The sequence below is a fragment of the Phascolarctos cinereus genome, unplaced genomic scaffold (assembly GCF_003287225.1).
Source record: "Phascolarctos cinereus isolate Bilbo 61053 unplaced genomic scaffold, phaCin_HiC Scaffold_4;HRSCAF=312, whole genome shotgun sequence".
Lineage (NCBI taxonomy): Eukaryota > Metazoa > Chordata > Mammalia > Diprotodontia > Phascolarctidae > Phascolarctos > Phascolarctos cinereus.
The window spans coordinates 492,402,819-492,474,907 of NW_027555847.1; the positions used below are offsets into that span (position 1 = coordinate 492,402,819).

Sequence of the window (72,089 nt, forward strand, 5' to 3'; positions counted from 1 at the left end):
CATATGGCCCTGGGGAATTTTTCTTATGAAGTTCATTAATGGCTTGCTCAATTTCTTTTTCTATGATGGAGTTATTTAGGCACTCTAGTTCCTGATCTCGGTAATTTATGTGTTTGTAATATTCATCAATTTCACTCAGATTGTCAGAATTATTGACATACAATTGGGCAAAATATTTCCTAATGATTGCTTAATTTCTTCTTTATTGGTGGTGATTTCACCCTTTTTATTTTTATGCCATTCTTAGTATTTTTAAGGAAGGAATAAGCATGACATCTTGTTTATTCTGTGTGTTAGGAAAAAAAGCTAAGTGAAGAATTTTATTTACAAGTCTAGTGCAAATAACTTTTAAAAAATTTAGCACACTCAGTTTTATTTTACTGGGAACAATACCAAGACATATGAACATTTTAAGAAAAACATCTTTTTTTTCTGTCATTCAGGAGTATGATGCATTTCTCAAAATTATATTTCTCAATGCACAGAATATTATTTTGATTTTTTTATTAGACTTCAGAAATTTAGACTATATAACAAAGTATGTAGCAACCATACATAAACAATCCAACAAAAACAAGACATTGCTGACCTTTGCTTTGTATCTGGATAAAACTAGCATATGTCAACATTTGGAAAATAACTAAAAAAATGGAGTGTGTAAGATATGCCAGGAGGTGACTGAAAGTCAAACCAGCAATATCTGAATAATGAGATTGCGAATAAAATATTCCACATTGGGGATTAGGGAAATGGATCTGGATTTGTTCAGTGCTATTATGTTTTTGCTAACACAAAAAGGACAACAGTTTAAGTTCCTAGTCAAACCCTTCAAAAAGGCATAGAGCAGAAGGCAGAGAGAGACCTGAAGCTCAGTTAAAGCCACCAACATTATAAGCAAATGCTGTACAGAAAAGTTCTTTTCTAATTGTTCCCCATTTAATATTTTCCGTGTATCAAACTAGGTCCCCTTGGGTATTCCCACAGTACTTCCCTACTCCCACCCCCAAATATGTGTTTGTGAGCATTCTGTTTTTCTCAGCCCTGTTAACTATATTGTGGCAATATGTTTATATGAAACATGCATAAATGGCTGGATATGCATTAATAATGCTTGCTGAAAATGATAGTCAAGAGATAATGTCCTGCCAAGTCAATGATTACAGAGGTGATTTAGCTTTGAGTGGCAATAGCAAACACGACTTCTTTCAGTCTGCAAGTGCAGTACTCCTGGCAGATTTGTTTGTTTGTTTATTGTTTCTATCATAATCACAAACAGTGGTGGACAGGAGAAGGAATTAAATAAAGATGTACATGTGGAGTCTTGTGGCTCTGTTACTCTGTAACATGAACAGCCTTCACTACTACTATAGTTAGACCCTACAGAGGAAATTATACTCATTCTCACTGTTCATCACTAGCCAGGAAATGTAAGGCTCTCTTTTTGTTCATAGAACTCTGGTGGCTCTGGGGACCTTGGAGGAAATTATACCAAGTCCCAGTGTCCCTTGTGGACTCCTCTTTGTCCTATATTCCAGCAACATGGGCAGGTTGGCCCTGAAATATCCTCTTCCTATTTTTACTTTCTTAATCAGTTATTCCTTTCCGGGGCCTATTTTCTAATTACAGTTCTTATTACCGTTGAGATGGAGAGATTTAGGGAATCCTTAAAATAAATATCCAATAAAATCCAAAAGAATCTTACAGTGGTTAACTTTTGCTCAAGTATGCGGTATATTTTTCCATATATATATATATATATATATATATATTACCTATGAAAGCAAAATGGTACTTTGTACACAATTCAAATTCTTCCCAAATGCATGAGCATGGTACACATTCCGTTTTACCAGAGCAACATGGCAGGCAATTCAATCCAGAGCAAGCTAACCAGTGAAAACCGCAAGCACAAAGAAGATGATGTCCTATGACTATGGGCCTAGTTTACTCCCAACTTGAAACATCCCCCAAGCCACACATAGATAAATGCAACATCTACCTCATGTCTTTATTCCACTTTCAGCTTTTCATTAGCACTAATAGAAGAAATGACTGAATTGTACCTGAGAGAGGTTTTCCTGATAACGGTGTCACAGAATCTTTCTCTCATATTGGGATACTATAGGGTCACCCCATTATACTTTACTATAATTTTAGAGTCTAGATGTGCATCATAAATAACCCTGATATGCTATTTTGGTGTGGGGTAAAATAGCTAAATTTTGCTCACAACTGCCACTGAAGAAGGTTCAGATACATTCACTGCTTAGAATATTGTATGGTACTGTATTTTGTGATCCGGCTTCGAGTTGTACTAGGGGAGGCTGATCCAATAGTCTGGTTAAAATGATCAGAATTCCTCACATGGCCAAGTGTAGAACTGCCACTCAGGCCACTGCTGTTCAGACCTATGCTACTCAAGCCACCTCCCCCACTTCCCAGGCTGCTCATTTCAATGCCACCCCCACTTATGCCAGACCCACTCAAGCCTATTCCACCTCCACTCATGCTAACACCTCCCCCACTCATGGTAATAGCACCTCTGCTCACATTGCTGCCAACCACACTACTAACACCACCACCACTGATTCCAGTTACCCCAGCACCAGAAACAACTCTCTCTGTAACAACTACATTATGGGCACTGGATAAATCAGGATGAATACTTAGATTGCCCATCAGGCCAGAAGTTGGTCTAATGACTCTTTCAGTTACTACCACATTTGATGTATCTCTGGGGTCAGGGATACTCAATGAGGTAGGTAGTCTTGAATTTGGTGCAATTACCCTCTCTGTCACTACAACATTGGACCCTTCTCTGAAATCAGTTAGATCTAACATGCCCTGGAGATCTGAGCCAGAGATGGGTCCTACCACCCTCTCTGTCACCACAACATTTGAGCCATGCCGAGGATCATGAATATGTACCGGGGGCTGCAGGGACCCAGTGGTGGTATATGACTCAGTCACTGTAACATTTCCATAGCCCAGAGGATCAGGTATAGGCATAGGATGCTGAACGACAGGCCCAGAGGGATAGGTACTCTCAGAAACAACTGTAGTGGTACCAAAATGTGGAGACATTGGTGGGTGTCCAAAAGAAACATCATTTCCTTGGGGAGGACAACTGGGTTCGGTGTTCTCTGGTGGCCAAGTGTGATCAACATCTGGATAGGAATCAATCTCTTTTCCCAGGCTAATATCTGCCAATTTCTTAAACTTTGGCCCCAAAGTGTCTAAAAAGCTGTCATCCTCGTCTTCTCCGATGAAACTACAACAGCCAACAGAGCCAGCAGAAGAGCCGACCCCTTCAATATCATAGATGAGTAAACAATCATTTGATGGTCTATTTTCATCTTCATCAGCATAGGCAAATGCTTTCTAAATTTGTAAAAAAAAATTATAAAGTTATACATACATTTTAACACGTTAAAAATTTCTTTTTTGTCTTTATTAATTGCTTAATGAAAGAAATTATGAATAAGAATATTTTAAAAAATCTATCAGATCTAATTTTTGAGATGTCTTTTTTCTGTTCCTCCTTATGGGCCTTTTTCCTTTACCTCCCCCTTCTCACTATTTCAAAAGCATTTGTTACACGCAAAGCCCTGTACTCAGGTCGATTCAAAGGTAAAATTGGACCTAACCTCTGTCCTTAAAGAGTATGCAGTCTAGCAGCAGAGTCTTGGCATCTATACAAATAATCAAAATCCAAAATAGAACACAATAACTATATGAGAGGTATAGTTCTATAAGAGTTCTGGGGATCATAACACATGTCTGATGAGGGGATATCATAGGATCATAGATTCAGAACTTAGAATGTTAGAGGTTATTTAGTCTAACCCTTTTATTTTATAGAGGAGGAAACTGAGGCCTGAAGGTTTAAGTGACTGGTCCAGGCTCACAAAGGTAGAGAGAGACAGGGGATAAAACCCTTGACTTCAAATCCTATGTCCATTCTATTGCACCAAACATTGAAAAAGTGACATACATGAGGAAGTTACTCCCAACAAGTTGGTTGGTAATCATTTGTAATCACTAATTTGCTGACACCTAGTGTTGATGGAGTACTCGCCACAGTCTGTGAGAAATTAGTGACTTAACCTCATGGACCCATTGGTCAATTTCCATATAGCTCAATTTAGATAGAAGGCACTATGAGAATACAGATTGCATAGCTGGTCTTCACATATGTGCTTGCATCAGTTCTCTGAAAATTTGGAAGAAGGTACTTAAAGCTGATGTTGTTCTTTGTGCATCTCCCTGTATGTGATGCCTCTCATCACACTAATAACTTTGAAAGAGGAGAATGGAGCTCATCTTGGTTCATCTGTGTATAGCTTTCAGGTGAAATTGTGTCAAGAGGCCAAGAAGATTGATCCAAAATATTGGACCCAAAAAGATGGGAAGAATTTGACTCTGGTTGATACCATTCTTCATATGAAGAATTAGGAGACCCATCGACCCTCTGCTAAGTGAAAGAGCCTAGAGGCAAAACACGTGCTCTCTCTTATCTGTGTTCGTAATGTTGTACTATATATTTCTAGGATGAGGAACTAAATCTACATACTTTGTACAGCAGCTAGCCAAATACCATTTTTAGCAGCTAACAATAACAATGATGATGGTGAAAACAACAATGACAACAGCAACATATTTCAATACAGGTGGTGGTAAAGTGGGTAGAATGCTGAACCTGGAGTCAGGAAGATCTGAGTTCAAATCTGGCCTCAGAAACTTGCTAGCTTTGTGACCCTGGGTAAGTCACCTAACCAAGTCTTATACATCCTTAAAAAAAAATCTTTCCCAAACCCTGCCATTATTTCAAACTATCATCTTATGTCTCTTTTCTTTTTCTCAGCCATACTCCTGCAAAAATCTGCCTATAGATGTTACCTCTGTTTCTTTGTTACTCACTTCTTCCTTTGAAGTCTCACATTTGACCTCCTGACTGAACCAAAGCTATCTACCCTACCCCAATTACAAATCATCTCCTCATTTTAGTCTAATGGATTTTTCTCTAGTCTTCATCATTTCTGACTTCTCCATGGAATTTAACACTGTTGATCCCTTTCTCTTTTTAAGTATTCTAGCTATTCCCTGGGTTATTATGACATTGTTCTCTCCTGGTTTTCCTACTCCTCCTCAGTCTTCTTTGCTAGCTCGTCATTCACATCATGGTACTTAACTCTAGGTGTACTCCAGACTCTGCTCTGGCCCTTCTTCTCTCTTTCTGTCTATACTCTCTTACTTGATGGCTTCATTAGCTCCCATGACTTGAATCTCTATGCAGGTGACTCCAAGATCTAGATATCCAGTCCAAGTTTCTCTCCAGCTCCATTTTGTATATCACCAACTGCTGTACATTTAAAAGTTCTGCTCTCATAGACATTTCAAATTCAACATATCTAAACCAGAAACTTATCTTTTCTCTCACAGCTATCCTTTTACAAACTTCATCCCACCTATTCAATCAGCAGCTGAATCTTGTCATTTCTACCTTCACAGAATTTTGCATCTATACTCTTCTCACTATTCAAAGAGCCAACACCTCAGGTCAGGCCTATATCACCTTTCACCTGAAATATTGTAATGGCCTCCTAATTTATCTCTCTGCTTCAAGTCTATCTTCATCCCATGGCCTCTTCCAGCTGCCAAAGTGCAGTTCTGATTATATTGCTACTCTACTCACTAAACTGCAGTGACTCCCAATGGCCCCTACAACCAATATAAACTCCTCTGTTTGTTGTTTAAAGCCCTTCATAACCTGGATCCAACCTATTTTTAACAGCCCTATTACATAACTCCCCTTCCTACATTCTACATCCCTGATAAGGTGGCCTTCACTTTGTCCTTCATCCATGGCAGTCCATCTTTCACCTCCATGCCTTTTAACTAGCTGTCCTCCTTGCCTATAATACACTCCCTCCTCACCTCTGCCTCATAGAATTCCTCACTTTCTTCAAGACAGTTTAGGTATCATTTTCTTCATGAAGTCTTTCCTCATCCACCTAATTCTGATGTCCCCTCTCCATAACTACCTAGAATTTAAATTGCCTTATATTTGTTTATTCTGTAAATACTTATGAATGCACATGTGTATTTTCTGATGGATTCAAGCCTCTTAAAAGCACGGACTGTTTTGGTTTTTTGCCTTTGTCTCTCCAGAGCTTAGCACGGTGCCTGGCATAATTGGTGCTTAGCAAATGTTTGTTGATTGATTAATTGATTGATACATTTCCAAAAGGCATCAAAATTTGATGTTGTGAAATCATTGCTACCTAAATATACTTCTGTTTGGAGATGGCCAAGCCAAATAACATCACTCTAGACTTTGGCATTCCTCTATGGTTTCCCCCTGGGTAGCTGAGTGTACTCTGGAGGGTTTGAGAATACCCTCTAGGGAGCCTGGTTGTCCTAATGCCACCCTCCTACCACACTCATGATATTTACTTCTCCATTTAATAAAGCAGTATAGTAATATCAGAGCTGAATGGAATAGGAGATCATATATTGTTGAAATATTATTTATATGCTTAGGCTGATAGAGTCATAAATAATGCAGAAGTTGCTGTTATATTTATTACCTGGCAGAAGTAGCTTTCCATGAAGTTCATATTCAGGCCTCCTTCTCTACATTCTCTCATGGAATTCCTTCTTAATGTCCCAGAGTATCCTGTACATACTTCAGGTACTGCAGATGTTTTCACTCCATTTGATAATTCAAATCTTGATGTTCCAATTCCTCCTTCTCCTAGGTCTCTCATCTCTCTTTCTCCATATTCATTTGTATAAACTCCTAAAAAGATCATTAATTTAAATGTTTAGGACTCCAAAGAAGCTTACTGAAATATTTTGTTTATCTAGATAGGCACAACACATTCATGAGTATTTAAAAACATAACATACACACTCAGTTGGGTATAGAAATCTTTCTTACCCTACAAAAAAGTAGGAGGGGAAGGGGTTAAGAGAAGGGTGGGGAGGGGGCTGATAGAAAGGAGGGAGGATTGGGAGAGGCAGTGGTCAGAAGCAAAACACTTCTAAGGAAGGACAGGGTGAAAGGAGAGAGAGGGAGAAGGATAAACAGGGGAAATAGGATGGAGGGAAATACACAGTAATCTTACTTGTAGAGAAATTTTACAGCAAGTTTTTCTGATAAAGGCTTCATTTCTCAAATATATAGAGAACTAAGCCAAATTTATAAGAATACAAATAATTTCCCAATTGATAAATGGTCAAAGGATATGAACAGGTAGTTTTCAGCTGAAGAAATCAAAGCTATCTATAGTCATATGAAAAAAATGCTTCAAATCACTATTGATCAGAGAAATAAAAATTAAAACAACTCTGAGCTACCACCTCAAACCTATCAGACTGGCTAACATGGCAGAAAGGGAAAATGACAAATTTTGGAGGGGATGTGGGAAAACTGTGACACTAAAACATTATTGGTGTTGTGAACTGATCCAACCATTCTAGAGACACATTTGGACTATGCCCAAAGGACTATAAAACTGTACATACCCTTTGACACAACAATATCACTACTAGGTCTGCTTCCCAAAGAGATAAAAAAGGAAAAAGAACCTATATGCACAAAAATATTTATAGCAGTTCTTTTTGGGGTAGAAGAGAAATGGAATTTTAGGGGATGCCTATCACTTGGGGAATGGCTGAACATGCTGTGGTATATGATTGGGATAGAATACTGTTGTGCTAAAAGAAATGATGAGCAGAATGCTTTCAGAAAAAGCTGAAAAGATGTGTACGTGTAAGCATAACAAGGAGAAGAGTGCACACAGTTATAGCAATATTATAAGATCATCAGTTGTGAATGACTTAGCAATTCTCAGCAATACAATGATCCAAGACAATTCTGAAGGGTTTATGATGAAAAATGCAATCCACCTCCAGAGAGGGAGAAGATGGAGTCTGATTGCAGGTCAAAGCAAATTTTTTTACTTTCTTTATTTTTCTTGTGTGTGTGGGTTTTTTTTTTTGGTCTATTCTTTTACAACATGACTAATATGGAAATATGTTTTGCATGATTACACATGTCATCAAATTGCTTTCTTTCTCAATGAGGGGGGAGGAGAAGGAGAGAGGAAAGGAGAGAATTTGGAACTTGAAATTTTAAAAAAAGTGTTAAAATTGTTTTTACATGTAATTGGGACAAATTGGGACATGTAATTGGAAAAAAAATTAAATATATAAAAAAGACTTGGTATAGCTCTTGTCCCCCAGAAAGTTGTTGAGATGCTGGAGACCCATTGATTATTTGAGACTGCTAGAGTTTATATTCCTGAGTATGATGGGGTAAGGCCACAGGACAGTAGATGAGAAGGGAGGGGAAGGAAATGGTAGGTCTGCATGAGTAAATGGTAGTATCAGCCACACTCAAAAAAAAATAGTGTCTGCTCTCCTAAGAGAACTAGGATCCTATTGCTCAAAGTATACTTGAAGTGCTCAGCACTTAGAGTTTTCTGTCCAACACTCAAGTTCTCCATAATTCTGTTAAGTTTCAGAGTTTGGTGGAGAATAACATAAAAAAATTACATGCTTAGAGAAGAATGAAAGAAACCATACTCATTTAGCTTGAAGAAACAAAATGGTATAATTATTTGAATACATATGAAAGGTTTATTTGTGTTTATAGTGAATGATAACAAGCTAATCCATATCTTTAATAAAGACATAGAAGATTTAAGTGGTTTAAATTATAATTCATGTGACTCTTTGGCTGTATCTGAAGATCTTGTCTATTCTCCTGCCTTAAGACAAACCTATATTTAAATAATTCTTCTTATATTTAATGACTCCCCAAGAAACAATTCCTTGTCTTCCCTGTCAGGGAAGGGGAAAATGTCCATTGTACATCCCAGTTCAATTAACCTGGTTGAAATGCTTCCATGATATTCAGTCTTCTATATTTATTCTTAAGTAGTTGGATATGGTTAGCAACTTTGAGATCAACATGTCTATTGATGTTGAAAGGAATCTTATTTCTCAGGCTATCACGTGTGTTTAGTGTTATCATGATGAAAAGGTGGAGATTCAAGTCCTACAAATGAGCCCTGTCACTGAATTAAAGTTAAACTTTAATTAATGTGAAATTAAAAAAAAAAACTAATACCAGTCTAATGTCAGAACAAAATATCCTGACCATCATTGACATGTTATGCTCCTGCCCATCTCAAAGAAATTAATACCAATCAGATCACCTGTGAAGTTCTATACTCCTCCTCCTTTTCCTAATAGCATTTATATAGCACCACTTTAAGGTTTGCAAAGCACTTGATATATGCTGTCACATTTGATTCTCATAACAACCGTGTGAGGTAGGTGCTTTAATTTCCCCCATTGTACCGATGAGGAAAGTAAGGAAGAGAGCAGTTAAATGACTTGGCCAGCTAATAAATGTCCAAATCAGGATTTGAACTCAGGTTTTCCTGTTTCCACATGTAGCACTCTATCCACAATGCCATCTAATTATACTCTATGGCTATGATATCAAAATGTTAAGCATAAACCTCAAATACCATGGTCTTCAAAGAATTAACATTATGGGTGATCCAAAGGGCAATGTTTGGGGTGTGGTAGGCATGAGTAGGCTACAGCACATTACCAAGGTAAGTTTTCACAGGAGAAGCAACGTAATTGGTATCATCAGGGATGTGTACGAGAAGAAAAGGAATTGGTTTGCTTAAGGAGTGAGAATATGGGATAACTGATAGGTGACTTGCATACTCCACTGTTAATTCCACTCAATGCCAAGAATGGAGAATAAAAGAATAACTCCAGCACTCCGATGGGCCCCTAAAGAGCATTTAAGCGAGGACATGGACAAAAGTGGCACAGGACAAGCAGGCATGGAGGTGGTATGATCTTCACCATTGGAGGGAGTAACCCAGGAATGTCTTGGAGGCAGCTCAAACCAGCTCAAGGAAGTAGATTTTAAAATTTTCATTGTTAAAATTTGCATTTTGGAAATCCACAAATGCTAGAAATCAGGGCTTGATTTATTATTTTATTGATTGGCTATACTGAAAGTATAATGTGAAAGTGTTTGAGAAAATGTTAAGAATGCAGATTAAACTTTCACTTGTTTTGTGCATATGCCCCACCTCCCACCCCCAGCCAGTTGTTCCACATTTACCAGCATGCTCCTGAAGCCCCAGCGCTGAGATCACAGAGCCATGGAAGCATGAAAGAATACAACTAGAAATAATTTCTCCAGAAACCTGTGATGTGCAAACGAGAAATCTTAAAAGTAAAGGTTACTAAAATTTTTAAATGAAAGTGTGATTTGCCCTTGACAATTATATATATATATATATATATTTATATACATACATACATATATATATATAAAGATTTTTTCTCACCATTTTAAGTATATAATAGGAAATAAATTTGTATTCCACTTACCAGCTGTGTCAATACATTCATTCATATTTCCAGTAGCATCTATCACTGGTATAACTGGCACACAGATGTTGTTTATATCCTAAAGAAAGGAAACTGTTATTTCTTTCCTTTGGCAATAAACAAAAAAATGGTACTTTCCATTATATATATTTCATATTCTTTGTTTTTTTTTCCTCTCTCTATTTCCTTTGGATTTCTAAGGTGTGTTTTTTTTTTTTGTGATTAGATTTGCAACTTCATTTGGTGTCAGGAACTTCCTGTGAGGAACCTCCTTCTACCAGTACAGATGAGCCCCAGCCATGCAACTTCAAAATCTTAGAGTCTTAGAGAGCTATCTGATCCACTGAAAAGGATTAATGACTTGCCCAGATCACATACCCATTATGTATCACAGGAAGGCAGTGTTGAACCCAAGTCTTCCTAATGTGGAAGCCAGCTCTCTTTATACTATATCACTCTCATATTTTATAAATATGTATATATCTTATTAAAATACATAAGAAGCTTTGAGATCCACTTTTCTTTACCCTCATTCAGGAAGTTTTTACTGATTAGCTTAATCCCATTTTGATAATCCCTTTACTTGGCTTATGGCATTTCATCTATATTAATTTTGTTTGTATTAAATTGTTAGGTCTTAAATAATTTTCCAGTTTGGATATGTTCCATCTCTCCAATTACATTGTTAGTTTCTTGAAGCAATGCGCTATTTCTTCTATTTATTTTGCTTTTCTTCTCTTGCTCCTATTCCTATCCCTTGCCAGAACCTAACAGGAAAGTTCATGCTCAGTGGATTTTAATAAATGTGGACTGCTGCATTTCTGAACTCTTAATTAATTTGTTTAGAACTCAAGTTTTAGCCGGACTGCAAAGGACATTTCCAGAAAATCAATACTTACATCAGGCTGGGGTCCCTCTACTGCCCAGGAATGGATTGCACCTTCTGTACACTCTGGAACAGGCTCAAAGCCTCCTCCCACACCGCTGGCACCCCCACAGTCACATGCTATCAACAAAAATGGAACCACTGGCAAAGAGAAGTAGAAATAGATTGCAATTAGCAATAGATCTATGTTCTCATGGAAATAGTTTTTTTTAAAAATTAAATTATATTTAGTTAACTGAGAAAACTCCATGCTCAATATATGAAATTGCTGTAAAAGATAAGAAAAACAACTTTAAAATATTTAAAACACTGTAATCAATTTAAGCCTCTGTCATTGACTGCACTCAATTATAGTATACTACAGAGTGGCCACAGACAGGCCACTCCTGTCATCAATTCATATCCTTTTTTTTTTTTTTTGATATCTTTTTTTTGGGGGGAGGGGCAATTGGGGTTAAGTGACTTGCCCGGGGTCACACAGGTAGTAAGTGTCAAGTGTTTTGTCTGAGGCTGGATTTGAACTCAGGTCCTCCAGACTTCAGGGCCAGTGCTCAATCCACTGTGCCACCTAGCTGCCCCAATTCATACCCTTCTTTAGAACTTAAGATGATTCCCTTTAGTTGGCCTCATCAAGTCCAAAACCTTGGGCTTCGAGGTCTATGATAATTTGGTACTTATCTATCTCTATCCTTGTGTCTCGTCCCTCTTTAAACCCTACTTTTCATTTCAGTCAGTCCAGTCTTCTCACCATCTTTCTAATATGCCATGATCATTCCTACCTTTATGACTTCGTACATGTTCCTTCTCTCTCCTCAAATGATGACTCTCTTCTCTTCCACTCATTGAAATCCTAATTATCCATGAAGTTCTAGATCAAGTTCTCCACTGATTCTTCTCTAGCAGTTCCAGGCTATACTGATCTCTTTATTCACTGAACTCTTGCTAACTCATGATAATGTGGCATAGGAAGAAATGAAGTCCAAAGCTCACTTTTGTTCATTATACCATCTTCTTCCATGAAATGTTAGCCTCTCTCCCAATCAAACATTTAACAAAAAGTCAAGGGCCAGTTTGAATGCCCTTTTTTCTGTTTATGACACTTTCCTGGACCCTCAAACAAGAAGCAATTACTTCTTTCTTTGAATGAATATACCTTGTTTTATCCATCTTATACTTCTGCACTATGTATTCTTAGCTATTTGCCTATGTATTTACTCCCTTATTAGTCTCTAATTTTCTTGTAGGCTGGAATCCTATCTTATTTATTCTTGTATCTCTCATAGAATCTGGTACAGTGCAGATAGGGAATAAGCATTTATAGAGTGCCTAGTTTGTTCCAGGTACTGCGCCAAGTACTTTATAAATATTATTTCATTTGATTCTCACAAGATGCCTGCCTGGGAGATATGTACTATTATTATTTCCATTTTACAATAGAGAAAACTGAGGCAGAAAGCAGTTTAGTGACTTGGCCTATGGTCACACAGCTAGTAAGTTATCTAAGGTCAGATTTGAACTCAGGTCTTCCTGACTACAGAGCCAGTGCTCTAGCCACTGTACCATCTAGCTGCCTCTAGTTGCCTGCACAGAGCAGGATGTTAATACTTAATGTTTTCTGAACGAATCAGTGAATTCTAACCAGCTTCAAAAGGAAGGACTATCCATTAAAAAAAAAGCCCATCAGTCAACAACATCTGAAACAAATATATTATCTGTAATTTAAATAAAAATAATAGTTTTGTTTTATGTGGGCACAGCCTCATACAGAGTAAAAGAAGGTATAAACTAGTGGCGCTTACCCCTTTTGCAAATAAGCACCATTCTAGTTACATAGCCATTCCTAGTCACTCACTATCATGGTACTCATGTTTCTTCCACATTGGCAATGGCATATATTTCAAATCTTAATAGATGGCAAAGAAATTATGAGGCCAAGTTTAGTTGAGAGACAGAAAACAATCCATCTTCCTTTTCCCTCTATAGACACTAGATAAATAAATGAAATACTTACATCCAAGCACCAAGAATCCCATAATGAGCAGACCAATGCCAGCAGGACCAAAATGTACATTATCTCCAGGATAACCTTCAACTCCATTCCCGTTGGCATAACCTGAAGTAGAAGTAATATCGTAATTGTTGGTAGTAATGTCCTCCTGATGGTTGGTGGAAGTTTCACCTGTATTATCTCTGCTCCCATCATCAGTTCCTCCTCCGTTGTTATCTCCTGGGCCATTAGTGTCTGTTCCTGTTTTGAGATCTTCCAGGTCTTTCATATCAAGAATAATGGTACCAGTACAAGTTCTTTGGAGAGTATCTGAAATGGTAAGGTATTAAAGGAATGTCACATGTAAAACACAGTGGCCATCCCAAAGCATATGCTACCTTGTTTTTTTCCCAAGTCGTGATAAAGTTCATCAGATGCTCTGTACATATATTTCCAGCCTTTGGCATAGTGCCTGGCACATAGTAGGTGCTTAATAAAGGCTTATTGATTAATTGATTTCCACAAAAGTTGCTGATTTCTTTTATATTCTTCTGTACCTTGGCACCAGAACAGCTTTCTTTTAAAAAATTTCTCATGATAGGTCTGAAGTCCTGAATATATGATCATTATCTGTTTATACTTTCAGAGTCGTTAAAAGACTCAAATTCTCACCAAGGTTACAAGGCACTTCTGTAGAAAAATGTAATTAAAAACTAGCTGCAGCCATGTTATAGATAACACTAGACAGGATGATAGAAAGAATAGGATATTTGTCATCAAAGTCCCTTTAGTTGCTTATTATAATTATATCACAAGTATCTACAAACTAAAACAACCCCATGGTAAAGCTATGGGCCTATAAGGAGTATATGAGAGCAAAGGGCAATAAAACATCTAGGCCAAGGAAGATCCTCAACTTGATGGAGCAAGTTGAGAAAAATAGAAGGACAGAATTCCTGTCAACTATTTCAGTTCCAACTGTTCATATTTCCATTGTTGGAGTCATTCAGATAAGCTGGACATGGAGAGGGAGAGGTTGCAGAAATTCATCAATATGCATCAAAAATGTTCTACCTCTATACTAGCACTGGGTCAAAAGGTTCTCCTTCTTTGGTAAGAATCATGTATCATGTTTAGTATAGAGCAAAATTTCATTAATTAGAATCAATTAGGAGAATGGTCAATTTTAATGGAAGAAATATGCAAATTGTGGAATGGTCTTAAGAATTATGGTTATGTTGCTTTATTTTTGGTCCCTGGTATTTAAGTAAATCTGTGATTTCAGTCAGCCAATAAATATTTAGGGGAATAAAAAGAAAAGGCAACTGCCCCCAGCCCAAAAACAGTCACCCTCCTCAAATAGCATATATTCTAATGGAGGAGACAACATATAAATAATTATATATGTATAAGACATATAAAGAGTAGATGAAGGTAATATGAAAGGAGAAGGCAGCAGTTGGAAAGGCCTCCTACAGATGATGGGATATGAGCTGATTCTTGAAGGAACCTATGGAAATTAAGAGGTAGAAATAAATGAGTAGAGCATTCCATGCTTGGGGGACAACCAGTGCAAAGGCCCAGATAGGTTATGAAGCATCATGTTTGAGAACTTGAAAGTAGCCCAGTGTAACTGGGTAGAATTTATGAAGGGGAGCCAGGTATAAGAGGAATGGAAAGTAGGAAGGGACCAAGTAATCAAAAACCAAATAGAGGACTTTATAGTTGATCCTAGAGACAACAGAAATTCCATAGAGCTCACTGAATAAGAAGGTAAAATGGCTAAGCCTAAGTTCTAGAAAAATCACCTTGATAGCCGAGTTGAGGATGAATTGGAGTGGGGAGAGACTTGAGGCAAGGAGACGAATAAGAAGGTTATTGATGTTGTGCAGGAGAGAGCTAACCTCTCTGCTGACCTCCAGTCTTGCATCTCCAACTGCCTATTGGCCATCTTGAATGGATGTCCTATAGACATAAATTCAACATGTCCAAAACTGCTGGGTTTTGCCCCAACCCCTACACCTTTCCTAAATTTCCCAGTTACTGTTGAGGATATTACCATTCCCTCTAGTCTAGGATCACAGCCTCAGCATTCTTAACTCTTTTCTTTCACTCCTCCTATCTCATCTGCTGCTGAGGCCCATTTATTTTTTATCTTTGTAATATCTCTCTTTTTCGTATCTTTTTTTCAGTTAACGCAATCACCACCCAAATGAAAGCGCTATCATTTAACATATGGATTATTGCAGTAGCCTGCTGGTTGATCTTCCTGCCACAAATATCTCTTCACTCAGCTGTCAAAGTGATTTTCCTAAAGTGTGAGTCTGATCATGGCATTTCTCTACTTGAGGAACTCCAATGGTTCCCTCTTGCTTCCAGGATCCAATATAAACTCTTCCATTTGGCATTCAAAGTTCTTTATAATCTTCCTCTTCCTTCCAATCCAGTTACAACTTAATCCTGCACCCCAACCTCATTCTGTCATCCTGTGACACCAACCTCCTTGCTCTTCCTTGAATAAGACACTCAATCTCCTGACCTGGATACTTTCACTTGTTGTCCCCCATTCTTGTGATACTTTTCCCTCTTCATCTCCATCTCTTGACTTCCCTGGCTTCTTTCTAGGCTCTTCTAGATTTTGATTTCCTCTTAATTCTAGTGCCTTCACTTTCTGTTGATCATTTCTAATATAGCCTGTAAATATTTGTATTTGCATGTTGTCTCCACCATTAGACTGTAAGCTCCTTGAAAGCAGGTACTGTCTTTACCTTTCTTTGTATCTTCAGCACTTAGCATAGTGCCTGGCACATAGTTGGTACTTAATGAATATTTATTGACTGATAGTGAGCAGAGTAAGTTAAGACAACCAAATATCCCATGAAATAATATTTCTTGTTGCATTGGGGTGCCTGATAAAAACCAATTCCATAAATACTTTTATTTACCTTTTCATGGAGAAGCTATAAGCTGCCCTTGCATTTAACTTTTATGTCTTTATTATGTCTGCTGGTTTCATAATGAACAAAAATGCCAAAAAGGGTATGGCTAAATCCTTTTAATAGAATACTGAATCATTGGCCATTATACAAAGATATGACATCAACAATAGTTGGAAAATTTTTAGACATTAGAACTATTTTATTTTTAACACTGTGTGCCCATGGAAGAAAAGAACTTACAAAGGACTGAGGGTCAGTTTGTGTTTTGGTTTGTTTGTATAAGTTGCTATGATAAAAATTCATTGTCAAATTTATAGATTCTAATTTAATGAAATATTACTATAAACACAAAGTGACTATATTCCTGATGGTTCCAATCTATATTGACTGCTTTGGTAACTCATTAAAGAGAGAGATTATTTCAATAAGAGAGAAATGATGAGTGTTTTGTTATTTCACTGTAAATATAACTGTATTAGTGAACTTTTAAGCTATAAAATTTTAGAAAATGCTATCTTACCATCTATGGATAGAATAGTTCCTTCATAGTGTCCATTGAGTCTTTGATATACCTCTCTGGTTATTACATTGTTCAGGGTAAGTTGACCAGTTCTTTCATTAACTGCTAGCAAACCACCAGGATTTGTTCCCATTATATATCTGTATTTTGAAGAATTCCACAAGATTGTTAACAATTTGAAAAAAATATATTTTATTTAAAGTGAATGTTCATAATTGGACATGTTACCTGACTGTTTTTGAAGGTCCTCCTGTGTCCAGATCAGTTGCTACCATTGATCCAATGACAGAATTTTTCCCCATATCTTTAGTTATACGGTAAGTATTAGAAGCTGGAGCAAATACTGATCCTTCAATTACATTTTCAACTGATACTGAGATGACAGTTGCTTCTATCTTATATTGAGATGCAACTGAATGATGGAATTCGGCTTTGTTTCTAACACCAATGCTAAGTTGCATGTTCTGTATTTCTTCATAATTAAGAGGCTAGCATGTAAAAAGAAAAGTATTGTCATTCTAACAATCTCTCATATATTTGCTACCACCCTGTTATAGGTTCTTACCACCTCATGACTGGACTATTACAATAGCCTGCTGATTGAGCTCCTTGTCTCAATTGTCTCCATCAGATTGATCATCCTAAAGTGCTGGTCTGACCATGTCATCCATACCTGGATTCCCTGCCCCATTCAATAAGCACCAGTGGTTCCTTATCAACTCCAGAATAACATATAAGATCCTGTATTTGACTTGTAAATTCATTCATAACCTGTCCCTTCTTACTTTTCCAGTCTGCTTGTATCTTACAATACCCTTTCCTACCTCTCCTTTCCCATATCTTAGGTGATAGAATGACCCTGGCTTCCTTGCTGCACTCAAATGATATTCCATCTCTCAATTCTGAATATTTTCCCTAGGTGTCCCCTATTCCTGGAATACTCTTCCTTCTCATCACCTCCTTCTAGCTTCTCTGGCTCCCTTCAGGTCTCAGCAAAAGTCTCACCTTCTACAGCAGTATTTCCCCAGCATTCCTTAATCTTTTGGCCTTCATTCTGAGACTATCTGCAGTTTACCTTGTATTTAACCTGTTTGTACATGGCTGCTTGACTGTTATCTTTCCTCTTAGATTGTAAGCTCCTTAAGAGCTAAGACTACATTTTGCCTTTTTTTTTTTTGTAGTCTAAATACTTAGCACAATGCCTGGTACACAGTTGGCACTTAACAAAAGTTAATTGTTTGCTTAGTCTAACAAGAAACAAAATTCCAACCTAGAGAGAGCCACACATTCTTTTTGACTACCTACTATGTTGCAAGCACTGTTCTAGGTCCTGGGGACACAAAGACAGAGAGCAGAAACACTAGTTAGTATTTTTTCTTTCTCCACTTAAATATAGATATATTTGTACTAATATGTGTCTATATTCACAGAACAATATATATTTCTTTGCCTTAAATCTCATTTTAAAAAATGAGAATTGAGAGCAATAACACACATATGTAGATACTTTTTAGAAAGTTACAAAATCACACTGACCCAACAGACATGGTGGAGCATGTTTGCAATCTGTGCTGCTAGGGAGGCAGAGACAGTTGTGTCTATTGAGCTCAGGAGCTCTGAGCTGCAGTTGGCTAAATGCTAAGGGTGGTATCAATATGGTGCCTCTGGAGGTCAGGACACCACCACGTTGTTTAAAGAGGGGAGAACCCAGGCCCAGGTTGGAAACAGAGCAGGTCAAAGCTCCTGTGCCAATGAGAGTGGGATTACGGGTCTGTGAGTAGCCTTTATACTTTTGGACTGGGCAAGTCAGGGAGTCTTAGTCTTTTAAAAAACAAACAAAAAAACCAATGTTCATGACATTTGGAATCTTTCATGAATTTTCAGAGGATGTGTTTACAAACACCACCAATCTGTAATCTAGCTAAGGTTCTGAACTACAGATAAAAGAGAATGGAGGAGAGATGATCTTAATTGGTGCAAGCTGCTGTTGGAACCTAAAAGAGTCACCTAGTTATCTTCTTCCAATTGACTGTGTCATACAACAATGAAAGACCTTAAGAGTAGTTTAATGTTTAGTAACCTTCTTCATTAATAAAAGACAATTCATGAGCACAAAACATGATCTCTACATATCCCAAATCTTCCTGTTTCATATCCCACTGGAATTTCAGTTGAACATTAATTTGCATATTTCCTTATTTCTATGAAGCCAAAATGTCTAGTTTCTGACTTTATTGAAGGGTTTCAAATGTAAAATTCAGAGGTTATCTTGAATTATAATTCTCTGGATTTTAAAAATAATATAGCATCCACCATAAGACGATGGAAAGATTATTGGCTGTGGAGTCAAAGGACTTGGGCTCAAATCCTGCTTCTGATGCTTACTATTTGTCTGACCTTGGACAAGACACTTCAACTTTTTCTCAGGCTTGAGTTTCCTTATCTCCAAAATGGGGGGAGGGAAGATTGGATTAGATGCTCTTTGAAGTTCCCTTCAGCTCTTTATATGCAAACCTATGATCTAACAAGCTGGAAATAGCAATTGTTTATAAGCAATAGTAGGAAAAGTTGTTTTCATTTAACAGATGGAGAAATTGAGGCACACAGAGCCTTAATTATTTGTGGTGTTTCCCATGAATAACTTGCTAACTTTAGTTGGTAATTCAGTATTAGGTTTTTCAACTTCCATTTTAATATCCTAGCCAATAAAGAATGTTAACTACTGGGGAACATTTTGAAAGGGATGTTTTAAAGTTCGGAAAGCATTTTGAATACACCATCATCTCATTTGACTCAAAATGCTCCAGTGGAAAGTATGCTGGTTTGGGAGGCCAGGGGCTGGGGTTCAAATCTCATCTCTGCCATTTACTCCCTGTGTGATTTCAGACAAGTCATTTACTTTCTCTGGGCCCTGGTTTCCCCATTCACAAAATGAGAGGATTCCAGCTCTAAGTCTTTGGTCCTGTTAATCTCACAAAGATCTTGTGAGCTAGTTTTTATTGTTGTTTAGTTCATTAGTCATGTTTGACTCTTGGTGACCCCATTTGGGGTTTTCTTGGCAGAGGTACTGTAGTGGTTTGCCATATCCTTCTCCAGCTTATTTATAGTTGAGCAAACTGAGGCAAACAGGGTTAAGGGACTTGCCCAGGGTCACATAGCTAGTAACTATCTGAGGCTGGATTTGAACCAAGGTCCTCTTGTCTCTCTATCCACTGTGCCACCTAGCTGCCCTTGTGAGATAGTTACAGAAGGTTTTATCATTGCCATTCTACAGATGAAGAATTGAAGCTGAAATGACTTGGTCATGTGACATAGCAAGTGGAAAAAGTAAGATTTGAATCCAGGTCTTCTTGGTTTTAAGTCCAGCATTTTATCCTCTCTGACACACTGCCTTTTTATAAGAAACTCATGGGTTGAAAGAACTAGAACTAGTTGGTCAGAAATATACTAGTGACTCCAATAACATTATGCATCTCTAGAATGATTAGGAAAATTAGGGTTTAGGTGAAGAATTAGCTAGGTCACATGTGGAAAGGAATAGATGGGACCTTAGCAATGGCCTAAATGCTAATGACCCACAGACTGCAAAATGTCCAAACTTTTCCAAAAGGAAAAGTTAAGTTCCAGTAAAAAATACATTTAAAAAGAACATGTGTAATTATTAAATGGAATCATTTATATAAAGTAATTTTCAGATCTTAAAATGGTATACACAAGTCTACTATTGTCATGACATCACAATATGCCATAAAAACATAAAAGGTAAAAACCTCAAAATGAAACAAAATGTTTATTTCTGTTTTAATTTTGTTCTTACATGTGTACCTAATTAGTATTAATGCCCATTTCATAATTTTTATAGGGTAGACTACTTGAAGAAACAGAAGCAAAAGAAAGTCTTGTCTAAGTTGAAAAAAAAAAGCAAAGCAACTCAAAATTAATTTTTCACAAAAACACATTTCAATGTACAATATTTTCTGCTTATTAACCTGACTTTAGGATGAGGTGTGAACATAGCTACTTTGTTATAGACCTAATAAAGTGTTAAGAACACTGCACTTTTAAGTCAGAAGACCTATGTTTGAATCTTAACTTTGCCACTCACTAGCTGTGTGACCTTGGGTAAGTCTTTTAGTTTCTCTATACCTTGGTAGCCTCCTTTGTAAAATAGGGATAACAATGTGGTCTTCCTTGTCTCATAGAATTGTTGTGAGAATCAACTAAAATAATATTAAGTAAAGCATTTCTAAACTGTGAAACTATATAACCATGAGTCAGTATTTTGAAAAAGGTCTTAAGCAAAATATTTATTGTAATGGTATTGTACCTTGATAACTCGGAAAATTCCCTCATTAGTCATTTCATCAGTTACTATTTCGAACCAGCCTCCTTCATTTCCCGATATAAAGAAGAAGAGTGCCAACCAATTATCTGTTCCCTCTTGATCCAAGTCAATTACTCTGAACCGAGCCATTTCCTGGCTAATCATATTCTCTTTTATATTTATTGTGTACTGAAAGAGATGGATGAATATTTATTTTTGAAAAATGATACAATATTAGTTTCTGCACAAGAAGAAATAGATTAGAAATTCAAGAACATTTATAATTATAAATTGTTTAGAAAAGAATTATATTTATATGTTATCTTCAATATGAGCATCACTTCTAGTCTTTCATAAATCCATTTTCATGAGCTACTTTTGCTACTATAGATGTGCAAGTATAGAATCCAATTTTGTGAAGTTTTGTCTCCACCAATGAAAATCTACACTACTATACAGGGTTATTATGCAAGAACCTAAAAGATGCTCTTTTCACTTCAAGTTAGAAGAATTTGTGAGAAATACTTACAGTGGGGAGTTCAAGTCTTGGAAAATTATCATTGACATCTAAAATTGTGATTTTGCAGTCACTTTGTGCTGATAGCCCATCTCCACCTCCATCCCGGTCAGAGCCTCTTACAACAAGACTATACATAGCATATTTCTAAGAAATAAAATAAAACAAGATGTTACATGTAACAATAATCTTTAGTATGGTCATTACTGTAAAATAGGCAAAGCTCTTTATAAGTATTACTCAAAATGACATTCAAAATAACAATACTCCAAGGAGAGGATGTAGAAAGAACAATCCATTATTCCTGAGACTGGTGGATAAAACACAGATGATTAACAACCCAAATCTGCATTTGGGGTTCTTTCTCCCAACACACATCAGTTGGTATTGCAGATTGTACCTCTACTTCCTTTATTCTTTTCCCAGAAATGCTAGTCAGAAACACTAACTGGTTTGAATTTTGCTTTCTCTGGTGGACAGTAGAAGAAAAAAGGAACCACAGTGGGGCATAGGATGAAAGATCTTTACATAAAACAGTGCTTTGTATGTAGTAAGTGCTTAATAAGTGCCTGGTGAATTCTTTGAATGAAGAGAGAATTCATAAGCAGCTATATGACTCAGTGGAGAAGAGCGTGGAGTTTGGAATCAAGAATGCCTGGCTTTATGTCTAACTTGAGCAAGTCTCTTGGGCAATCATGGAGCCAAATGGATATTTCCTATCCCATAGAATTGTTGTGAAAAATAAAGCAGATAATTATGTGAAATGCTTTATAAACTATAAAGCTCTTTAATAAATGTCATCTATTGTTATCATGCAAAAGTACTGTCTAACATACAGATTCTTCATCCCATGTCCCCACTACATCTTTACTAGTCCCACCCCTCTCCAATCCATTCTTCATATAGCTGCCAAAGCCATTTTCTTAAAACACAGGTGTGGCCACATCACTCCTATTTTTAAGAATTTTCATTTTCCTCTAGAATTATCCTAGAAGAGATTTTCTGTTTCTTCTAGAATAAAATGAAGGCTTTACAGGTTGGCATTTAAATCCCTTCTCTGTCTGACTACAGGCTACCTTTCTAGGTTTATTGTACTTTACTTAAGCAATTTACATTACTTGTTCATGGTGAATTTGGCATTTTGTCTCCCACCTTTGCGCCTTTGCGCAGCTATCTTCTCTAGCACTGGCTGTACTTGTGGAGAAGACTACCTGCCCTCCCCTTCCAATGTGACTGGTTTTGGAGGGAGACTTAGAATATTCCTTGCTTCCCAGGGTCACTTTGAGGATCTTCCTATGCCTTCTTTATTCAATACACTTTCCCCTTTTTAAGTCCACACAATTAAACTTTTCTACTCAATGCAAATGATGGTAGTTGTAAAATATTGACCTCCAGGTTATTCTCTTTCTTTTCTCAAGGAGTTGAGCACCTGGCTCACCATCTTCTCCTCTCCTTATACTAAGGGAACTTTACTATTCATGTAGATGATCCCTCAAACTTTCTAACCTCCAATTTCCTCCACCTCCTTATGTTCCTTGACCTATTCCTTTACTCCAAGTCAGCCAAACAAATAGATGATCACACAGTGGATCTCACTATTACTCACAAGTATTCTACTTAATTCACCCATCTGATCATAACCTCCTATCATTTCACCTCTCCCTATGTTTTACTCCTCTTACATCTTTCTTTGCTCTTGTTAGACTGTGAGCTCCTTGAGAGTAAAAACTGTCTTTTGCCTTTCTTTGTATCCTCAGAGCTTAGCACAGTGCCTGGCATATAGTAGGCACTTACTAAATATTTGTTGACTGACTGACTCATTCCTTCTACCTTTCAGTGCTTTGTCAGGCCATTACCCTCAATCCTAATTTACTTCTTCCCCTTCACCGTTAACCTAATATTTAGTCATTTCAGCTCTATACTGTATTCTGCTTTTGAAGCGCTTATCTTTATCCTTGCCCCTCCCCACCCTCCACCGTCCTAGCACCAAACCTCAATCCTGATCTGATCCCATTTTATACCTCTTTTTGTTCCTTCTCAGCAGCTGCTGAATGGAGCTGGAGGAAATCCCATAACATCATTACCTGATTTTGTCTAGGTTTTCACTGCAGGGAGGCAGTCATCTTATTCCTTCCTGACTCTCTATCTCTTCTCCTATAGAAGCTATCCCAAACTTTCTTTTGCTTATCAAAGCCCCTCCCATGCCTCTTCTCCCTTCCTCTCAGCTGAGGACTTTGCCTCTTACTATACTAAAACAAATTGAGGTCATTCAGTCTAAATTTCTTCTTCCATCTCTCCCATCACCATTCTTTTCATCTCAAAAACCCCTTGACCTCCTTTTTCAGTCTCTTCTCCAGCAAAAAAGGTGTCTCTTCTTCTCGCCAAGGCTAACCCTTTCATCTCTTCCCTCTTATCTTCTCTAGGAGATTGCATCCTCAATCATCCCTTCCTTTCTCTAAATTTCTCCCTAACTACTAGTACTTTCCCTATTGCCTTTAAACACCCCCCAAATTTGTCCCATCCTGAAAAAAAATTTTAACTAGTCCCTGTCATTCCCCTTGAGCTATCAGTCCCGATTTCCTCCCTTTCTTACTCAAACTTCTAGAAAAAAAAGGTATCTATAGTTGTTGATTTTACTTCTTTTCTTCTAATTAATCCCCAAATCTTTGCAGTCTGGCTTCTGACCTCATCACTGGCACTATGAAATGGTTCAAAATCAGAAACAGATATGGTTTTATAGTTTTTTTTCAGTCTTGTCTAACTTCATGACCCCATTTGGGGTTTTCTTGGCAAAGATACTGGAGTGGTTTGACATTTCTTTAGATCTTTTTACAGATGAGGAAATTGAGACAAACAGGGTGAAATGACTTGCCCAGGGTCCTGTAGCTAGTAAGTGTCTGAGTCCAGATTTGAACTCAGGAAGATGGGTCTTCCTCACTGTAGGCCTGGCACTCTATCCACTCTGCCACCTAACTTCCTATTTATCAGTATAGATGACATTAAACAAGGTACATTATCATCTGCCTTGCTTCTAAAGCCTGAAGGCTGTGGGGTCTTTCCGTCTGATTTGCTACTGAAACTTCCTTTATGGGTTATCTCTCCTTTAGACTGTGAGCTTCTGGAGTGCAGGGAATGTCTTGTTTTTTTCATTTAGTATCTTTAGCACTGATCACAGTGATTTGCATATAGTATGCTTTTTGGTTGGTTGGTTAGTTGGTTCATTCATTCATTCATTCATTCATTCATTCATTCATTCATTCATTCATTCATTCATTCATTCATTCTAGTCCTGACCCTGTTAACCATCTATGTGACTTCAGATTAGTCACTTAATTCTCTGTGAGATCAATTTTCTTCTTAACAAGATAGTGAGATTGATTACAGGTGGTGGTCAGGGTTTAGACTTCTTTCTATTTCTCAGATTCTTTAATTCATGCTGTAAGAGTACTATGGTACCCTATTTAAAAGTGCTAACTCTTTTTTTTATCATTTAAATAACTACGAACTACTTTACCATCAGATTCTTTATTATTATAATATTATTTAAGATCCAATGTTCTTAAACTGTAAAGGAACTTAGAGACATCTATTCTGAATGTCTTATTATACACATGAGGAAATTGAAGCCTGGAGAGGTCAAATAAGTTTTCCAAGGTTGCCCAGGTTAAGCCTCTATTTGGATCCAGGTCCTCTAAATTTCAGTCCTGTGGTCTTTGCACTGAAGCACACTATCTCTCTGGACAGCTGCACTAATAGTAATTAAAAAATGAAAAATCTGCTTGGCATCTTTTCTTCTTTTAAAAGGGACATATTAAATGTAAGGATCGTATTGATATGAAGGTGGTGTGCCAGCTGCGTGGTACAGTGGATAGAGAGATAGGTTGGGAGATCAAAGTTCAAAACTGGCCTGAGACCCTCACTAGTTGTGCGACCCTAGGCAAGCCATTTAACTTCTGTTTGGCTCAATTTTGTCAATTGTAAATGGGGATGACAATAGCACCTACCTCCTAGGATCATTGTGGGCATCAATATTTGTATACATAGTAGGCACTATCAAAAAAAGTAGTTTATCTTCCTCCTATCAGTACCTGTTTGAATAAAATCTGTTAGTGTCAATAGCTCTTTCAAACAACCACAACAATTTCACCTCTCGGTCCAGAAAGGGATTCATGGTTCGAAGTTCTCCAGAATATCTGTTCAAAATAAACATTGGGGAATCTGCAGGCTCCTGGCTGACAATCTTGAAGGCGATTTTGGAGTTCAGGTTATTCGGTTCATCGGCATCAGTAGCATTTATCACCATCACCAGAGTGTCTAGAAGGTAAGAGAAATTGATTGTTATAAAGTTTAAACTTCAACTGTGTTACAACAAGAAATTTACTTCTCAGGTAAGGATTTTCTTTAGCATTCACATGCTAGATGTGCTTATTAGCATAATGTAAACAGGGCCTTTTCAATTCTGGCCTAGATATTTGTGTTCTAGTCAGCTAGATGGCAAAGTGGATAGAGCCCTGGATCTGGAGTCAGGGAGACCTGAATTCAAATCTGCCTTCGGACATTTATTAGCTGTGTGGCTTGGGCAAGTCATCTAACTTCTAATTCCCTCAGTTTCCTCATCTATAAAATGAGGATAATAATAGCACCTACTTCTTAGGGCTGTTGTGAGGACCGAGTGAGAATATTTGTAAAGTTCTTTGCAAACCTTAAAGTGCTATATGAATGCTATCTATTATTATTATGATCATTGGCTAATAAAGTTGTCTACCCTTTCTTAGCAGTAATCCTTCCCTTTACCCCTTTGCTTGTCACACCTTGGACCTATTTAGTTTTGATAACTTTGAAATAAAAGAAAGATGCCACTATTTTTCTTCTGATTCTGTTACTTTTTTTTAGTGGTAGAAGGATCATGTTAGGGGTGTGGAGGGAAAGCATGGTAATCATTTACATTGCCTATTACAATCTTAAACCAATGATTGTTGTTCAGTCATTTCAAACTCTTTGTGACCCCATTTGGAGTTATCTTGGAAAAGATGCTGGAGGTTTGCCATTTCCTTCTCCAGCTCATTTTATAGATGAGGAAACTGAGGCAAACAGGGTTAAGTGAATTGAAGGGTTTGAGGCTAGATTTGAACTCAGGAAGAGAAGTCTTTCTGACTCTAAGAATGCCACCCGTTCCACTGCACCACCTAGCTGCCCCAATGATACATTATAGCAATTTGGAGATAAACTTGGGTCCTTGAAGGCTGTGCTTGCAGAGTATAAATAAGGTGGAAAGGCTTTGAGTATGGGCCTGGAGATGGACTGGGTTCATTGTCTGAGAACCAGCTAAGTTAGGTTCAGACTAGCTGATTGGAAGAAGGCTGACCACTAAGTGCTTTTAGCTAAAGAAGTTCACAAGAGTGGGATAGAGTTGTGATTTGGTCAGTAGAAGCTTTGTGCACTTGTATGAAACCTTGACTTTTTTGAAGTACTGAAGTCAGTAAACAAGCATTTATTAAGCATGGCTTATGTGCCAGGTACTGTACTGTGTTGGGAATGCAAGGAATACAAAGAAAGGGAAAAGAATTCCTCCTCTCAAGGGGCTCCCAGTCTAATGGGGGAGACAACATGAAAACAATTATGTAAAAAACAGATATATTCAGGATAGATTGGAGATTGTTGTTGTTGTTTGTCCTTTGTTTTTGAAGAGGACCAATGATATAATTAACAGAAGAAGGCCCTAGAATTGAGGGGGATCTGGAAAGGCTTCTTGCATTAGGTTGTATTTTAGCTGATAACTGAAGGAAGCCTAGGAAGCCAGGAGGCAGAGGTGAAGAGGTAGAGAATTCCAGGCATGGGGACAGCCAGCAAAGCTGCTCAGAGTTGAGAGACTGAGTGTAGTGTGTGAGGAATAACAAAAGAGACCAGTGTCACTGGATCAAAGGGTACATGGGGGGAAATGAGGTTGAAGAAAATGGAAAATGTAGGAATGGACCAGGTTATGTGGGGACTTAAAAGCCAAACAGAAGGTTTTATATTTTATCCTGGAGGTAACAGGGAGCCACTGGAAATGAGTGAATAGAGGGGTGACATGGTCAGACCTATGGTTTAGGAAGACCAAGTTGACAGCTGAGTGAGGGATGGACTGGAGTGAGGAGACTCTTGAAGTGGGGAGACCCACCAGCATACTACTGCAATGGTCTAGAAGGGAGGTGCCAAGGGCCTTCACCAGAGTGATGGTAGTGTGAGAGGATGAGGGGGTGGAACTAGATGGTTAAGCTACTTTAGATACTGAAGGATTGTTGCGTGGAAGAGGGATTAGCTTTGTCCAGTTTAGCCTCAGAGAGCAAAACTGGCAACAACGTTTGAGTGTTACAGAGGCACACTGAGGTTCAATGTAAGGTAATTCTTCTTTAACATGATAGTACCAGCTATTTCCCTGAATAACAAAGACATATTTGGAGGGTATTTCAAAGTGGAAGTTACTTACTCGCATAACTATTTTCTTCTACACTTCCCACAAATTCAGTCATTGAAAATACTGGAGGATTATCATTTATATCCAGAACTCTGACCCTGAGCTCTAGAACATTTTCCAGATCTTGACCTTGTGCATTCAGAGCTCGGCAATAGATCTAGGAGAACAGGAAGACATATGTCATACTGAACCTGAAAAGATTCTCCAAACAGTTGTAGAAATCAGATGAAAAGGCTCTCTCTGTCTCTCAACCAATATCTTCAACTGCATTTAAAAGCTAGGGGGATAAGCCCTCTTTTCCCCTTTATCATCCTCACTTTTAAGTCTTTAACTAAACTTTAGTCATACTTTCCTTAGGGTTTAGGTTTGCAAGGGTGGGGAACCTGCAGCCTTGAGACCACATGTGGCCCTCTAGGTCCTCAAGTGCACCCCTTTGATTGAATTCAAACTTCATAGAACAGATCCCTTTAATTAAAGGATTTATTCTGTAAAACTTGGACTCAGTGAAAAGGCTGCACTCAAGGACCTTGAAGGCCACATGTGGCCTTATGGTCGCAGGTTCCCCACCCCTGGTTTAGGGTAAAGAAAAATCAATCAATCAAGTTTGTTTAGAAGGTATCTACTTGCTAGCAGTATGATTATGGCTATTTAATGTCTCTGAGCCTCAGTTTCTTTATCTGTAAAATGAGCATAATGATATCTCACAAGGTTGTTGTGAAGGTCAAATGAGATGATTTCTATAAACCTTAAAGATCTTTGTTATATAATGTGAGCTATTGTTTCTCAGTGGCTGTTTTGATGAGAGGGAAAACTAAATTCTACTCTCAAGCAATCTTCTTCCAACCCCTTTGGGCCTCACATAGGATGCTTGCTGAATAAATCATCCAGAGAATTCAGAAAAATAGCAGAAAGTTGACAATAAATTCTCATTAATTGATTGACTAAAGATGCTACATTCCTCAGTCTGAGCTTAAGATTTCCCGTAAATAACGAATAGAGAGCTGGTTTTACATGCAAACAGACAAAGTACTCACTATGAAATATGGGTTGACCTCTCTATCAACTATTGCTGTTATATTAATTTCACCCGTTTTTGGATTAATAACAAAGACTCCATAAGGGGGCTGATCAATTCCCACTCCAGAGATGCGATATGTAACTTGTTGATCCTTGGCACAGTCTGAATGAATCTATAGTAAGAAAGACAAAAAAAATATGATAACAAATAGGATTAGCAATTCTGCCTCTAACATCCCAGTTCTGTCTTTCTTGAAAATTATTGAATATAATTTCCTTCTAGCTACTTGGCAAAAAATCATAAGTAATTAGAAATACAGGGGTAGCTAGGTGGTGCATTGGATGGAACACTGGGCTTGTAATCAGAAAGATTCCTTTTCATGAATTCAAATCCTTCCTCAGGCACTTAATAGCTATGTAATCCTGGGACCAGTAATTTGTTTCAGTTTGTCTCAGTTTCTCATCTGTAAAAATGAGCTGGAGAAGAAAGTGGAAAACAACTTTAGTATCTTTGCCAAAAACTACCTTCACTATGGGATTATGAAGAGTCAGGCACAACTGAAATGAATGAACAACAACAACAACAATAAAAACTATTGTTGACCAGATTGATCATGACAGCAAACATTGCAATGATGGCCAATGGTGTAATAAAAGAAGGATGAGGCAAAAAAGCATATCAATACACACTACAGAAATCAAGTATGGGCCATTCTTGCCAGTATCCTTGTCTAACTAATGCTCACAGAAGGCAACTTTCTGCAGATTTTAAAATGGTCGATTTCAACCAGGAGGAGAAAAGTTCTTGTGATACTTGAGAATGCAAAGGGGCTAAACAATAACCTATCCTCATGCTCTACCCCTAGGGAACAATAGCAGATTGAGCAAAAGACAAGATATATTAGGACTAGAGATAAAAGAGTACTGATTATTTATAGGGGAAAGTGACAGGAAGAGAAGTGACAGGAAAGAAGAGATAGAGGGAATGGTATTATAATGACAAGAAAGCCAAAAAGATGCCTGAATTCAGTTCTAACACATTTTAAGACAGTGTCATAATTTAAATGTCTATTAAATAGCTGGAACATTAGCATTGATTTCAGTAGTAACATTATTTAATAAAAGCAACAGCCACAAAATTCTGCCCATAATATGAAGTACTTTTTCAAATCTCCAATTTAATTTTTAAAGCTATCATAGTCTTCCAGTGGACGGTCTGAATGAACACGTATCATATCTATCTATTTCTCTTATGCCTTCTTAGCCTTGCAGTAAGGGTTCATGAAATCTTTAAAGGGGTCTCACTTCACTAATTTCAAGATTGGTCAACTCAACTTCCCAGTATTTATCCTCTTACCAGAACTGCCACTTACTTTAGCGATTGGATTTCTCTTTGAGTTATCTTCACCTTCTCGACAAGCTGCTGCAAACTTGATCCATTCCCGCTTTTGCCTTCTGCTGGAATGCCACTTTATGGTGCCATTTTTGCTGTTATAATCTCTTACCTTAGGTAAAAGGAGTCATAGTTTCCATAATTTTGTCTTCATGCACTCATTTTTATTTACAATATACATTCATTAGGTACTGCAGTATTAACTCTAATATCAGAAAGAGAGCATAATGCCAAATTGATTATGCTCCCTTGATGTACTGTTCACTTTTGTTATACTTGTCCTAATGATTAAGTAAATCTGACCTTCATATAAATTGGATATACATATGAATTTCAAAATTTAATTACTTTCAATTTTGCTTCAATTTAAAAAATTATATTTTACCTGAACTCGAAATTCACTGTTAATCTCCACCACCACCTAGAAACCAAATCAAACAAATAAATTAAATAATTATTTTTGATTAACTAGTTTTAGGATCCATATCTTCACCTTCAAATCTCTTTACATGTAGCCTTTTACTTCTTTTCATCCCTCTGTTTCTGTTCTCCTCCTTGCTATCCCTTTTGCCATATATTGTCCTACTAAAATACAAGTAGATACTGTTTGGGGTTCTGATATTACAAGTAAATAGGAATATTGGTCAATACAAATTATATCCTTTTTGAATTCAACAGCTGAGTCTGTCTTTGCTAAATCTTGTGCCACTTGGGAAATTGAATTCCCTTTAAGTCGCTAAGTGATATTTACTGGTAATGGATAATAAAATTATTGTATAATCTGTAAAAAGTGGTAGCAATATGCTATAAAATATTGTATAAGGTATAACAAGTGGTAGTAATATGTAATAAAAATATTATATAATGCATAAAAAAATTCCTGGATATAGTTCAGGAATCTGTGTGGCAACAACTTAGCTATAACTAGTTAGAAGATTGATTTTTAAATTCATTCTGAGAATAGCAAAAATAACCAAATTCCAGTGCTAAAAAAAGAATATTGATTAGGAAGACAAGGGGAGGCCACTTATAAATGCATTCAGGAAATTCAATTTAATTAACATTTATTTAGTGCATTTGATCTACCTCCCATTGTCTTTCACAGTGTCTTTTGCAAATAGAAGATGCTTAATAAACGTCTGTGGTGTTGAACTGAATTTCTCGGTACTACTAGGTACGTTGGGAATACAAAAATGAATAATAGCATAGTCTATGCCTTCAAAGAGCTGACATTCTACTGGTGTGAGACAGTGAGGGGTTTGTGGGGCAAGGCAGATATATGTACAATTAAAGGTAGCGTCTGATGGGGGCAAAGGAGAGATCCAGACAAGAAGTGCTTTACAGAATTTGAGAAGTGACCTCCAGTTCTAGATGACAAGGAAAATTTATATTTTGAAAGAGAGCTAAATTCTTAGCTGAATTTTTGAATTTTAATAGTTTCTTTTAGTCTCTTTCTGATACTTGCTCTTTTCACTAAGTATGGTGAACTTTGCCAAATAGACAGGCTCTGAGAAATAGGAGAAAGCAGACATTATAATTGCATTGAGAACCAGAAAGGAAAGGTGATTAAAGAAATACAGGAAAATGTTGCCCTGGTTGGGCAAGTTCTTCTTGGCCTTTCCCTTACATGAGGCAATTATTCTAGTCCAGCAGATTACATTACTAGGTCTTATCCTCAATTTCACTTACCTTGAACTCTAGACTTAGGCAATGCATAGAGCAAAAATAAGATCCAATCTTAACCTTTTTCCCTTCCTTCTCTACAAACATCTGCTTTCTCCCCAGATCTTCTCAGTTGTTTCCAAGCCAGTTGAGCATTGTGTCAGGATGCATTGAATCCTCTATGCCATCATGATCAGCTGCTCTAATGGCAAAAATTTTTTTTTGTCAACAACCCATATGAAGTGCGGAGCTTGGCTTTGAAGCCCACTTGAAGCCTACTATACCAATTTAAAGAAATTTAAATAGATTAAGCATTTAGTTTTTGAATCATCTTCCCAAATCATTTTCTATAGTTGCAGAGAACTCCAGTTTGCCAGGACATTTAATAAGGGAGAGTAAGTAATAAAAACTTTTATCACAAGTACTAGTCTGGATTTAAAGTTGACCAGAGGAATGTGAAAATTACAGTTAGTGTGGGATTAAAAATAATTTAAGCTATTTCAAATGACTCCATGTAATTGACATTTTAACATTTTATGTAATACTATAGCAAATCTCAAAGACTACTGCCTTTATTTATTTATTTTCTCTTCAATTTAATTATATTTTTTCAGTTCCAAATTCTCTCCCTCTCCACCTTTCCCTCACCAATTGAGAAGGCAAGAAATACCAAACCCATGCAAAACAAATTTCCATATTGGCTAAAACATTTTTAACTGCTAAAAATAATTCATAATTCAAAAACACATTTAAATGGAAATGTACTCCTTCATGGTTAATAAAATGGGTACTTTAGTTTTTCCTATGAGAAATTCTCTGACCTATGGTACAAATGAATGGTATTCACCAGCATGGTTGATTGTTCAAGCCAATTAAGTCACTTCCTGTTTCTAAGAGAAATAGAGTGACATCATCTCCTGGCAGATTCTGTATGCTCTAGACCAGATCTTGAAAGCAGCCAACTTTTCCTTGAATTCTCATGGAGTCCTTCAGATCACTAAGATACCACTGGAATAACACATGTGATACTGAAGGACTGGGTCTACAAGAAAGAATGTGTTTGCCAATGTGCCAAACTCACCCCAGCAATGATAGGATCTACTGTAGTCAGGTATCCTTTAAAGTCTTGATGTTTTTCTTTAATATAAACAGACATAGACACCTTTTCTTTTTTTAAATTATGAAATCAAAAGGTGAAAAGTAAGGCCAACTGGAATCGACATGACAGCTTTTCTTCAGAGTTCAAATAAAACAGATAGAATCTAATCTAACTTCCCAACATCCCTGTTAGCTAAGGAGGGTTTAGGTCTTATTATCCTTTTACATGCAAGGAAAAGAGATGTGAAACTGGATAAGAGAGGTACCCACATTTATCTACAGCTAGGAAATGGTGGAAATGGAACTAGATCCTGGGTCTCCTAATGCCCGATCATTCTAGGCATTAGATAGAATCTATCATATTCCTCCTTAAGAAGCATTGCTTCTTGTGGCCTCTGTTTCCTTTACCTCACCTGTTGGGGTGGAATGGGGGTGGAACTGTACATTAGTTGTCTGTTTGGGAGACATTTCTTTATAATAACAGAACTGTATACCCACCTTTTATCTACAATGCACCTTTCTTTCTACGGTGAAATGGCTAGTGGGTAGATGGTGTTTCTTTTGGATGACTGTGCTGGATGACTCATTAACCATCTCAGGCCTTTGAATCTGTGTCATGTTATTCCCATGAAAGGATCATGGGATTAGGCACAGAGCTCAGTATCTACACCCTCATGTTGGGGTATCAGTATTGATCAATAACTGAATAATTGTTATCTACACTTCTATCTGTGCTGTGTAGACATAGGCTCATAGTCATGTGCTCAAAGACATAATATAAACTGTTACTATAGTTTTTCATTTCTATGGTGTATTTGTTGATAATATACAATTAATGTTTGCTCACAAGGACTTTTCTACAATTTTTTTTTTTTTGTGTACAACAAGACCAGAGATAAATTATGTGGAGGTAGTGGAAAGGACACAACTTGGAATCAAGAGACACCTGGGATTGAATCCCACCTACCACATTAACTGAACTTATAACCATGGGCAAGTCACTTAATCTATATGACTCTCAATTTCTCCTCTGTAAAATGAGAATGTAATGCCTTATAGTACTTTCCCCATAAGATTGTCCTGAAAACAAAATTAAATAATGCAGGAAAATTGTTTTCTAAGCCTTACCATGCTATATCATTTATCACTATAGCCATATCTTTTAAATATTTGATAAAATATCCTAGCCTACATCTAATGATATTTTATTTAAATGAATGTAATCAAAAGAATTTGAGGAAAGAAGGCTGAATTTATTTATTTAAAATATACCCAATTTGTTTTTTGTGTAAAGGACATATAAGAATAATTTGCAGTAGTTCCCTAGAAATTCAGTATATCAGTTATTAGTCCTAAAGCTGAACTGTAAGGCCTTCCTACTCAAAAGTAGTATGAAGCTCAATGTGTGAACTCCAAATCTCAGAGCTTACAGATTTAGATTTGCACATTCTAATTGGATTAGAAAAGTCTTTGACATTACAACTAAGAAAATTAAATTTAGCAAAAATTAGCTATTTATCTAAGAGGCAGTATAGTATAATGGATAGAGGGCTGACAAGTCACAGTCAGAAAGACCTGCAATTGAGTCCTGCTTCTGATACATCCTAGCTGTGTGACCATGGGTGAGTGATTTACCCTCTCAGTGCCCCTAGGCAATTGTCTGAGACTATAAATTAGAAAGGAGTTGCCTATCTTCACCGGTGACAGAGAATTTCTGCGCCAGCAAATTCCTACATTGAAGAAGTTACAGGTCTATACCACCTCTCTGCCCCACCCCCCACAAAAGACAACCTCCTCCCCAAAGTATCAAATGTCACATGCCAAATATCACATATTCTTTGCTTATTTAATGTATTACTAGCTCTCTTGGGTTAGTAACCTGTTTCTTCATATCATTGTCATCATTCCTTGGTTGGAAACACACCAAAGAAAATAATGCTTTCCTTCCTGAAAGATAGACTCTCACAGTGCCAGTATTACAGTCAAGAATTAGTTTTTGAATTGTGAGAGTATGGTCCAGTGGCAGGGAACCTGCAGCCTTGAGGCCGTATGTGGCCTTCTAGGTCCTTGGGTGTGGCCTTTTGATTGAGTTCAAGTTTTACAGAACAAATCCTTTTTTTAAGGGGATTTGTTCTGTGAATTTTGGATTCAGTCAAAGGGCCCGTACTTGAGGACCTAGAGGGCTACATGTGACCTTGAGACCACAAGTTCCCCCCATCGCTGATAACCTTTAACATTTCCATACCATTCTAAATGATGCCATGGATAAGGTGCTGGATCTGGAGTCAGGAAGACCTGAGTTTAAATCTGGCCTTAGATACTTCCTAGCTGGGCAGGTCACTTAAACCTCTGTCTGCTTCAGGGTTGTTTTGAGGCTTGACTGAAATAATATTTGCAAAGCACCAAGCACAGTAACTGACACATGGTAAGCACTTAATAAATGCTTCTTCCTTCCTTCCTTCCTTCCTTCCTTCCTTCCTTCCTTCCTTCCTTCCTTCCTTCCTTCCTTCCTTCCTTCCTTCCTTCCTTCCTTCCTTCCTTCCTTCCTTCATTTTCTCTTCAATTTAATTATATTTTTTCAGTTCCAAATTCTCTCCCTCTCCATCTTTCCCTCACCAATTGAGAAGGCAAGTAATACCAAACCAAAAGATTCCACATGGCATTATTGATGAAAAAGTCAGCACTCATCTCTTATTCAAAGATGAAATTAAAAAAATAAGGTATGTTAAACTTTAGTTTGGAATAAGGTACAAAAGTTTGCATAAACCTTCTGGAAATGGAAATAGCTGTGCTGAAATACAGTTTTGACAGTTGTTCTCATTGACATTCTACGTCCACTTTTTGTAACATATGTGAACATACACCAATTTTCATAGTATCTATCACAGCGGTACATGTGTAGCTGGGCAGATATTTTAAGTTTTCGCACTGTTGCTCCATAAACTTCAATGTCTCCCTCTGTCTCTAGAGTCAAATATAAACTTTGTTTAGCCTTTAAAGGCTTGCACAACCTGGCCCCATCCTACCTTTCCAGGGTTATTATAGATTATTCTCATTCATACCTTTCATGTGACAGCTAAATTGGCATTCTTGCTATTTCTCATATACAACATTCTTTTTTCCCTTCTCCATGCCTTTGTATAGATTGAATAGATTATCCTCCATTCCTGGAAGGCCTACTCTCCTTACCTCTGCCTCTTAGAATCCTTCAGAAGTCAGATCAGGTACCATTTCCTGCGTAAGACTTTTCCTTACTACCTTTTCCCCATCATCTCCCAAATCCCACCGCACTTGCTAGCACTTGCCCCCTAAAATTACCTTGTATTTCTCTTTTCTATATTTGTATGTGTACATGTTGTCTTCCCAATAGACTCTGAGCCCTTTGAAGGCAGATATGATTTCCTTTTTATCTTTTGATGCCCCATGCCTATCATAGTGTCTGATACATAGTAGGTAGCACTTAGTGAATGTTTGCTGAATGAAGGATTAAATTAGAAATAGGGCCATGAGCATGGAGTAAAATTCCCTCCAAGGAACCTTCCATCTCCAAATCCATGAGCCTGCATATGATACTGTGATCCTTTTGCTTCTCAGACAGTCTGGTCCACTGATATCAGTGCTCTTCTTCCTTGTTTTAGGCATCAGTTAGGTCAAGGTTATAGGAACCAAGGGTGTCTGATTCTTGATCATTCTGATAGCAATACCAATAAATATTCCAGCAAAAGTAAACCTCATAGACCAAGTTGTTTGAAAAATTAGGTCCGTCTTATAATTTGAATCTAGAATTTTTTTTGAAAGGTGTTAAACAGATAAGCAAAGCTCAGACTAGAGCACAATTTTCCAGGTGGTCAGATGTCATCTAAAGCTTGAGCTGAAACTAAACTGATAAACAATCTTTGCTTTCTATGGGTTAGCAAGCTTGACATCCAGGAAACAAAGATTTTTTTTTTCCTAGAGTTAAAAATATTTTCTTTTTTATGAGGATGAAAAAATTTGCCATTGTGCAGTCAGACGTTGGGTTCTGCCCTGATTTGGATTAGCTCACTGTAGATGGAAACTTGCAAGTAATTGAAAAAAATCATTAGGTCTGCAGAAATTCAACTGGCTCTTTTGGGCCCCTCCCACATTAACCATACTACACCCTTCTCCACCTCCACATCCATCCACAGAAAGTTTTAATAACTCCCCATTCAAGAACACAAACTTCTCAGTCAACCGGAGATGAACCCCATATTACCTAATACAAATTCTCATAGAAACAAAAGAATCCAAATGAAAGCCGGGTAGATTAGGTTTATTGGAGTACTACTTGATCATTTCCTTTGAGTTTGCTTTCATTTTCTCTAGTCCTTGGCCATAAAATTGTAGCCTATTGTCACATCTAGCTTTGTTCCCTGCCCTGAGTATGCACTTAATAAATGTTTGTTGCCTAGAACTTCTCTGATAAGGTTTTCTTGCCTCTTGTGAATTTTTCTCTACCTCTAAAGCCAGCTGCTCTGGGCTCTATATAACAGATTTAATTTAATCTATAACAGACTTCCTTTTTTTTCCCTCAAAGAGTGGAAACAGCATTTGATACTTCTAGGTCTATAAATGAGATGAACCAGCAAGAAAACATGCCTTTGTGTGGCCAATCCATGTCTCATGAAAGGGGATCATCACAGAGATACTGCTAAGCATAAGAAATGTTTTTAAGTGGGGAAGAAATCACTCAGCAAATTCTGGAATATCTTCACAACAGTGTAGATAATATTTCCTGGTGTAAATTCATACTACTTTATTTTGTTATGCAGGAGGCCATGAGTGCCTTGAAACCCATTTAGTAATGAGCAGAATTCATAATGAAGTTAACAGAAAACTTATGGGAAAAATTATCATATTGACCACCTTCTGTATTTAAGCATGTAGATATGTTTAAAGGCCTTGTTTTCCAATTTTTTAGTCTGTTCTCATTCATTGGAATATTTTGTAGCACTGCTTCAAGTAACCACTGAATTTATGACTAAGAGCTCATCTCACTGTTTCTGACAGCTTTACTACTTAGTTAAAATATATATGCATATGGACATACGTGTATGTAAATGTATATGTAAATACATATGAATGGAGCTGAGTAAAACTGTGAGATCACAATGTCTTTGAACTGTTCAAAGAAGGAAAATAATTAACTTCCAGATTAAGACATCAAGGGGAAAAATTAAACAACTTTTCTAAAATAAAATACTTGGGGAAAACACAAAAAAAGACTATGAAGAAAAAGTAATTGTTGCCAGGTAGAACATAACCATATAAATTCTATGAGGGTAGGGACCAAGCCTTATCTAAACATTGCATATCTCTGGGCACCTGTCATAATTTTCTAGACACAACCTGTTTAATTAATGTTTGAGTTGAACATAAATGAAAGATAAAAACTGATCAGATTCATTGAGACATACCAAAGACTCCGAAAGCCCCTTTCCATAGAAGAACAATGCAGAGAGTATGTGATTCTGAAAGAATGACTTTTTTTTTTTTTGGAGAGGGAAGGGAAATTGAAGGATTACTAAATTAGTAGGGAAATTTCATTATATAGAGTGAAAATTTTATTATATAGAATGAAAATATAGTTAATTAGAAAAATCACATACATAAAAAATAAATTACCAGTGGAGTCAAGAAATTCATCATAGAAAGGATTGAATACAAATTTTAATTTACTGTATCCATGATGAGAAATAACTGATTGAACTGAATTTACATGGAACTCGAGAGGAAAATATTTGTCATTTGAAAAGAAACAATTTTATGCTAATTTCTGATACCAGTATTTATTCCCATTCATATGGCATACTTTAAGGGGAAAAGAATAAGCATTTATATAGTGCCTACTATGTGCCAGGTATTGTGCTAATTTTTATAAATTTGATCCTGTCATTAGATCCTCACAACAGCCCTGAAAGGTTTTGGTTTTTTTTTTTTTTGTATTTTACATTTGAGGAAACTAAAGCAAACAGAGGTTGCATAGGGTCGCACAGCTAGTGTCTGAGGTCAGATTTGAATTCAGATCTTCCTGACTCCAGGCCCAGCAGTCAATGTACTGCAACACCAGCTGCTTCAATGCAGTCATAATTTGAGTGGTGTTGAGGGATCTAAAAGTTCTGTGAAAGACTAATGAAATGGAACTAATGCTTAGCATAATGCCCATTTAAAGTAGACACACTACCAGCTCACGAAGTTCACTTGTAGTTAAATTCGTTCAAGTTGCCGTTCAGTTTAATCCATCAGCTCCATTTTAGCTAACCACCATTCATTGAATCAAAGATCTAACTTGTTATTAAACAGAACCAACATTCCAGACCTAAGTTAAGCAAGTAGAAACAAATATGAACCAAAACACCGTCTCCTGCCAAGTTCAAGGATAATTTAGCTGGCACCTGCCTTTTGGAATTACTTTAACCTTTCTGTGAAAGACATTAGTGTTTCTGCTGCATTTTTCAAAACATGAAATAAATGTATATAATACCATATACTTTATGGACAAAATTCCCAAGAAGTTGTTGTTAATACTCTATAAAAGGTGAACCTTATATATTTTTTTTCTTGTGTGGAATTTGCATGGTGTGATATACATTAAAAAACAAAACTTCCCATGAAAATAATTGTTCTCTTGTAACTTTGAAGGACTGTTCTATTTTCCTAAGTTTTGAAAAAAAAAAGAAAAACTGATTTTAAATAAATTGAAATGTTTAGAGTACATGGTTGTCGAGGTCCCTTCTAATTCTCAAATTCTATGATTCTGTAATTTAGACCATATCCTAATATACCTCAAATTTTTCAACATTTTTGTTCTAGGTAATATTCTGACTGTTGAATACAAGTTTTCACGTCAGGCATTGGGAATATAAGATCATAAATCTACAGCTGGAAGAGACCTCAGAGGCTCTAATTCAATCTCTTCATTTTATGAAGGGGGAAACTGAGGCCCAGGAAAGTGCAAAGAGTTGTGCCAGGGCTCACAGGTGTTGGAAGCAAGATATAATAATAGGTCACATTTATAGAGAGCTCTAAAATTTCCAAAGTGCTTTCCTCATAACTACTCTGTGAGGTAGGTAGTGCTGGTTATTATTATTATTCCTGTTTTTCAGTTGAGCAAATTCAGGTTGTCTTTCCGAAAGTCACAGAGACAAAAGTGTTTGAGCAGGGCAAAGTCTTGAACCAAGGTCTCCTGACCCCAAGTCCAATTCCTTTCCACTATGCCAAACTGACCTTCCACTAGTGAGAAAAGCCATAGTAATAATTATACGATAACCCTTTAATTATAACAGTTATTTCACATGCCTCATCACTTATAAATCTTCTCTACTGTCATTTTTATTGAAACCATCAAATATAACAAAATCACCTCCCCCCCCCCACAGCTTTCAAGAAAATCTATGCAACCATCATGCCTATGCTCTGACCATGCTCCATTCCAGGAGGGTAATTAGAATCATGAGATTTATAACTGGAAGGGGTCTTAAGAGTTCATCTTACCCAGCCTCTTCATTTTACAAAAGTGAGTAGGTACATATGTCTACAGAATGAATTAGTCCTGTTTTATTTCCTTGATTAAAATTTGGCAATGTATTATCCCCAGGTTGTGGTGGGGAGGGGGAGAGAAGAGTCAGAGAGAGAGAGAGAGAGAGAGAGAGAGAGAGAGAGAGAGAGAGAGAGAGAGAGAGAGAGAGAGAGCGCTTTAATAATTGAAAAGGTTCACCTATACCAGTATTCAAAATTGTAACCATTCAGTATGTTAGGCAGTGCCAAGAATTTTCAAAATCCAACATGTCTTTGGTATCTTATTATCTTGAGGTATAAAATGAAAGACTGGCCCCTGAGTTAGGCATCGGCACAGTCTTAAAGAAAAAAAACTTTGATTTGCAAATGTGGCTTATAAAAATCATCCCAGTCATTAATATAAGCTGTTGGTTCAGGCTATGGCATTAAATCGCCTCTTCCAAAATTGGTCTCACTAGCTATAAGGACAAATTTTATTGATTTAAAAAATGGATCTACTTACCCCTAAAATGAACAAAACAGCAGCGGTTCTGTACAGGAACCAGTCCATTGCTTCTGATTGCTCTTACATCCAAGTCTCAGGGAGTTACGTTTTTCACTTCTGTTTCTTTTCCTTCCCACCCCCCCTCTTCTGGTGCCTAATTAAAAAAAAAAAAAGATCTTAGTAGATGTTCTTACATGCAGGCTTTGAGATGTTTCTGCCTTCCTGTGAAGGAAGGACTGAAGGTACGTATAACCAGTCAGTATCCCCACCCCAAAATCCTGGGCTGGTCTCACTGAAATGCCTAACAAGATCATTATTGCTCCCAGGTAAAAGCTGTGGGGCACACCCTTCTAGTTTGGAAGCAGTTCTCTGTGGGACACAAAAGTTTCCCTTCTTCTCTGGAGGTTCTCAAGTGAAATAATTTAAAATTATTCAAAACCTAGAAAAAGATAAAAATGGACAAGTTCTTTACCATTGTGCTGGGTAATAAGATGGCCTTTATCTCCTTATCCCATGAAAAAGAAAATGTAGTCTATACATAGGTTATGGGAAGGTGCATATTCTGGTGACTGTGCATAATCAGAACTTCAGATCACAGGGAGAAATTATCAAATTTGACGCCAGCAAACTTGGAGAAAGTATAAGCTGGAGGAGTCATGTATTTGCTAAATTGATTGTTAAATAACTTAAAGGTTTTTTTTAAGTTGAGATATCATATTGTCATTTATTTGGAGAAAGAAAATGATTTTGATGATTTAACTCCCAAAGTTTTCTCTGGTTTCTGCTGTGACTCCTATTGGTGGCAATGGGTGTGTCCCTAAGTGCCCTGCTCCCAGTTCTCTCTGTAGACAGCTCTTCTTCCTCTCCTCCAAATCAATCCTCAGTTTTCTTTCTTTATTTGTGTCCCTGCTCCACACACTTGCAAAGAAAGCCAGAATTAGAACTTGATTTTCCTAGAATTTTTTAAAAAAATAGATAATAAAAAAAAGTTTAAGGACACATTCAGAGCCAGATAAACCCAATCGAAACATAAGAGAAAATTGTGGTTTAGGTCAGCCAGGTTAAAAATACTTGATAAACACAGCACAGCCTGAGCCAAGACTCTACGGAGTCAGCCAATTAGAACAAAGGAAGTGTGCTGGAGACCTGGCCGTCCACATGTAAAGACAGGAAATGGAATGAGGTGCCTGGGTTTGTGAAAAGAAGTGATAGCTCTTGTGGGGCAGTATTTGATTGCAAGTTTAAAATCATTCTCAGAATGTCTTTTCTTCCCCAGGAAATGGTTTGAAGTAAGCAATTAGAAGGGGTGCTTGGCACCCTGTTAGTGCTGGATAGAAATATGTAAATTGTCTACAGTTAGGAAGTGAACAAGAGATGGCACAAGGTAATATGTTGGGTCTCTGTTGTATGGAAGACACCTTTCCTCCATGTGTGCATGAGAAAAGAATAGCCATTCAACCTTACAGGGGCATAAATGGAGCTCTAGTTACTACTCATTGTGGATCTCTGCAAACTGGGGAGGAGGAGGCTGCCCCTGTTTTGACAGGTCTTAGCAAACCGTCAGTTGGGAATGAGTAGTTGGTTGCCCTGCTAAGGTTTTGCTGATGCAAATAAAAATAATGAATTGTCGTGTTCAGGCCAGATTTGTCATTAGTGAGTTCAGATAGTGACACTCCATGCTATGTTCACAGTAGTAGCTAGTAGTAGAATTGGATAACCTAAAAATGGCTGAAGGGTGCAAAAGGAAATGGCCAATCCATCTTACAGGTAGAGTGTGAATGATTTAGCACTCGACCTCGAGTTGGAGCATAAACATAATCTCGGCCCTCTTTTCCCATAGATGGTTCTAGTCTCTTATCTGGTGTTGTCTCAAACACATCCCCTGGTTCCATCCCAGCTGAGGACCTTGTCCCAACAATAGGCTCTCAGCTCATCCCTCAAATGGCAGCCACTTAGACACTACTCAGACGAGGGAGTGTGGGAGAATTCCACAGTTCTAGAGCACCAGTAGCTGCTTCCTTGACAAGTCACCTGGGAAACAGCGATGATAGAGTAGGGGAAGAGTGGGAGAGTGAGGCTATCTCTCACCACTTCTCCTATAACCTTTCCATATTTGTGTCATTTCCTATCGCAATCTGACCTGTACAAATCAGCATCTGCCTTATTATTGAAATCTGGCTTGCCATAGGCTTCTACTGTCCTCAGTTCTTAAGAACTTGCCTCTGCTGGTTGTGAGTATATTCTCCTTTCCTTTAAAGTTCCTTTCTCTCACTTACCCCTTATCAATAAACTAAGTTACTCCCTTCCATGCCTTTACTGCCCCTCCCCTTTTTCCATTCCCCTGGGCCCGGTCCCCAGACACCCGCAATTAATCTGGTCTGCTTGACTGCTCACTACTAGAGGAGATGAGGATCACCACCCCTATTATTTCCATTGAGATGGAGGACCAGTAGGCCTTGTCCTCTGTCTGCCCTGCCTCTATGGCCTTGACTCAGTCATCTGACTAATATATCCTAAGGACCTTTGTATTTTGCCATCTTTCCCATTGCAGCATCCTTAGGATTTCTTGGCTTTTCCATTGATATAACTGAACTTCCTTTTATATACTTTCTCCTCCAATTAGAGTGTGAGAGCAGAGACTGCCTTTCTTTTTCTATCTTCAGCTATTAGTATAGGGCTTGGCAAATAGTAAATGCTTTTTTATTCATTTCTTCTGATAACCAGTTTCCCCTTCATAGATATCTATTTGCCCACTGAGCCTAGCTAATCTAAAATCCTCTGAATGTGAACCCTTCCCCTACTTATAGATTCTTCCACTGTCATTTTTTGTGCCATGTGCATGTCTGGCAATAGCAGGCCTTTAATATGCCTAACCTCAGCCCTTGGTCCTGCCCATCCTTTGTTAATCCCCACAACACAGTTGTGCCCAAGCCTCTGTTTCCTTTGCTTTGCTTCATGGAATCTCAACATGAATTTGGCCATTGTTTAGTGGGACCAGGTGACTATTTTGTGCCCCACCTCCTATCTCTCCCTCTAGAGCCAGGAATGTCCTGGAGTCAGCTTATATAGGCAGAGCCAATTGTTAAATTTTCAGTGTGAGTATTTACATCATGAAAATCTGCAAATACTACAAATCAAGGTTTGATTTATCATTTTATTGATCTCTACACTTAAGAAAGTGATACAGAAAATGTTAATAATGCAGATTAACCTTAAAAGCCTGTCATGTGTTTTTGGAGAGCTGATTGTTAAAACATTTACCAGCATACCCCTGCCCAGAGCCATTCTGATTTCTCAAAAATGACACCAACTTAAAAGTGATTCTTTGTGTCTAGAGTTTCCCTGGAAAACTGATGGGGAATACCACATTAATCAGGATTCTCCTGTAATATCTTGATTACCTTTGTATTTTTCAGGAAACAATAGTCTCATAATTACATCGATTTTCTATGTTTTTCAATCCTCTCAGAAGCTTGGAATATTGTAAATGCCAACTTAAAATGAACTATTAACCTTAACTTACATTTATTATAAGTATTATTACTGTTCACCATTGAGATTGACCCTACTAATTACACACAGGAGATGGTTATTAATACAGTTAGATTTGAATGAAGGTCCAGGAAGGCTATACATATTTGTCCCACCAAGTTATGGTGCTACTCTACCCTAGGTGCTTCAGATAGTTACTATTTAGTTAAATACATTGTGTGGGTACTCACATGTAAGGTTATGTGTATACAGGAAAAAACCCTTCTCCCTCAGCCAAAAGACTTGGATTTATTATCCATGTAACCTTGGATAAGTCACTTAACTTATTTGGGCTTCAATTGCCCTACCTTTAAAATGAGGTCAACTACCTGTGTCTATGTCATATCATTATGATTTTAAAAGTCTATTCTCTCAATCTATTCTATAGAGCCCAGAGCTTCTTAAACTCTGGGTCACAACCCAGAGTTTAAGAAGTGCTGAGGGGGTTGCGAGTGGAAAAAGTTTAAGAAGCCCTGCTGAGTATTATAGACTATGAGATATATATATATATACACACACACACACACACACACACACACACACACATACATATATATGTATATATGTATATATATATATACACACACATATATATAATTCATACATGTAGTATGTATACATGAATGTGTTTAACATTGACATAATCCATATAATTGTCATTTAATAATTATATACTATTTCATCTTGTTAATATGTCATGGCAGGCCTAGCCATTTGCATATTATGGAACAGTTCTTGAGTAATAAAATAATAATAATTATAAAGAACTGATTAACACTATAATATATCACTACAACCTGAAAAAATTTAGGTTGTGTCAAATACCTAACAAGTCATGACTTTGTGGCTTCCATTACACATCACACACAGAAGCTTACTATCTTTCATGAACTGATAGACAACAAATCCCTATGCCACAACTATAAGGATGCTTTAAAAATCCTGGAGAATTGTACTGGGAATGGACAATTTTCATGGACCAAACTCCACCATAGTTGCCCAGACATGACATTGATTTGTAAATACTTAAAAATCATGATTTTCTTAATTGTTGCTATCCTAATTGTTTGTAATCTTGAAGCTTCCTGGAACAAAAAGCTTTCAAAGTGTAGGGAGTAGTAGGTCAAAGAAAAAAAGTGATGAGAAATAGGATGAGAATTGTACCAACCTCATGGTTCTGTCTGCTGTTCAAATTGCATTGAGGATTCTTTCAGGTAGCCTATGGAGGGTGAATGTCTAGCAGTTATTTTATTCGCTTGGGTAATCCCTAAAACATTGAATATAAGTGGAAAATAGGAGAGTGGCAACTTGTCCAATATTGTTTCATCTAAACCCCATTAAAAAGATGAGAATAATGAGGTAAAAATAATGATTATAATAGTAACTCATACTGATATACTACCTTATGGTTTATACAGTATTTTTCACTGATACATGATATAAATATATTTTTCCTATTTTACAGATGAGAAAACAGAGGTTCAGAGCAATTCAAACAAAGTGTAATAAGAAATTTGAAGAGGGAGAGCTCACCTTCATTTGGAGAAGAGAGGGGATGATAAGGGAAATCTGGAGGTATCACCTAAGCTGATCCTTGAAACAGATGGAGCAAGGCTGAGAAGAGTCCCATTCAAGGCATGCTGGGTAGTATGATCCAAGGCATGAGAAGACAACAGAAAGTGGGACAAGAAGTGAGTTTGTGAAAGAAGTCCAGTCTAGCTAGTAAGTTATCATGGGGAGTAGCAAGAGATAAGGCAAGAAAGGTAGGGGGGAGCCAGATTATGTTAGATCTTTGAATGTCATGGTATTTCCTTTACTGAAGTCCTTAACTGTGGTGCTTAACTGTGGCATGGAAAGGATCCTGGGTCCTCAAAAGCCTGACAGTGGAACACTAATTTTGGCATCTACCACCAAGTGGTAGTAGAAGGCTTTGTGCATGGGCCCACTGCTGGGCTCTTAGGCCTTCTCCTAAGTTTTTTTTTTTTTACGTTATTTGGTTTTTGTTTGTTTGTTTGTTTTTAGGTGAATAAAACACGTATTAAGTACTTACTATGTGCTAGAAACTGTGCTAAGTGCTAGGGATATAAATCTAAGCAATCAAAACAGTCCCTAGGATATTATCTTTTCATTTTATCATATTTTTCGGTTGAGGAAAATGAGGCTTCGAGGTGAAATGACCTGTCAATGGTCATCCTGATAAGTATCAGAGATGAGATTTGAACACAGGTCTTTTTGACTCCAAGTCCATTATTGTAGCCATTCTGTCACAAATCCAGGCTTAATACTTAATCACTGGGTGATCTTGGTTGTCATCCTTTTGAATATTCTTTTCAATACTTAAGTGAGTGGTTTGGATCTAATGTTCATTCTCATTCATCTCCTTGTCTTCCTATGGCTTGCCAGTCTGGCCAACATCCCTGGGACTACAAGTTTGTTTGGCTGACCTAAGTTCCTTTCTGTATAATCGCATCTTTTTAGCTAGGAATGGACGCAACACAGGAATTCTGACTCCTCCCTCCCCCCATCTTCTTCCTGGCCCTATACTCACACCTCACTTGAAGCATAGGTGAACCTTGCCCCTAAAACACTAAGGAGGGATCTATATTTAAAAATATCCCCCCCCCCGCCACACACACGGTGTCCCAAAAGTCTTAGTGCAGTTTTAAGTTTCATATGCATAAAAAAACTAAGTGAAATTAAGTAAGCTTCAAACCCACTAGCTGAAGTTTATATATGTGCAGCTGAGATAGGAGGGGAAACTTCACACATCCCAGAATCAAAAGCTGCTTGTTCTAAACATTATAGCAATTAATCACATTGTACATCTGGGAAAGTTTGTGATGGTAAGTTATATCTTAAGTGGTCCAGATGAAGCTTTTGGGGAACTTTTTGTTTTCTACTCTGTCAAATTCTCCTACACTAGTGTTTAACCCAAAGTAAGCTCTTGGAATAATTCGGATTTTTCTGTCGGTCTTCATGCTAGCTTTATCTTGACAGTTCTTAAGAATGCCTTAGACCTCTCCTTGCAGAATGCTTGCAAATTCATAAATAACCATGAGTTCTCTAGATCTGACCCTTAGCATCATAACAAGCCTCATTTCTTGGATAGCGGGTATCAGTGCAAAACAAAGGCTGTTGTCCTTTGGTTGGTATATGCCCAAGCCATCTTTTTAACCAATTAGATATTTCCTTGATATACTTTTTGACCATCCTAGAGCGTGGAAAATATGTTGTAGTTTGCTGGACCTACCTTATGTCTTTCTACTGCTATTTAGAACACCCGAAGCTTCAGAGATTGTGGTCCTACAAGTTCCACAACCTTATAAAAATTCTAGGAAGACACTTACATTAAAATACATAAATAAAAAGATGTACAAATTGACCAATATGACAAAAACAGAAAATGATAAATATTGGAGGGAATATGGGAAAACTGGGACACTAATGCATTGTTGCTGGAGTTTTGAACTGATCTTGGAGAGCAGTTTGGAACTATGCCCAAAGGGCTATAAAACTGTTCATATCCTTTGATCCAGAAACACCACTGCTAGTTCTATATCTTAAAGAAATCAAAAGAACGGAAAAGGATCTACTTGTACAAAAAATATTTATAGCAGCTCTTTTTGTGGAGGCTAAGAATTGGAAATTGAGGGGATGCCTATCAATGGGGACATGGCTGAACAAGTTGTAGTGTATGAACGTAATGGAATACTATTGTGCTATAAGAAATGACAAATAAGATGCTTTCAGGAAAACCTGGGGAGATTTACATGAACTGATACAAAGTGAAATAAGCAGAACCAGGAGAATGTTGTACACAATAACAGCAATATTGTACAAGGAAGAATTGTGAATGACTTAGCTGTTCTCAGCAATACAATGATTCAAGCTAATCCCAAAGGACTCATGATAAAAAACGCTATCTCTTCCAGAGAAAGAACTGATGTCTGAATGCAGACTGAAGCATACTATTTTTCCTTCCTTCCTTCCTTCCTTCCTTCCTTCCTTCCTTCCTTCCTTCCTTCCTTCCTTCCTTCCTTCCTTCCTTCCTTCCTTCCTTCCTGTCTTCTTGTACAAAATGACTAATACGGATTGCACATGTAATAATCTATATTAGATTGCTTACCATCTCATGAAGAGGGGAGAGAAGGGATAGAATTTGGACTTTAATTTGGAATTTGGAATTTAATCTTTCAAAACTTGTAATTGGGGAAATACAAAAAAAGTGTAGCAGAAAGCAGTTTAGAGAGTTCTTAGAGAATTAAAAGCACCATAAAATTTTCCAAATGCATGCAGTTCACTCTCTTAGTCCTTTATCAGTTTTTGAGATTATTCTCTAAATGTTTGATAAAATTCTATGAATCCATCAGGACCAGTATTTTTCTTTGGTAGTTTCTTTACTGGGATTTTTTCTTTTTTTGACATGGGATTATTTGAGATCTCTATTTCATCTTCTGTTAGTTTGGGTATTTGTATTTTTGAGTTATTGCTCTATTGATCTGTATTCTTAATTTTGGTGGCATTTAACTGTGCATAGCAGGTTCTGATAATTCCTTTTATTTCTTCCAGTGTTGCTCTGATTTAGTTAATTGGTTTAATCAATGTAAGTAGTCTCTTCAAAGAACCATATTTTAGTATTACTTATCATTTCTATAGTTTTATTTTTGTTTTCAATTTATTTCTCCTCTAATTTTTCATATATCTTTGTTTTTGCTTATTCTAGTTCCCCCTGTCCATTGGCTTTCTAATTTTCAAAAATGCATATTTGGTTCATTAATCCTCACTTTTTCTATTTTGTTAATGTATGTTTTTAGTGATTTTTTTTTCTCCAGAGTACTAGAGAAAAATATATCCTGGATGTATTTAGATAAATCCTGGAAATTTTGATATTTTATTTCATCATTGTCATTTAATTTTTCCTATGATTTGTTGTTCTTTGACTCACTCAGTATTTAAGATTTTATTGTTAAGTCTCCATTTGGATCTGTGTTTTTTTGCCTGTCATTCTCTTATTCCTACTCAACTGTGAGCCCAAATCATTAGCCATCTCTCAAATACTCAAATAGATCTGTGCCAATGAGGGAGCTTCTTCCAATGAGGTAGGTTAATGCTTGCTTTACTGGACTATTCTTGCTCTGTGTTATTCTCATCCCCATCTTTCTGTAGCATCTATGAAGTCCACAAAGTTCTATTCACTGCTTCATGATGGTATGAAGGTGATCCTCCTCTCTTCCTCCACCTTCTAAAAGATATGGCATGTAAGCACTGTCATATTCCCCATGGAGTCAGGGAAGGGCTATTTACACCCTTATAACAGAAATGGTGACAAGAACAGAGGTTCCTTTAGGAGAATATGAGGTAGGATCCTAGGTCTTTTGCTATTTTTTAGGTTTTGTGTTTCTTTTCTCAAACAACAGAAAGATAGATTTTTAGGGAGTGGCTACCTTGAGGTTTGCAAAATTCTTCAATCAGTGCTTGAGGAGGACCCTGCTGCAATCACTACAGGCTTTCTGGAGAAGATGGTCACTGCCATGTGGAGGAGCCTAACTTTAGGCCTAATTGCCAGAAGACAATGACCTTGAGGAAACTATTTGGAAGAACTGAAGGAAAGATATCCAGATGTCTACCTAAGTTAACTTATCATGTGCCAGTCACTGCTATTGTATGGCTTTTCCCTGCCTAGATAACTACCTTTCATCCCAGACCTGGATCTTTGTATACTGGGCCTCCAGAATCCATGTCCCTAGTCTCCCAAGGAAGCTAATCCGTCCATTTTTGGAACTCCTGATCTAAAGCCTTCCTCTGTTGATGGGTGACTTTATAAGTGCAAACTAGCCAATAAGCCAACTATACCTACTGACTGGCCCAGATACCTGGATGTGTTTCATTTTTGCATCTCATCTAATTGTTCACCCTGTTCACTTTTATTATTATTCTTATTTTCTCTCTTGCAAGAGAGACATACAAGTAAAAATATTTTACAAGGGAAAAAGAAAAGGAAGAGGAAAGAAAACCAGCAAAACAGATTAATATATAACAAAAGTCTGAAAACATGTACAATGTACCCCTGCCTCTACAAAGAGATGAGGTGGAGATGTCTTCCCATAACTCTTATTTTGAGCCATGCTTGTTTGTAATTTTGCAACATTCAAATTTAATTGTTTTGTGGCCCTTCTTTCTATTCACAGTATTGTTAACTATTGTGCATATTGTTTTCTTGGCTTTGCTCACTTCCCTCTGCATCAGTTCATGTAAATCTTTCCATGCTTCTTTGTATTCATCATATTTGAAATACTACATTTAAAATCCAGTTGTTCAAAGAGTTCTGAATCTATCATCTAGCCCATATCTTTGTGAACTAGAAAGACTTTAAATACAGTCCTAGTAAAGGTCTGTGTGCCTGAGGTCTGAGGAGTTTATTGAAAGATTGGACACCAGCTGCTGATTTTTTTCTCCACTACAACTTAAGAAAACTATCACTGTATTGGAGGGGATATGCTCTGCATGTGTGGAGGAAGTGTTCATATATGTACTAGAAGAGAACTTGTTTTGTTCCTTCTGCCTGGAATGCTCTCCCCATTTTTCCTTATTTATCTAAGTTTTACTTATCTTTCAAGGCTCAACCTCAAACCCTACTTTTTCCATGAAAACTTTTCCAACTATTATAGCTCACACATAATCTTTACTTTTTCTGAATTCTTATTGCACAGGTAGTCATTCCCACATCCAGTGCTTAATTGATCCCTTATCATTTTTCATGTGCTAGTTTTGTCTCCTGCTTTTATCTCACTGATTTATATACTATTTATAGTCCCCTCTAGGTCAGGGAGCATGTCATTGACTTCTTTGTGTCCCTAAAGCACACAATATTACCACATAGTAAACTCTCAATAAATATATGTTCAATTTTTCAAATTGCTATACATCCATGATGTACAAAGCAAAATGGTGAAGTCAGCAAAGATTATTTTTAGCACGTATTCCTTTCTGCCCCCTCTACTCTCCAACTTGCTGTTTTTCTCATTTAGTACTAGAGTGGCAGGAGAGACATCTTAAACTTTTATCCTGGTCCTAGGCTGCCTGAGGTCCTACTTATAACAAGCCTCATACTTAATTCCAGGTCTTTCCTTCTATTTTCTTCTTATCGTATTTTCATGTCTGATATCTTATTCCTTTGCATTTTGCTTACTACTCACTAACATGTCCCACTGATCATCTGTAAAATCAAGAGGCATGGACTAGATGGCTTCTGAGGACTAGCGTTCTCTAACACTTACGATTTTATGAATGTGCCAGTGGGTATTGAAGTCTCCGTATGTTTCTTCCCGTGTATTCCTGCTTTTCTCTTTCTAATATGAATCTTTTATAGGTACTTCTTGTCTGGGCTTCTTTGGGGTTGTCTTTCTTTCTTCTTTCCCTTCCTAGTCTATTCTCCATACTGAGAAGAAGTATGTTACTGTGGGGAAAAAAACACAGGCTCTGGAGTTCAAAGACTATGCAGTTTTCATTTGTGATTTCTTGAAATATAGCTCTGAAATAACAGGCTTTAACAAATAATGGTTTTAAAGATCCATTGATTCTATGGACTAGCCCATTGTGTTTCAGTTGAAGCTACTTGACTAAACCTTTAAATCAAATCACTCTGACTTTCACTGAATGGCCAAGGATAGCCCCCAGCCCAAGCCTCTGTGACTCATTGTTTAGGTATAATGGTTTAAAATGAGTGCAAATGGCAATTATTTTGTGTTCTGCCCAGAAACTTTGAAGGTGTTCCCCTCCTGGACTAACATTTTTGTGATGATAATTAGGCCATTTTTGTCTCCATTCTTAACTAGCCCTAGTAATTGAATGGGCCTTGTCTCAGACAAAACGAGACCTGGGAAAGATCTTAACTTAGAAGGGCCAAGGTCATCCACTGCATCCTGGGTACCATGAGTTGTCTTGACTTTTGTCTTATCACTGGACTTCAATGTCTTTGGAAGAAAGCACGAAGCTGATGACTGTGAAGCTCTGCATGACAGGACATCACCCTTGTGATGTCATTGATCCATTTCCAGAATGAAGAACAAACAACAACCATCCTATCTCTGATCTTATTCTCATGTGTGACCGTGGATACATCACTGCACCTTTCTGGGCCTCAGTTCTTTTATCTGTAAGAGAGAAGGTTGGACCAGCTGGCCGCTTAGGTCCCTTCCAACTCTAGACCTATGATCTGTGATTCCTGTGATTTCAATGCTGCTGGAATCTTTGTTATGCATAGATCCGGTTATGTTACTTTGCTCAGAAATCTGGAGGAGTTCCCAACTGTCCACTCCTTTGTCTGGCATTTGGGGGCCTCCATGACTTGATGCCACATTGTCTTTCCAGTTTTATTTCATAGTATTCCCTTCTACACAGTACACTCCAACTTAGCTGTACTGTTGTCTGCCTTCACTTAGAGGTCCTGCCTAATGTGCTCATCACTTGGGCCTTATAACACCTGTTCTCTAAATGGTGCACCATTGCTCAGTGATGAGTGGTAGATGGGTCCTTCTGATGCTTCTGCTTCCTAACCTAAGCATAAGCTACACTTCCAAAAATTCTTCTGTGATGATTGTCTTTAGCATTTCAGTGGCGGTCCACCCCTGTCACAATACAATTAAGCCTTGTATGTAGAGGTGAGGCGGGGTAGCTGGCTGGAGTAGCTTCAAGCAGTGGTTTAGTCAGTATAATGGCAGTGCCAGGAGACTCTGGGGAGGACATTAGTGAACTTATGCATTGGGCTTTTTTCAGTATTCTGTTGTCATGCATGCTTTCCATGGAACTTAGGTTCCTTAGGGTTCCTTTCCAAACTGCTAACTCCGGCTGCTGTGTGGCTGCAATAGGCCCTTTCAGTCAGGCATATAATCAAACAGGTTTTAAAAAATAGGCTTCTGGACTCTTGAGAAAGTTGGCTCAACGGATTGCAAACATCATCAGGATTATTTAATATATAATGATCTATTATATGCTGATGACTGTGCTTGAAGAGAGTTCACCCAAAAAGACATGCAAGAAATTATGACTCACAGTTGAGTCATGGACTGAGAGTCAGCCCAAAGAATAGCAACGTTTTTTACCATCTGTTCCAGAAAATCCTGTATATGGTCCAAGAGATTGATTATGGATTTTTGTTCAATGTTTTTTCTTTACTCTATGTTTTTTCATCTTTGTCTCCTGGATTCTTGACTTGATTTCCTTCAGGTCTCAACTGGTCCCCCCTTCCACAAGAAGTCTTTCCCAATGTCCTGTAATCCTAGTGCCTTTCCTCTGAGATTACCTCTAATTTATCGTATACATATCTATACATGTGTATCTTTTTTGTATATATTTTGAATGAGACATTTGCATGTTTTCTCCACTATTTGACTTTGAGCTCCCTAATAGCAAAGACTGTGTGTTTTATTTGTTAGTTTTGCCTTTTTATCCCCATTACTTAGCATAGTGCCTGGCACATAGTAGGTACTTAATAAATGTTAGTTGACTGACTGGCTACTGACCAAGAGGCATCATGTGATTATATGATTAATAAACATTAGTGAATGTTTATTAACTTGACTTGAACATTGTGCCACCAACTCTAACCTAAAAAGTTGCATCAAGGAACAATTTTAGGATATGAATGGTTGAATGTGTGTAATAAACACGAATTATTTAGCCTATAGGATAGACCAATTGATGGGATCAAATGTTTGTATTGGGAACAAATAGCTTACATAAGTATTGGCGTTTGGCCCTGTGTTTTGCCCAAGTTTTCCATGCTACAACTTGTGCAAGTGTCTTTGGAAGATACTTTTGACCAGTATTACATTTTGAACTATTCAGAAGGCCTCTAGATAAAATCTCACAAAAATAAATAAAAATTTAAGAAGGCTGGATTTTAAATCAGAAGACCTTTAATTCAAGTCCTAGCTCTAACCACTTGCTACTTGTCTGACCATGGGCAAATCAATTCACCTCTCTGAGCCTCACTTTCCTTATTTGTAAAATGGGGGGGGGTTGGCCAGTTGTTTTCTAAGCTCATTCTAGATCTCTATCCATGATCCCATGATAGCTGCTATGTGTGGTTTCTGACCATCTTGTAGCTACTGATGAAGATTTTTCAAACCCTGGGATATATTCTCGTGTTCTTTATGTTAATAAGGAACAAGTACTTTTGATCCCATTTCTGATTTGGAAAATTGTTCGGCTTATAAATATTCCAATGTTTTGGTGGGTCTGGGATCTCATTAATTTATATACTCCCTCCGCTTGTATAGAGTGCAACTTGATCTAATGCCTCCTTATTCTCTGCTGTTTTTTCAATATCCTTTCCTAAATGCTGCAGCGAGGCTATACACAGTGCATTGGAAGCCTTCCCCTTGTCAGAGGTACTCAGCCTTTTTGATCAGTTATGCTTCACTGTAGTGACATGACTGACCCAACAGTCTGACAATCAATGAGATAAAAAATTTCATTAAAAATTTAAATTACAAGTGAATGGTAGCAGTTACTTTTTTAAAAAAAATCAGTTTCAGGCTGTAAATTTGGCAGTACATTAAAATTTTGCCTGCATACTTTCTTAAAATTGGGGGAAAAAAATTTCTGCACAATAAAAAAAAGAGTGGAGAAGACTATTGCCACGTGAGAAATTCTAGTTAAGAAAGTGCTAAATGTATTGGACAAAGTGCCCTTTCTGGTACTGTGAGGAGCAAATTAGCCCTGGTCACTGTGCTGGAATGAGGAAACAATGCCCTAAGAGTAAATGTTGCCGGGGATGGGAGTATAGTTACACTCATGACTTTACTGACAAAGGGAAGGATCAGTGAAACTATATTATGACTGTCTCAATCAATCAATGAATCAACAAGTATTTACAAAGTGCCTACTATGTGTGAAACACTGTGCTGGGTACTGCTGATAGGAAGATAAAAATGAAACAATTCCTTCCCTCAAGGGAAGACGCATGTGCCTAGGTATAGGTATAGACAAAACAGATACAAATCAGGTGGGTAGAGGTAGGGAGATGGTGGCCATTGGAAGGGCAGTGGAATCAGGAAAGGCTTCACATAGAAGATGGTGCTTGAGTTGAACCTTAAAGAACACTGGGAATTCTAAGAGGTGGAAGTGAGGAAGGAGGAATTTCCAGGTGTGGAGCCAGTGCAAAAGCAGAGAGATGGTGTGTTCTGTGTGATAATGCAATTTTACTGGACATTAGTTTGCATGAAGGAGAGTAATACTTAACAAACCTGGAAAAGTAGGTTGGAGGCCAAGTTATAAAGGCCTCTACATACTAAATATAACAATTTATGTTTGATTCTAGAAGCAACAATGAGCCACTGGAGTTTATTGAGGGGTAGGTGGCATGGTGCAGCTAGGTGGCACAGTGAACAGTCTCTGGGCCTGGAATCAGGAAGACGTCTTCCTGAGTTCAAATTTGGCCTCAGACACTTACCACCTGTGTGACCCTGGGCAAGTCACTTAACCACATTTGCCTCAGTTCCTCATCTGTAAAATGAGCTGGAGAAGGAAATGACAAACCACTCCAGTATCTTTGCCAAGAAAACCCCAAATGGGGTCAGGAAGAGTTGGATACCACTGAACAGCAACGAAAGGTGGCATGGCCAGACTTGTGCTTTAGCCTCTACCTCTCAGGGTTATTGTGAGGATCAAAGGAGATAATATTTGTAATGCACTTAGCACAGCGTCTGACACAGTCAGTGCTTCACAAATGCTTATTTATTTCTCCTCTTTTGCTTTAGGGAAATCCCTGTCAGTCTTTGCTCTGTAACAGTCTGGCCTGCCTCCCCCCTCCCTTCTACTCGGGGCTTCTCTGGGTTGCTGAGCCTTCAGAGCTTGCATTTCCACATCACACCATCCCCTTCATATTAAGAGGCAGAAGGAAGGCCTTGGGCATCTTTGCATACCCTTGTGGCTACCCATAAAGATGTGCCAGCCTTCAACTTGCTCATCCACCTCCTTTCGACATCTTCCTTCTGGAAAGTGGCTACTTCTGAAGGTTTATTCAATAGTTTGTCTGAGTTAGGCACCCATTTGTCACTCCTACTGACAAATAACTTCTGCTCTGCATAGCTTGAGAGTGAGATTCATGAAGCACATGCCTTGTGATCACCTCTGCCTTATTTGTACAGCCTGAATCAAAATTATCTCCTTAACTGCTAGGTAGCTGTCAGCTCCCAATATTTGTTGAACAATTTGACCTGTTGGCTCATCTGTTAACAATCTTTTTTTCCCCCCAGGTGGATCACAGTCTTAGCTCTTGTTACTTGAGTGTGTAGATCTAGCAGAGAATACTATCTCAAAGCTGTCCTCTGGATAGTGCTGAGGTTTCTACTCTTCTCCAATTCCACACATCTTCCTCCTTACACTTTGTCAGGCATTCAGCTTGGCGAATGCTGTTTTCCCATGATGGTTAACCACATGCAGCTGTCTTAGATTTATCCTATTCTTATTTGGAGTCAGGACAACCTAAGTTCAAATCCTGCCTCAGACATTTACTGGTTTTATGGCCCTGGGTGAGTCATTTAATCACTCTCAGACTCAGTTTCCTTATTTGTAAAGTGGGATAATAGCAGCTACCTCCCAGGGTTGTTGTGAGGATTAAATGGGATAAACTTGTGTGTTATAACAGTCTGTAGCTCTTAAATGGGAGGGACATGCAGCTTTTTTGATGCTTTCTTGTGAGAGATTTGGCTCAGATCCTATATCTCCATTCGGGTATCCTCATTAGTGTGTCACTGGGTATGGTTGCTTCATAGCAATATTACCATTCTATTGCAAGAATACTAGATATAATAAATGTGTGTTCTCAGCAGCAACCTGCTTAACCTGTTTCCTTCTGTGTAGGAGAGGTCTATCATCACATCTCCACAGTAACACTTGCCACTTCCCTGAATATTCTGTGGAGACATAACGCTGAAATACTGCCAGGGTGAGGAAATCTTGATAAAGAGATAAAAGTCCTTATAAAATTCCATGAATTTTATGAATACCTTGCCAAATGAAGTTGAAACTTCTTGGTCTGACATTCAAGGCCTTCTGCAATCAGATTCCAACTTACCTTCCCAAGCTCGTGTCACACTAATTTTCTTCTGGCAAACTGGACTACTTACTAACTGTTCCTTAAAATCATCCCACCTTTTCCTCACTACCTCCATTGGAATGTGAGTTCCTTGAGAACAGGGACTCATTTTTTCCCCTTTCTTTGTATCCCTAACTCTTACTGTAGTCCCCTATATGTAGTTGTCATTCAGTTATATCTGACTCTTCTTGACCCCATTTGGGATTTTCCTGACAAAGATACTGGAGTGGTTTGCCATTTCCTTCTCCAGCTCATTTTACAGATGAGGAAACTGAAGCAAACGGTTAAGTGACTTGCCTAGGGTCACACAGCTAGTAAGTGTCTGAAGCTGGATTTGAACTCAAGGAGATGAATCTTCCTGACTCCAGGCCTGACACTCTATCCACTGTGCCACTTGGTTTGCACTGTATATAGTAATTATAAATGCTTGTGGACTGACTGACTGATTATTGTCCTTTGCCTAGAATGTACTGTGTTTCCTCCTACTCCCCACCCCACCCCATCCACTCCTTAACATTTATTGCTCATTGAAATTGTATCTTTCTTTTGAGGTCTAGTTCAAATGCTACCTCCTCCATGAAGGCCGTGGCATTCCTCTCCCCCCCCTTCCAGGTGAATGTAATTTCTTCCTCCTCTGATTGCTAATGGCACTTCTTCATTATGCACTTAGTGTGTTTTCTACATATTATAATTATTTATATGCATCTCATTTGCCCTACTATATTGTAATCCTCTGGAGCAATTTTATCTTATTTATTTTTCCATCTTCCATAATGCCTGGCATATAATAAGTACTTAGTATTTGTTGAATTGGAGTGAAACATTTTTTTTTTGACAACCCTCAATTTAAGCCAGGATTAACTTTTGAAGTGAGGACATTTTCACCTACAAGATCTAGTGTAGTTTTTATTCCAATTAAGATCACATGTTTTTCTAGAATGTAATTAACGTTTCATAGAAAGTACCCCCAAATTGTTCTCTGATCATTTTGAGGGTTAATTCTGTCTCCCCAGCTAACTTGTTAAGTTATTGAGAGCAATCAGTATATCTAATACAGCTGCTCTTTGTCAATGGTGCCAGGTGCAGTGGAGGGCAGGTGGTAATAGTAATGATGAAAGCGTCCCACAAAAATGTAGCTTCTTTCTGTAGGAGGTAAGGTTTGTCTTTTTCCCCCAAAGAACAAGAGGCAAGGAGTTAATTTTTCAAATATTTTGTTTAGAGGATTAGAATTTGCATGTAAGTTCTTGATTTTGACCTTTTTTCTACCTGTAGGTAGAAAGAACTTAGATTAACCAATCTACAGCCTTCTTTTAGAATTGCTTATTATAATAGGTCCTAGGCCAAGCCCCATTTGGTCATTGTTTGGGCCCTGATTGTCTCAGAGTTAATGTAGGTAGCAATTACTTTGGCCAGAAACTCTGAGGTTCTTCTCCTCCAAGACTGAGATATATATATATATATATATATATATATAGATATCTATATCTATATCTATATCTATAATATAGATATAGATATATATATATAAAATAGATAGATAGATATAGATATAGATAGATTATAGATAAATAGATATAGATGGATTTTATGTATAGATATAGATATAGATAGATTATATACAGATATGGATATATAGATAAAAATATAGATAGATTATATATAGATATAGACAGATATAGATATATAGATAAAGATATAGACAGATATAGATAGATTATATATAGATATATAGATATAGATAGATTCTATATAGATATATATAGATACAGACAGATATGGATATAGATAGATTATATATAGATATATAGATATAGATAGATACATAGATTTTTTTTTACTAGGTTAAGAGGCCATTCTCTGCCTCATTTCTTATCTAGCCTTAATCACTGAATGAGTGCTACCTCAGTCAAACTGGCTGCAGAGGAGAAAGTGAGGCTGGTGACTTTGCACAGCTCTCCCTCACTTAAATCCAATTCATTTGCATGTCATGGCATCACCTCCCTGATGTCGTGGTCGTCTTCAAGAACGAAGGTCAAGCAACAGCAACTATTCAGGCAGATAGGTGAAGTAAGGGAGTTGCTGAACTTGGGAGTCCTGGATTCAGGAAGCTTCAGTTGTGTGCGACTCTCCATGACCCTATTTGGGGTTTTCTTGGCAAAGATGCTGGAGTGGTTTGCCATTTCCTTCTCCAGCTCGTTTTACAGATGAGGAAATTGAGGCAAAGAGGGTTAAGTGACTGCTCCAGTGTCACACAGCTAGGATGTGTCTGAGGCTAGATTTGAACTCAGAAAGATGAGCCTTCCTGACTCCAGGCTCACCATTCCATCCTCTGCACCACTGAGCTGCCCTGGAGTCAGGGGTACCTGAGTTCAAATCCAACCATAGAAACTTATTAGCTGTGTGACCCTCAATAAATCATTTAACCTCTGTCTGTCTCAGTTTTATTATTTATAAAATAGGGATAATAACAGCACCTACCTGTCAGGGATGTTGTAAGGATAAAATGAGATAATATTTGGAAAGTGCTTTGCAAGCCTTGAAGCACTATATAAATGCTACTTATTGTTGTTAGTACCACTATTACATTCAGAATTCCAAGCTTTTCTAGGGACTGGAATATCAACATTTTAGTTTTTCAAACCCTTCTTCCTATTTAATATACAATCTGAAGTGATGGATCTGTAAGACATAGTGGTTTATAAAAGATGGGTCAAATGGTTGCCCCAGTCCCATCTTCAAGCACTTCATGTGCATTTCATAGGATGTTAGAACAGAAGGAATTTTAAAGTTTATCTAGTAGGTGCCTGCCTCCCCAGTCCCAAATCTGACAGGGGAGGAGACAAGCCCAGGTCATAGGCAGTGAGGAAAGTAAGGTTATTCTATGCGATACTGGCTCTTGAATTTGTAAGCTAGAAGATCTTCAATGACTTGGACTTAGTTTTGTAAGGCCTATGGATTTTTAAATACTTTTAAAAGCAGTATTTCACCAACCATTCACAAATAAAAGCAATATTTGTCCATATCTAAGCAATATTAGCTTTAAGAAGTATTTAACTAGTCATTTCTCCTTCTCCAGCTTTATTTCTATCCTTCCCACTACATGTCCAGTCTACAATGAACTTGGAGTGCTGAATGTGGGGACATGGGAACTGGGTAGGTGCCCTTGGACAAGTTGTTTTAACCTGTCTAGGCCTCAATTTCCTAATCTGCCAAATCAGTGGGTTGAACCAAATAGCCTCCCTTCCCAAAATCCCTTCCAGTTCTAAAACTATGATCCTATGATTTTTATTGAGACCAAAGTAAAAAAGAAGAATGATTACTTAGAAATCTCTCATTCTGAACTGGTTCTGGAGTTGAATTTGACCCATAAATTAAAATAATGTTTACAATCTAAGTTATCCCTTTATTAATTGGTTGTATTCTCAAAATTCATTTCCACATTGATTATTTGGACCTTAAAACATCTATTCCTGTGGAAATTATATTATTAATGGTATTTAAATCCCAAGGTTAACCCCTAGAATCCTATGCAACTCTACAATGTAGCTGAACTATAGTCCTAATAGTATTAGCTTGAATTCTTGGTAACAAAAGTAGGGACTAATGCACTGTGGGAAGGAGGGACCCTAGTCTGGTGATAGGCAAAATTTTTGCAACATGCAAAGTTTGTCTTGGGCATCCTTTTACTCCCCTTTCTGCACTCCTCTCTTATTTCCTAGTGCTTCTTTCCTCAGCCTTCAACCCTTTGCCTTCCTCTTGCATTAAGTCTTCACTCTGGTACTTCATTCAGAACAGTTTTCTTTTAAGTGCTTCATGCTCCAGTTATCTACTTGCCCTTCCTCCATGTCCCCCCTTCCCCCGTGGGGGAAGGAGGTGGGGATCTTCCTCTTAAAATTTCAGTGCAAGGGGACAGCGAGGTGGCACAATGGACAGAACACCGGCCCTGGAGTCAGGAGGACCTGAGTTCAAATCCATCCTCAGACACATAACATTTACTAGCTGTGTGATCCTGGGCAAGTCACTTAACCCTCATTGCCCAACAACAACAACAAAAAATTCAGTGCAGCTAGATTTGATAAGGAAAGGATATAGGAACCAATTTCTACTAAAGTGTGAAGAACTGTTAGAACAGCCTCTCACAGATGTATTTACCTTTTCCAAAGAAGATACTTTTGGCTCAAAGTAATCTCTCTAGTCATAATTTTAAGTGAAATGTCGGCACAATATTTTTCATCAAGAAAGCTGTTATATGTTCTGATTAACCTTGCCTGAGAGTCTCCCCAGGATCCATGTGCCAGTTCCTCCATGGTGTTCCTGCTTTTCAGACCTTTTTCACTTTCTCCACTTCTAAATCCATAGGTTCTCTGAAAACACTAAGTTGGTGGTGTTTTTTTCCCCAAAGTACCTCCCATAGAAATAGCAGAAGGGCCTTTGGGAGTTTGTGAAGGAGGAGAGAAAGGAATAGAGAAGGAACAATTGTACATATGACTACATTATCTGTAAATCACGTGTCTGTGTCAGGGACTACCAGAGTATCTCCAGGGAACTCTCCAGGGTATCGCCTCCTCATCTTGATTCCTACTTCCCTCTACCTTCATCCATCTCCTCTCCCTACCAACAGCAACTTCTTCCTGAGTAATAATTAGACTCATAGGATCATGGTGTTGAAACAATGGATCATCTCATCTTATCCCCTCATTTTGCGGATAAGGAAACTGACGCATAAAGAGTTGAAGTGACCTAATCAAGGTCATGCATAGGGAGTCAGTGGCAGAGCTAGGACTCTAACTGACGTCCTTGATAGCGAACCCAGGTCTCTTTCCACTGCATTTCCTTCTTTGCCATCCCAGATGTGGGATTAACTACTGATTTGCCTGTTCATGTAAGAAAAAAAATTACTGGACAATTGTCCTGGTGTGTGCACTCTGGGTAGCTTCTAGGATGCCAGCAAAGGAGGGTTTTTGAAAAGTTCTCTTAGAAGTCCAGGAGAGAGAATGTCAGAGAATCTTGTAGGCACAAATGCAGCTAGATTACTACAGTTTCAATTTGAGTTTGCCTAATTGGTTGATTTTTTTTCCCCTGTCCCTTTTTCTGTGTCCATTTCTGGTTTTTTTTAGTTTGTTTTTTTTTTGTATAGAGGACATTCAAAATGATCCAATTCATGTAATTCCAGTAACACCTCACTCTATAGTAGCCAGGATTTCTAGGAAGTTCATAGCACAGAATTCACTAGGGCCTCTCAGCATGCTCGAGAGGGAGATTGAGTTCAATATTTTCCACGAAGGTCACACCAATGTAGAACAAGCTTCAGTTTTTCCCTATCTTCTGGTGAGAGCATGCTGAAAAGAGCCTCCTACATGATTCTTTAAGAATAATTGGGTTAGGGGGCAGCTAGGTGGTGCAGTCGAGAGAGCACTGGCCCTGAAGTCAGGAGGATCTGAGTTCAAATACGGCCTCAGACCAAACACTTGACACTTACTAGCTGTGTGACCCTAGGCAAGTCACTTAACCCCAATTGCCGGAAAAAAAAAAAAAAAAACCAAAATAATTGGGTTAGGGGCAGCTAGGTGGTGCAGTGGATGGAGCACCAGCCATGGAGTCAGGAGGACCTGAGTTCAAATCCGGCCTCAGATCAGACACTTGACACTCACTAGCTGTGTGACCCTGGGCAAGTCGCTTAACTCCAATTGCCTCACCAAAAAAACCCCCAACAAACCACCAAGAATAATTGGGTTAGAGTTTGACTAACTTAAGAGGAGCATTTGGCTGCCGAATAAAACTAGTTTCATTCTAATAATCAATGAAATTGACTCAAATGATGGGGGAGCAAGTGAAGAGAAGTGATGTAACTAAGGGTGTGGGAGTGGGAAGGAGGAGAAGGGAAGCAGGAAGACACCATAGGGTATAGTCTTGTTTGGAGGGAGGGAAGAGATAGTAGGTGGAAGACTACAATGAGGATGGATCCTGGAGAAATCATTGGAGCTTGCACAGACCTGTGCTTTGGTATAGAACTGGGGGTCAGGGGTGGAGAATCCTTACTAGCCCTGGGAAAGTTTTGTGCTTGATAGGGACAAAGAGGGAGGCAGAACAGGAGTAGTGGTAGTGGAGTCATAAATGTTTTTCACATACTAAGCTCACGGGGCAGCCCGGTGGAGTGGAGAGACCATAGGCCTGAGAGAGAACACTTGGGTTCATTTCCTGGCTCTGTAGCTAAATTACTATAAGACATGGTGTAAATTACTTTCTCTGGTTCTCAGTGACTCATCTGTGAAATGATCAACCAGATGAACTCTAAATTCTCTTTTGGCTCTGAAGTTCTGCAGGAGTCTCATTACCTCCACTAAAAATGAAGAAAATTGTTTTCATGGTTAGTGTCAGAATAAGGATTCAAAACCATATCTCTTAATTACAGTCCAGCACCTTTATTACTATACCACATTCCCTCTCTCCCAAATGTTAAAATTGATTATCTGAAATAAAAAGGAAACTGAGGAAAAAGTTACTGAACCATCTATGATTTAATTTGCAAAGCTAGCATTTGCATACCAAATCAGAGACAAAGAGTGTTTTACAATGATGGTTTTTAATAACAAAAAAGAGGAATTGGAAAAATTACAGAAACTTGTTTTGAACATAATTCTATTGGACAAAACAATTCACTTGGCTAGTTAGCTTCTCCCAGACTTTCTTAATCCTATGCCAGAGGTTCTTTCCTGCAGGTGGTGCCTTTTGTAACCAAAAATGTATCAAGAAAGAGGAACTTATGGTCAGTGGTTAGCAGTCACTCCACCTCCTCCATCTTCATTAGAATATTCTATTATTCAATTTAGACTCTAGCTCAAGAAAAAAAAAAGGAACTTGTCTACTAAAACCGGAAAGAGGAATTTAATCTCTGGATAACCTTTCTCTAGCTGCTAGAAAGGGGAACTTAGCCTCTGCTCAACCCCCTTTTCTGCCAGAAAAGGAAACTTAACTTTTTTAAAAGAGAAATCCTAGAATTATTTTTATTATGTCTTCTAAATTATCTGCTACTAAATGATAGAGTCTTCTCAATCTATCTATTCACTAAATCTATAGGTAACGTAGACTTAAGGGACTATGTCTCTTAGTCTGGCTTATATTTATAGAATTGAAGGGTCATGATGGACAACAGCAGAGCTTCTAGGTCAAATGGTCTGTAGGGCAGTGGTGTCAAACTCAAATAGAAACAGGGGGCCACAAAAGGATCCCTACTGGCCTCATATTGATTTAGAAAATCAGATATTATATAGTATATGTTCTGTTGTATTATGTTAAATATTTCCCAATTCAATTTTAATCTGTTGGGCCCTCGTGCCAAGCTTGCACCAGTGTTTTACATCTCTGGATAGGAGATGAACAATGTATGCCTGGTTACACCTGGTTCCAAGAAAAATGGGTCTTTTAAAACTCCATTGTTGCCAATGATGCATTTTTAAAAAGGCATAGAAAAGAACAGAAGACAGCTCAGAGGATAGTTCTGGAGTCAATGTACCAAATTTATGGTATGTGTTAAGGAAAAAAGGGGAGAATAACTCCTTATTTTGCTTGCTACCTAACATAGAGAAAGGGGAAAGCCCTTATAAGTCAAGATGGTCTCATCTTATTACTGCATTAACCCCTGTAGCCTAGTTTTAAAATGCGCTCATCTTGGCTTTGCCTTTTTCCATCTCTATCCATACTTAACAAGTAGGATGAATATTGGTTGGATATGACAAGCCTGGTGCCACAATTGTATTCATGTGAGCACATATTTATATTCATCTTATTCTTCCACATCGGGCCTTTAGGGACATCCTCTTATAGGATTAGTTAACTCATTTTCCTGGAAACCAGGATGATAGAGTTGGAGAGAAGAGAGTTTAGAGATAATCTATTCCAATCTCTTTTATTTTGCAGGGGAGAAAACTGAGGCCCAGACAAATTAAATGAATTGCCCAAGTTCCCACAAGTAGCAAGAGACAGAGCTAGGATTTGAACTAAAACTTCTCTGCTTCCAATTCCAGCATCCTTTCTATACTGTGCTATGCTGAAACATATTACTAACTTCATACCATAGAAATGATTCTTGAAAATAGGTCACAGTGAATAGAGTTCTGGATTTAGGGTCAGGATGACCTGGATTCAAATCTTGCCTCTTTCAGGTCTGAATCACATCTCTGACACTGAGTGACTAAGGGCCAGTCTATTAACTTTCAACGTCTCAGGAAACTCTCAAAGACTGAAAGTTAAATAGACAGGTTTTAATCTATGACAGTGGAGGAAACTCCCACTCTGGGAAGCCCATACTGAAGAAACCACAGATCCTCATCAAATTGCACACATAAATGTAGCTATGTAAATATGCCAAGGACTTACAATGTCAATTGTGGTGCATGCCTATATATAAACTCTTTCTTTGATTATGTTGATCACATCATTTTGAAATATTCCCCAAACCTCATACTCTGTATTATATTTCTCTATTGACTTCTTCATTACAAGGAAGATAAAAAAACAAAAAAAAAAGGATTATCTCTGATTCAAAAGATGCCTGAAAGTGGCAGCAAACCACAAATACGGATAATATTTTTTAACAAAAGACACACCCTGACTTACAAACCAGTTGTGGTTCAAAAACTCATTTCCAAGTTGGTTCTAAGTTGTAATTTGAAACACTTTTTCTTGTCAAAATAATTTTGCTGCTATGACCTGTAAAGCACTCTTTTATGTTAGATGATGTTATCCCTCTGAAGGCTTTCAAAATTTTCAATGCCTGAGCCAACATAGAAACCATCACATTGAACCCAAAGATGATGATGATGATGGTGATGATGATGATGATAATAATAATAATAATAATAATTTTCAATCCTCTAGTGCTTTCAGGTTGATAAAATTCTTTCCTCATAAGAACTATGGGGCAGGGCAAGCAGTATTATCTCTTTTTACAGGTAGGGAAATTATGACCCAGAGGGATTGAGGTGACTTGTCCATAGTCACCCAGCTAGCAAGTTGGAGCTGTGATTCAGGCCTACCTAGGTCTCCTGACTCTAGGTCTTTCTACCATACAACTCATTTTGATAGTGTGTACATGGAGAGAAAAATATAAGGAGATCAGGAAATCATTTATACATGTTTACATTTCTGAAATAAAACCTCAAGTATATTTGAGACTGTCTTAATTTAGAGGAGGAAAAATAAGATAAATTAAAGCATGCATTTTACTTTTTAAATGATATCAAACCATAGAGAACAGACGCCCTATGACTCAAATTAAGATGACATGCTATGAGTATAAAGCCAACTAGGAACAAAATCCAACAACAGAGAAATAAAATTATGCTATTATTCATAGTCTAAATTGAATGAAACCTATAAGAAGAAAAATGCATCATGACATTAGCCAGGTAGTAAGCACTGGTTTCTGTAGATAATTATGAGAGTTTGTAGCATCTTACAGGTAAAACATCATGAATAAAAGGAGTTCCAGTGGGGTAGGTGTGACTTTCAAGTGGACTTGGTCTAGACACACCCATGGAAACTTCCAAACACAGATGAGACTAGTAGCTGCCTTTGATCTACATGTAAACTGATTAAGCAGAACTATAGACTGGCAGGTAGTAGACATCAATTTTTCAGCTTCTAAGAGGGTTAGCATTCAGAGAAGAATAGATGGACCATCTAGACTAAAGAAAGAAAAAAATCTCTACTTCTAATGTTGGGTTGGGTCTACTACTGCTTTGCAGTTTGACCATCAATTTAGTTTAAGAAATATTTGTTAAGCTCCTGCTATGTGCAACACTCTCTTCTAGGTATTGGGAATAAAAGATAAAAAGGAAATGGTCCCTGCCCTCAGGGAGCTTATGTTCTATCAGGTGTGTGTGTGGGGGTACATTGTAAAAGATGAATGGAATATGGTTGGTTGTTTCCCTCGTTTTGTGACCAAAATCACATTGCTATGTTACAGTCAAGGTACACTGAGGCTGATCAGATCAACACTAGCTTGGAATGCTCTACCACAAAGTTGAACAGAAATAGACCATGTGGGCATTTGGGGTGGATTCTCTAAATTTGTGTATCTCCCATTTATTTTGAGCTACGTCAATTCTGCTTTGCTCATAGAGCGCAGCACCTCCTCTGATGAGGGCACATCATTATGAGTGGTCCTGTGCCAGTGTCTCTCATGTCATGCAATCAGTTCCAAAGTTCTTGAGACCTTGAGAATGCCCTTGTGTCATTTTTTCTGATTATCATGTGAAAGCTTGACTTGAGGTGAATTCTTTGTAAAATAGTCTTTTAGGTAAGTGTACATTTGCCATTCAAGCAATGTGACCAGCCCATTAGAGTTGTGCTCTCTGCAGTAGAGTTTGAATGCTTGGCAGTTTAGCTAGAGAAAGGACCTCAGTGTCTGGTACCTTATCTTGCCAGGTAATCTTCAGAATATTTTTAAGACAAATCAAATTAAATGATTCAGTTTCCTGGCACGGTGCTGGTATACTGTCCAGGTTTCACAGGCATGCAACAGTGAGGTCAGCACAACAATTCTGTAGGCCTTCAGTTTGGTAGTTAGTCTAATATCTCTTTTCTCCCACGCTTTCCTTCAGAGCCTCTCAAACTGAGCTAGCTCTGGCAATGCATGCATCAGTCTCATTATTAATGTGTACATCCCTGGAAAGTATACTGCCAAGATAAGTGAACTTATCCACAGTATTCAAAACTTCTCCATTTGTTATAACTGATGATGGTTCGACATATGGCTGGTGGGGTGCTGGTTGATAGAATACTTGTGTTTACTTGGTGTTAATTGTTAGGCAAAAATTAGCACAAGCAGCAGAGAATTGATCCTTACTTTGTTGTGTTGCAGCTTCAGAGGCTGCGCAATCATCTGCAAACAAAAAAAAAATCATGCACCAACACTCCATCCACTTCAGTCTTGGCTTGTAGCCTTTTCAAGTTGAAGAATTTACCATCAGCGCAGTAGCTGATGCCATGTTTGTCCTCAGTGAAGGCATTTGACAGCTTGGTTGAAAACATTATGCAAAAAGCACAGGAGCAAGCACACAGCCTTGCTTCATTCCATTGGTGACTGGGAAAGTGTGAGAGCATCGTTCATTATCCAGAACCTGGGCTGCCATGAAATTGACATACAATGCTGATAAACTTCTCTGGTAACCAAATTTTGACATAATTTTCCATAAGCCCTCATGACTGATAGTATCAAAGGCCTTGGTCAGATCAACAAATGTTACCTACAGAACTCTGCTTTGCTCCTGTCATTTCTCCTGTAGTTGTTGGGCTGCCAACACCAAATCAACCACTCTTCAGCCCTTTCTGAAGCCACACTGGCTCTCAGGTAGATGACCATCTTCCAGGTGAAGGATCAGCCTGTTAAGGAGGACTCTGGAAATGATCTTGCCAGCAATGACTAAGTGAGAGGATGCCCCTCCCTCCTGTGATTGTAACAGGACAATCTATTTCCTTTACCTTTTATAGAGATGGACAATGGTGGTGTCCTTGAACTTCTGGGGATAGCCTCCTTTTGCCATACAACCCAGAAAATTTCAGTCAGCTTTTGTATGAGGAGTGGACCCCCCACATGGTAAATCTTAGCTAGAATAGAATCAGCACCAAGTGCTTTGCCACAGGAGAGGATCCTAATGGCATTCAAAACTCTTCTTTAGTTCTAACTTCAGCTAGGGAGGGACTGACTTCAATCTGAGGTAGTTGCTGGCTTCAGCATTGATTGATGATGGTCTGTTGAGAAAACCACGGAAGTGTTCAGCATATCTCTCCAGGAGCATGCCCTTATCACTAATAAATGTGGTTCTATCAGTGTAAAGTAGTTGAGATGCACCATATGTCTTTGTCCCATAAATAGCCTTCAGGGCATCCTAAAAGCACTTTGGATTATTACTATCAACATTAAACTGAATTTCATCTGCCTTCTCCTTGAGCCATGAATCCTGAATCTCTCTAAGCTTCACTTGTAATTTACTTTTGATGGAATTAAATGCTGCCTTCTTAGAGATGGATGAACTATCCTACTGGTAAACCCTGTGGAGTTTTCATTTTTCATTTAGCAACTTCTGAATTTCCCCATCACTTGTGTCAAATCAGTCTTGATGTCTGTGAGTATTCTGATCTAGATGAGTAAATGCAGTGCTGTACACCAAATCCCAGAAATCTGCCCACTCTTTTTCTACTCTACCATTGCCAACTGTGTGTTAAGTCAACACTTAAGTCAACATTTTCCCTCCAACTTAGTAATGAATTGTTCCCAGTCAAGGAAGCACTCTAATCTATTGACATTAAGTCTTCTGGGAGTCATTTTTTTTTTGTCTTGGGACTGCTACTTTAGTTGAATGTGAATATTTAGCTTAGAAAGGATAAGTCTATGATCAGTCCAATACTCTGTGCCACATATTGCCTTTGTCACTCTCACATCCTGTGTCTCTCTTGTCCTTATAATGAGTCTATTAAATGCCAATGTTTGCTGTGAGGTTGCATCCATGAAGTTTTATTGCATTTAGGTAAATGGAAAATAGTGTTGGTGATGAGAAGGTCATGAGATGCACAAGTCTTCAGTAGTAAGTGACCATTGCTTTTTTTCTATTAACTCTATTTCTCCCAAGGGCTCTCTGCTATGTCTGGTAGTCTGAGCCTACTCTAGCATTAAAGTCACCCAGAATTATAAGCTTATCCTCATCTGGCACATTCATAAAATTTTTCTTTGACATCATCAAGGTGTGTCACTGTAGGCGCATAGGTACTGATGATGGTGGCATGGAATTTCCCTGCAAGTGGTGATTGTATTGTCACAAGCCTGTTGTTCACTCCTTTTGGTAGGCATACAAGCTTGTTGAATAGATTAGTTTTGTTTGCAAAACCTATGCCAGCTTTCCAGTGCTCCTCTTCCTTATGGCCACTCCAGAAAAATGTGTATCCAGCTTCAATTTCAGTAAGCTGGCCTTCATTTACCAGTCTTGTTTCACTCAGGGCTGCTATTTGGATGTGACACTTCATAAGTTCTTTCCCAACAAGAACTGTTTGTCTTTCAGGTCTACTGGCTCTTGTGTTGTCTTTAAGTGTGCACACATTTCATGTACTGATGGTGAGTGGAAGGAAGGAGGTGGATATTCAACAAAATAGGAGACTTCCAAACTTTCCTGATAAAAAGACCAGAGCTCAACAAAAAATTTGATCTTCAAGTACAGGACTCAAGAAGTACTTAAAAAGGTAAATGGGACAGAAGGATTCAATATGTTGTTAATAAGGGGGGGATGTTTAAACCACTACAAGGGAATATGAGACTTGCAACCCTTGAGAACTGTATTGTTATTACACCTTGTTAAAGGAGTATACATAAAGAGGGTGCATATTAGTTGACTTTGATGTAATGATAAAAAAAAATTCTAATCAAGTGGGTTAAATGGATCCAAATACGTGGATCAATCTAATCTTATAAAAGGTACTGAAAAAGGAGGAGGCAGACAAGGGTAAATTACATTATAGGAAAAGACACAAAATCCTATTACAGCAGGGGAAAAGGGGGGGGAGCATTGTTTGAACCTTACTCTCATCAGATCAGGCTGAAGAAGGGCATAATATAATCAGTTAAGTATAGAAATCTAACTTGCCCTATAGGCAGTAGGAGGGAAAAGGGGAAAGAAAAGGGAGGGGGAAAGAAAAGGGAGGGGGGGAAAGAAGGGAGGGAAGCAGCAGTAAGAATAAAGGGGAAGAAAAGGGAAAGGGATAATAAAAGGGGGAAGGGACTGAAGGAGGTGGTGGTCAAAAGCAAAATACTAGTGAAAGGGAGAAAGGAAAAAGGAGAAAGAAAAGCATAAATAGGGGGGGAAAAGGATGGAGAAAAAGACACAGATAGTAATCGTAACTGTGAATGTGAATGGGATGAACTCTCCCATAAAATGGAAATGGATTGCAGAATGGATTAAAAACCATAATCCTACAATATGTTGTTTACAGGAAACACATTTGAAAAAGAGTGACACATACAGGGTAAAGGTAAAAGGCTGGAGCAGAATATATTATGCGTCAGCTGAAGTAAAAAAAGCAGGGGTAGCAATCCTGATCTCAGACAAAGCAAAAGCAAAAATAGATCTAATCGAAAGAGATAAGGAAGGAAACTACATCCTGCTAAAAGGCACCATGGACAATGAAGTAATATCATTACTAAATATA

The 72,089-nt window shown here is 37.9% G+C and overlaps 1 protein-coding gene across 1 annotated transcript; it reads right to left on the reverse strand.

Moving 5' to 3' along the window:
- Positions 1-489: 489 nt before the first annotated feature.
- DSG1 (desmoglein 1) lies at positions 490-41,444 on the reverse strand. Its single transcript, XM_020992588.2, has 15 exons — positions 41,276-41,444; positions 30,860-30,895; positions 30,455-30,586; positions 29,099-29,254; positions 28,077-28,221; positions 25,755-25,921; positions 21,620-21,754; positions 21,094-21,279; positions 16,995-17,254; positions 16,767-16,906; positions 13,332-13,637; positions 11,334-11,461; positions 10,435-10,513; positions 6,591-6,802; positions 490-3,381 (listed from the first exon to the last, which is right to left on the reverse strand). The coding sequence occupies exons 1-15, from the start codon at positions 41,321-41,323 to the stop codon at positions 2,260-2,262; spliced, it is 3,252 nt and encodes a 1,083-aa protein (XP_020848247.1). The 5' UTR covers positions 41,324-41,444; the 3' UTR covers positions 490-2,259.
- Positions 41,445-72,089: the final 30,645 nt, after the last annotated feature.

What these genes read in the sequence shown, in the direction of transcription:
- DSG1 (XM_020992588.2), bottom strand. Translation starts at nt 41,323, where the DNA reads ATGGACTGGTTCCTGTACAGAACCGCTGCTGTTTTGTTCATTTTAGGG. An exon ending in AGAAGAAAATAGTTATGCGA is followed by an intron (nt 25,922 to 28,076) that starts GTAAGTAACTTC and finishes CTTACCTTCTAG; the next exon opens with ACACTCTGGTGATGGTGATA. An exon ending in GGGATTCTTGGTGCTTGGAT is followed by an intron (nt 11,462 to 13,331) that starts GTAAGTATTTCA and finishes TCTCTTTGCCAG; the next exon opens with TGGTTCCATTTTTGTTGATA.